This window comes from Grampus griseus (genome assembly GCF_964374135.1).
Source record: "Grampus griseus genome assembly, chromosome: 1".
Lineage (NCBI taxonomy): Eukaryota > Metazoa > Chordata > Mammalia > Artiodactyla > Delphinidae > Grampus > Grampus griseus.
The window spans coordinates 133,592,228-133,664,316 of record NC_139017.1 but is presented as its reverse complement, the minus strand read 5'-3'; the positions used below and the strand labels follow the sequence as shown (position 1 = coordinate 133,664,316).

General features: G+C 43.3%; 1 long non-coding RNA gene across 1 annotated transcript; it reads right to left on the bottom strand.

Annotated features, from left to right (window-relative positions):
- Nucleotides 1–45,941: 45,941 nt before the first annotated feature.
- On the bottom strand, nucleotides 45,942–51,418 carry LOC309834121. The gene is made up of 3 exons (XR_014297836.1): nucleotides 51,213–51,418; nucleotides 47,020–47,106; nucleotides 45,942–46,268 (listed from the first exon to the last, which is right to left on the bottom strand). It is a non-coding gene; the product is annotated as an uncharacterized lncRNA (long non-coding RNA).
- Between the last annotated feature and the right edge of the window lie 20,671 nt (nucleotides 51,419–72,089).

Genomic DNA, 72,089 nt, shown 5'->3' with positions numbered 1-72,089 from the left:
TGTATTTTGCTCTTTTCTAGGATATATGGTGCCCTGATTCTTCTCCTCCTGCCTCGTTGCTACACTATAATTTGTCTGGTCCTTACGTTTTTCAATAATCTTCCTACAAGGATCTTCTGATAAATCCCCCATAACGTTCAATTATAGGAGGAAAGTGGGTTTCTTCAGACAAATAAAAAAGATATACTTCCCTTGATGAGAAAACAAGAGCTATAGCAGTCTTCAAATTTCCCATCTTTGTCATGGCTTCCAAGGAATTCAGAATTAAATTTGGTGCTCAATTTCATATTATCCTTGAGTTATACTTTGAGTACAGTTTTTTCACGCATTCTGTGGTTTCAGATCTCTCTCTTTCTCTGATTCAATTTTACAGGTGTCTTTTGGGATGTCGAGAAGACAGTCTAATAATAATAGTGCCCATGATGTCACTAGGACCATATGTTGTCCAGAGCCCCCATATGTCTAAGAGTTCTACTGGGAAGCCCTACCCAAGCCCAGACTTGGCTATAAACTTCATAGTTCATCTATACCAGTAGTTCTCTACTGAGGTGGGTGTGGAGGTGGAGTGATTTTGCCCCTCAAGGGATGTTTGGCAACGTCTGGAGGTATCTTTGGTTGTTACTGGAATCTAGTGAGCAGAGGCCAGGGATGCCGCTTAGTCTCCTGCAATGCATGGGATGGCCCCTACAATACAAAGAATCGTCTAGCACCAAATGTAAATAGTGTCAAGTGCTGAGAAACCTTGATCTATGCCTGTCAACTGTCATGAAGCATCTCATGGAAAGAATTGAACTTCACCCTTTTTTCTCTCTACTCGTCTGAGAGTGCTCAAGGAAAGCCTTTGGCCAGGCTTCCCATATATTCTCTTCGGAGCCCCCATTTCCCCCTACCCACAGCTTCTGTCTTGCTCACATACTAGAGGAACCCAGACAGATGAGGACCCCATCTTATTCATCTTCTGACCTTTGATTTTTGTACAGGTCCTAGCATGAGACTTTTCCTTTTTTTTTTTTTTTTTTTTGGAGACTTTTCTATCTAAGGTACAAGGTGATCTCACATCTTTAGCATTGAGAGAAGAGAGAGAATTTCAGAATGAAATAATTTTCTTTTTCTTATTGCCTTCAGTTACACAGTCCCAAAGAGGAAGTTAATAAAAATATAGCTCCCCAGAGATCTGTCCTGATACATTTTGAACAGAGCTTGGATATTTTTGCTGTGTTAGCATCATCGTGACAAAGGCATTCCCCACGTCCACCTCTGCCATCCTGTGTTCTCTTAGTCGACTATCAGTAACATAAGCCCTTTGGGCCAATGGACAATTGTATTGCCAGCAAGCTAGACTCTACTCCGTCCTGGCGCCCTCACAATCTCTAAGCTATGATTTTTCTTCCTCACAGTAAGCTGCCTGGTGTAAATTTCTGGACAGCTGCCTCACTTTCCCTGCTTCACTCCTCAGGTCTTCCTCGGTAAAGCTCAGATTTGAACTCAAGCCTCGTGCCAACCCTGCTGCCAAGTCTCTTTTCATTGGTGTGGGCAGAGGGCAGAAAGGCGCTGGTCCTGCTTTTCCTACTCATCATCCTCCATCGACAGGGTCCTTCGTGCCATGAACCTCGAATGTGATGATTTCCACAGCGCCATGCAGTTACCGCCCCATCTGATTTTCAACATTACCTGTGTCCCAGTGAGGGACAGGATATTAGGAGAGGCAAGTTCAGGCTCACTTAATCAATTAGACACTGATTCATTCCATAGCATTTAACATTTTGGGCAAAAGTACTGTATGCCAAGCACTGTGCCAGCTGTTGCGTTCACAAGTTTAGTAAGATCTCATCACTAGCTAACAGAGAGACCAACTGAAGCATACAGTGCTCTGTGCATAAGTGCTGTGATTGACGTGAGTACAGGGTGTTGGTGCCTGGAGGGCACCCATCTCAGCCTGGGGAATGTGGTCAGAGAAGCCTTCCTGGAGGAAGGGATGCCTGAGCCAGGTTTTAAAGGGCTTCTATTGGCTCAACCAGCTCCTCTAGCCAGACTGGTCTCCCCAGCAACTGTGTCACACTGGTTCTCTTCATTCTTCTCAGCAGTCGCTCCCAACAACATCTGTGTTACTATATTTGTGGCAATTCTTTTTTCCTAGACCAAAAAAATAAATAAAAATGAGAGAGCGGTGGGCCCCTTGAATTGGGGGAACTTCCCGTCGGAGAAGTTATACCCCAGCCTGTGAGTAAGCTGTGGATCACGAAGGTTCAACTTGGGGTGACTTCTGGTAGGTAGCCAGTGGTTCAAGGCACTCACTGCTTCTTATTAGAAATGGCTGCGTGGGGTGAGGATGGGGTTACTACGCCTGCCAACCAGCTCCAGCCCTGCCCCTGCACCCCACGAAGAGACCAGCCCAAGAGGCCAAACCAGGAGGCAGAGTGTTTTCGGATCTTCTCCACAGCTCTGAGAGGCAGAGGTAATTATCCCCATTGCCTTGCTGAAGAAACTGAGAGTCAGATGGCTTGAGTCACTTGCTAATAAACGCCCGAGACAGGATGCAAAAGCAGGGCTTTTCAGTCCAAATCTGCTTTCTTCACACCACCCTATTTTCTTTGCACAGCTGAGGCTCCGTGACCAATGAAGGGCAAATCAGAGCCCTGCCCTAGATCCCCTCGGGCTTGCTTTCACGGAGTTGCTTTGGAGATGAAACAGAACCAGAACAGAGCTTATGTGTTTTATTATATCACACCTCTTTTTCCCAAGATTTCAAAGTCCTGGGTCCATTTATCTAGATACTCAAGTTCTCAACAGGGGTGTTAGATAGAGGCTGGAGAGGGAAATGCTGTTTTGGAAAGAATGAAACCATTCTTGCAGTGTTTATATTCAATTCCGGAGACCTGGTTAGAAAAATATTTTTAAAAAACGGAAGGAAGAGTAACTATGCACTCACCAAACGTGGGCTGCTCATCGTGGGGAACCTTTGCCCTTGGAGTCTGTTCCCAGGACTAGACATGTGCAGCCCCAAACTGCCATTAGGAGATGAAAGGGAATCTTTCAACATTTCCTCCTATTGTCTGAGCTTTCTCCCTGCTTTGTCACCATAACATTCTTTTTTGGAATTCCATTAATGTGGAGTTTTTCCCTCCCCCAGGAACAATTAAAAGAGAGGAGCTGGCAAAGCCAGCCAGGAAAGACCTGTGGCTCACTCCTAAGTGAGTAACTATCATGTGTCTTGGAAAGGTTTGCTGCTTCCAGTCGAAGAAATTTGAGCTTAAAGATCCTATCTATCTGGCAGCAAGATGTGATTTAGACTACAGTGAGGTGCTGGGAGGGCTGAATATGACCTGGGGACCAGAAGACCTAGGCTCAAATCCCGTTTTCACTCTTTACTAATTGCATGACTTTGGGCAAGGTAGTTAACTTCTCTGAACTTCAAGTGCATCGGTGAAAATAGGAATTCTGCCTATGTTGTGTGTGCTCTTGTGAAAAGGAAATGAGATAGGGGATATGAAAGTATTGATACTTGGCACATGGTAGCTTTCAAATCTGGCTTTTTGTTTCTTTCTCTGCCTTGTCACGTCCCTTCCACCTGCACAGAATCTAACATGAAGCTTCTGAGTTAGTCAAGCAAAAGAAGCAGGAACAGTCTAAACAGGAAGCTTTAAGCACTGACAACTCCATTTAACTAATACTAAGTTAACTAACAACTTCAGTTAACTCATACATTTGTATGTATGTATGCGTGGAGCAGTAATTTGTAAGAAAAGAAAGAAAGAGTACTTGACTGAGGCTGTGTGTCCCTGTGATTTTCATCATTGCTCTGAGTACTAATAAGGAATATATATATATGACTATATAAAATATATATGTAGATTTTCCGTGTAAAATAAGCCTATTGTTTATAATGCACTTGTTGTACTCTGGGTACTTTGTGAATATTATCTTGATTAAACCTTGTAATCACATTATATAGTAGGAATTTTTATCCAAAAGTCCATATAAGGAATTAAGGCTTAGAGAGATAGTCAGTAATGGAGTTAGGATATCTTTTTAAGTCTTAATGTTTTTAGAGCAGTTTTAGATTTACAACAAAATTGAGAGGAAGGTACAGAGATTTCTCATATACCCCTGCCCCCGCACATGCATAACCTTCTGCCAACATCACTCACCAGAATGGTACATTTTTTTTTTACCAAGGACGAACCTACATGGACTCATCATTATCATCCAAAGTCTGTAGTTTACCTTAGGGTTCACTCTTGGTGTTGTACCTTCCATGGGTTTGGGCGTATATAATAACATATATCCATCATTATCATATCATACAGAGTATTTTCACTGCCCTAAAAATCCTCTGTGCTCTGCCTATTCATCTCCCCTCCCTCCCCACCCTTGCCCACTCTGGCAACTAGTAATCTTTTACTAGTCTCCATAGTTTTACCTTTTCCAGTATGTCATATAGTTGGAATCATACAGTGTGTTACTTTTCAGATTGGCTTCTTTCACTTAGTAATATGAATTTAAGTTTCATTCATGTCTTTTCATGGCTTGATAGCTCATTTCTTTTTTTTTTAATTTTTTAAATTTATTTATTTATGTTTGGCAGAGTAGGATCTTCATTGCTGCATGTGGGCTTTCTCTAGTTGCGGTGAGCGGGGGCCACTCTCCATTGCGGTGCACGGGCTTCTCACTGCAGTGGCTTCTCTTGTTGTGGAGCATGGGCTCTATGCATGCGGGCTTCAGTAGTTGTGGCACATGGGCTCAGTAGTTGTGGCTCGTGGGCTCTAGAGCGCAGGCTCTGTACTTGTGGTGCACGGGCTCAGTTGCTCTGCAGCATGTGGGATCTTCCCAGACCAGGGATCGAACCCGTGTCCCCTGCATTGGCAGGTGGATTCTTAACCACGGTGCCACCAGGGAAGCCCAGATAGCTCATTTCTTTTTAGCACTGAATAATATTCCATTGTCTGGTTGTACCACAGTGTATTCACCCATTCACCAACTGAAGACATCTTGGTTGCTTCCAAGTTTTTTGCAATTATGAATAAAGCTGCTATGTGCATCCATCCATGTGCAGGTTTTTGTGTGGACGTAAGTTTTCGACTCCTTTGGGTAAATACCAAGGAGTGTGATTGAAGGATCACACAGTAAGAGTATGTTTAGTTTTGTAAGAAACTGCCCAACTCTTTTCCAAAGTGACTATACCATTTATATTCCCACCAGCAATGAATGAGAATTTCTGTTGCTCCACATCTTCGCCAGTGTTTGGTGTTGTCAGTGCCCCTGATTTTGGCCATTCTAATAGGTGTGTAGTGGTATGTCATTATTTTAATTTGCATTTCCCTGATGACATATGATGTGGAGCATCTTTTCATATACTTACTGGCCATATGTATATCTTCTTTGATGACCTGTCTGTTAAGGTCTTTGGCCCCTTTTTTTTTTTTTTTTTTTTTTTTGCGATACGTGGGCCTCTCACTGTTGTGGCCTCTCCTGTTGCGGAGCACAGGCTTCGGACGCACAGGCTCAGTGGCCATGGCTCATGGGCCCAGCCGCTCCGCAGCATGTGGGATCTTCCCGGACTGGGACACGAACCTGTGTCCCCTGCATCAGCAGGCAGACTCTCAACCACTGTGCCACCAGGGAAGCCCTGGCCCCATTTTAATTGGGCTTGTTTTCTTATTGTTAAGTATTCTTCATATATTTTGTATAATAGTCCTTTATCAGATGTGTCTTTTGCAAATATTTTCTCCCAGTCTGTGGCTTGTCTTCTCATTCTTTTAACATTGTCTTTTACAGAGCAGAAGTTTTTAATTTTAATGAAATTCAGCTTATCAATTATTTCTTTCAAGAATTGTGTCTTTGGTGCTGTATCTAAAAAGGCATGCTCATACCTAAAGTCATCTATGTTTTCTCCTATGTATTTTCTAGGAGTTTTATAGTTTTGCATTTTACATTTAGGTCTTGATCCATTTTGAGTTAATTTTTATGAAGGGTGTTTGTGTCAATATCCATTTGTTTTTGCATGTGGATGTCCAGTTGTTCCAGCACCACTGATTGAAAAGATTATCTTTGCTCCATTGTATTGCCTTTGCTCCTTTGTCAAAGATCAGTTGACAGTATTTATGGGGATATATTTCTGGAATCCCTGTTTTGTTCCACTGATCTATTTTCAATTTTTTCACCAATACCACACTGTCTTGATGACTGTAGCATTATAGTAAGTTTTGAAGTTGGGTAGCATCAGTCCTCCAACTTTGTTCTCCTTCAGTACTGTGTTGGATATTCTGGGTCTTTTGCCTTTCCATATAAACTTTAGAATCGGTTTGTTGATATCAACAAAATAACTTGCTGGGATTTTGATTGGGATTGCATTGAATCTATAGCAATCTAAGTTGAGAAGAATTGACATCTTGACAATATCGTGTCTTCCTATCCATGAACATGGAATATCTCTCCATTTATTTAGTTCTTCTTTGATTTCATTCATCAGTGTTTTGTGGTTTTCCTCACATAGATCTTGTATACATTTTGTGAGATTTATACCTAAGTATTTGATTTTCTGGGGTGCTATTGTTTTTAATGTCAAACTCCACTTGTTCATTGGTGGTCTATAGGAAAGTAACCGACTTTTATACATCAATTTTATGTATCTGGAACGTTTCTATAATTGCTTATTAGTCTTTTTCTTTTCTTTTCTTTTTTTGTCAGTTTTTCTAGATTTTCTACTTAGATGATCACATCATCTGCAAATAGAGTTTTATGTTTTCCTTTCCAAACTGTATAGTTTTTATTTCTTTTTCTTGTCTTATTGCATTAGTAAGGATGCAATACAATGTTAAAATGTATGAGCAATGAGAAGGGACATCCTTGCTTTGTACCTGATCATAGTGGGAAAGTTTCAGTTTCTTATCATTAAATATGATGTAAGCTGTAGGGTTTTTGTAGATAGACTTTATCAAGTTGAGAAAGTTCCTCTACATTCCTAGTTTACTCAGTTTTTATCATGAGTTGGATTTTTGTCAAATAGTTTTTCTACATCTATTGGTATGATTATGTGATTTTTCTTTTTTAGTCTGTTGATACAATGGATTACATTAAATATTGAACCAGTCTTGCATACCTGAAATAAATCACACTTGATTGAATTAAGATTCTGCTTTTTCTGATTCAAAAGCCACCCCTCCCTGTTGCTGAATTTCAAAAACCCCTGTGATCTCTAATGCTCATATTAGTATTTAGAATGTACAACCTTGTAGTCACTCATACATTAGTTCAAGGAACTGTCATGTGCTAGGTACTATTCTAAATAGGGAGATTTCAAGTTGTAGAAGATGATCTTTACCAGTTACCTAAAACTTGTGAACTTCAGGTATTTTTAAAACTTGTAAATGGAAATATTGTTTACCTGAAGATTTGTTTGGGAGGATTACATGAAAAAAATGTATGTAAAGCATCTCAGAGTGTGCTTGGCATATGGTAGGTGTTCATATAAGATTCTTAGCACATTCAAACTGGTCAATTTGGGAATAATTATTTAAGGAGTTACAGACAGCATTAGAGAAAGCAATGAAGGTTAGTGCTAGACCCTAGGACTAGCAACAGAAGGGAGATTTTACTATCCTCGGGCATGAAGGGGTAAGGGGAAGGACCAGTTATGGAACTAGAAGAGAGTAGCTATATAGAGAGGGCTGCCTTTCATGAGCTGTGGCCTTTGGTAGAGAAATATCATTAACCCATAGCAACCTGACATAGAAGGAGCCAGGGGCACCAATATCCCAACTTCACTCTCCTCTCATTTTCTGATCTCCTACTAGTGGTTCCCACTGAATCCCAACTGGGAGCCAGAGCTCAAGGGAGCCAACTGATGTCCTTTATAAGGTCAGCCTCCTGGGGCACAGAGTCAGTTGAAAAGTGGAGAGAGTAGATCTGGATGGGCAAATGGAGAATATCCAGCAGAATATTCCATCAATATTGAATCCAAATTCCCATGCTGAAATTGCTTACAGTCAAATAGGGAAGATGAAACTTTTACCCAGCATCCACACCACAGGGTAGAGTGGGGTGAGTCTATTACAGTAGGTTTGAGCTGGATGAGCTGCCACTTAATATTTGTCACAACCTGTAGTGGTTCTCCAGTGTCTAACAAAACCTAGACTCTAAGCAGGCATTAAAGATCTGCTATAATGGGACTTGGATCATGTCGAGTCTTTCTTTCATCTGACCTTTGACAGTCACCTAAGTTATAGGCACTGTCATGACTCCATGCTTTGGTTGAACTGCTTCCTACAGCCCAGAAGGCCCTGGCCTCCAGACTTCCCCCGCTTCTTTTCCAGCTCTCAGGGCACATCCCACTGCCCCCAGCCCACTCATAATCTTAGGATTGTTTTCCCTGTGCTTCTGCAGTGTGGTGCCTGCTTGTCATGATAGGATATGCTTCATTCAACAAACATTTCGTTCAACAGACACTGAATGCCTATTGAGCTCCTGACACAAGACAAAAAAAGGAGCTACACAGGGAATTAGGACCAGTTCTTGTCCCTAAGGAGCTCATATTCTTCCCGGGATTAGAACTCTCCTGTTACTTGGCCATCTTCCTTCTAGACTATCGGTGTCCTAAGGACAGGGAATCTGTTTAATTATCTTTGTACTTCCAGTGCTTAGCAACTGTGTGGCACAGAAGTCTTTCAGAAAATGTGAAACCATAGAAGAAACAAGGATGGAGAGAGGGAGGAAGGAGGGAAAAAAGAAATGAATCAATTTATTCCACAGTTATTTGCTAAGTGCCTAAAATGTGCCAGGCCCTGATATACAATGAATAGCACAGGCTACACACATGCAGGGGTGTGTGTGTGTGTGTGTGTGTGTGTGAGTGCACACACATACATGAAGCATGAGGAATTGGTGATGAATGCCTGCAAAGCCCTGAGGACAAATCAGAGGACACCCTCTTGACTTCAGCTTTCTAAACTGAAGCTTTCAGAATCCAAATGAGAGAAGAGAAGGGATATGTTTTGATGCCTGACAGTTATTGAGAGGTGGTGTGAGAGGACTCTTCAAACAGTTTCTGAAAGCAGGTGATTTTTTTGCAAATGAAGTCTTGTCATATGGTATTTGGATGATATAATTTCTTTAATTGAAAGTGTTATCTTAACCAGAGAGTTTTGCAAAACCCCAAAACAAAGACATCTGTTGCTGTTTTTGTTCTTTTCCCCAGCAAACAATCTGGTGGTGAAAAATAGGAATGACTAAATGGAACGCCAGGGAAAATTGTGGATTTGAAAAACAAACCCCTACGTCTTTAAAAGGGGGCAATTAATCAAAGTACAAGGCAGGCAGTTTTGAACAGAGTCTTCTGTAACATCTTGGGTCATTATAACTCTACTTCTTTAAATATCAATAATTATGAAGAAAGAACCAAGGGGACAAATTTGTGGCAAATTTAATGCATTTCTCTGTTGTCTGTGGACCTTAACTCTTAGCTCTGTGCTGCTCGTGCCTTGGCTGAATCTCCAGGCCAGACCCTTTGATCCGCTGGCCTCCTGGGTCTCCTGGACAACTCTTCCTGATGCATCTTAAACTCAGCTGATCAAAACTGACCTCATATGTCCACTGGGACCAGCTTCTCCTCTTGAATTCTCCATTTGGGGGAACACCCTACCACCCACTCAGTACTGTACCACAGGACCTTCTCCCTCCTGGAGACTAGCACAAGCTAAAATCAGGACTCACGGCTACATCCTTGGAAAGATTCTCCACTCTGCTCCCTTTTCTTCACCCCCACTACCACTACATCCCTCTCTCAGATTCCTGCCATGGCCCTGCCTCTCTCCAGGTCTGTAGCTAGCCTTGACCCCTGAATCAGTTAGGCTCATGACAGGAAGCAGAACTCATCTCACATGGTTCAAATGAAGAGTCATTAAAGAAGGGACAGAGAGGCAGGGGCAGGTTAACGTCATGAACATGGGATGTCAAGGCACCCAGAGAGTAGCAACGGCTGGGAGCTGTTACCACCTCTAGGACTGAATGGACAGGGGAAGAAATAAAGATGTTGAAGCTCAGTGAGAACTAGAACCATGGAGGAAGGGCTGCCCAGTGGGAAATACCAGAAAGGCTATGTGAAAGCAGGGGAGGAGTGGGGAAGATATCACATGGTGTATGCTTCCTCTACCCACCTCCTTTCTTCTTGCTGGAGATCCCCATTGGTTGCACCCAGATTTCTTGTTCTAGGGTGCCCAGAAGGCACAGTCAGCAGGGGTCAGCCTCCTGGGGCACAGAGCTGGCAGAGAAAGGCTGAGAATAGATCTGGGAACATGGAAGAGGAGGACCAAGGATGGATAGCCTCTCCCCTCTTATCTGTTCTACACTCTGATACCCATGTGCTAGTTCTAAAACCCTGATGATACCTCTCTTTGAATTGAACCACTTTTTATTTTTTTCTAGAGAGAGTCTCTTATTTCCAGTTAGGTCCACACAGAGAGCATTCAGCATCACACTGGTGACTGGGAGCCACCTCTCTAATTCATGTAACATGTCACACTTGGTGGTCTCTGATCTGAGACCGCTAATCTCATGCTGCACCATGAATGAAACCATCCTGTTCTTCAAACCCTCTTATTCTCCCCTCACCCACTCCCCACCCCGACCAGGAAGTGAACCACTTTCAAAACTCCCCAAAGCTCCTTAATTGTCATTGAATCTTCCTTTGACCTCTTCTCACCTCCATAGTCCTGTCTCTCACCACTCCTGGTTTTTACTCAATACCCCAGCTCTACTGCATTACTTCCAGACCCCTGAATACACCACGTTGTTCCACATCTCCATGCCTTAGTAAATGTTCCTTTCTTTCCCTGGAATACTCTCTTCTTCCCACCCAAACCTTTCCAACACTATCTGCCTGGTAAACTGCAAGTCTTCCAAACCTAGTTCAGATGTCACCTCCTCCAGGAAGATCTCACTAACTGTCCCCTACCTGAGTTAATCACACCTACCTCTGAGCAATCTTCATTATATCCATTTTTATTTTTGCACTATTGATACACTTTGTGAATTGTTCTTGAACCTGTCTGTGTCCCCCAGCCAGACTGGCAGTTCCTTGAAGGCAAAGATTGTGTGTTTCATGTGTCCCGGCATCCCAGCTGATTGTCATAGCTCTTGGAACATTACATCTGTTCAGTAAACATTTAAAGAAGAAAAGAAAGTAGAGAGAAAAAGGAGGTAGGAGGAAGGAAGGAAGGAAATCATTCCAGCTGCTCAAAGCATTTTCAAGTGTCTTGCCTCATCTGACCTTCACAAGCAGTCTAAGTGCTGGACCAGTCTTTGGTCTGATGCTAGGGTCACACACTAAAGGCTCCCCTGACAAGTGGACACAAATTTCAGACATGAATGGTAGCTCACTCCAGTGCAGCCAGCCCCTTCCATCTTTGGAAGACTGGCTGCCAGAAACTTCTTCCTTTGAGCAAAATCTATCTGTCTATAAGTTTTTCATACTGTGGTTCTAGGCTTTGGGGCCACCCAGGAGATATCTATGCTCATTCCAAGGTACAAGCTCTTCTGAAATGAAGGCAACTCTGTTGTCCTCTGAATTCTTTCTCCTCTAAGCCGAGTATTTCTCATCCTTCAGAGGTTCTTCATCATAGAGTCTTTGAGACCTTTTATTACTCTGAGGGTCTCATCAGAATGTTTCTGTCTGCCACTGGTCCTCATTCAAAACTGTGCCAAACCACTCAGTTGCTTCTCTTTAGGATATCGACACCATAGCAAGACACTGTACATCTAAAACAATAGCTCCATGTTATTGGTGCGGGGGGGCTTCTATGTCCAGATAAGATAATTGAGGTTCTGTGAAGTGCCCGCTTGCCCTGCCTCATGTAGATGGGAAATAGCAGTGCAGGGATTATACCCAGAGCCATCTGGCATCCAGAGCCCTTGTGTTTTCTACTGCCAGTGATACCTTCTCTTGCTCCAGTCAAGAGATGGAAAAAAAGAATGGAGGTGTGCACTGGTCAGTCTCCCCCACTGAACAACAGTCTCCTCAATGAGAAGATGTAATGAGGCTAGTTCCGAATCAACGACAGTGACTTCCACATAAGAAGCACTTGAAAAATGAGACCATTGTCATCATTATTAAATGCTTTCCAAAACTTGCCAATTGATTAATATTCCAAGTCATTCTGGGATTTCCATATAATGAGGGTTTTGGAATCACATAGACTAGGTTTACTCAAAGTATGGTGTGTGTACTGGTGTCAGTCTGGTGTCAGTCTGCAAACTGTTATGGGTCCTTGACGAGATCAGTACAGAAACTGAGAGTAAGCTGAGAAATATTACAGCAATTTGACATCACCATGGCATCCAATCATGTGATTTTGTTTTTAACAAAAGATTGAGAATAAAAACGTGGTCCTTCACCATAGACACTCTGAGGAGCAGCGATGCAGACAATTTGCCCAATGAACTGGTTCTATTTCCTTTGTATGAGAATTTGAAATTCACGTGGATGGTAGAATCAGTTTAGCTCAATTTGGCACAACACCAGTCACACCTATTGTGTGCTGTGTGGTCTGCTAGGGTCTGTGGGGAATGCAGGGATGAGCAAGGCATTGGGTCTTCCCATACCCAGCACTCATCTCAACTGTGGGCACAGAATAGATGCTCAGGAAATGTTGAATTTAGGTTTAACTTGAATGTACATTTGCAATTCTGCAGGCTACCAAATGCGGGGCTATCTTCAGGACTCCTTAAACCTGGTCAAGAAACCCTGAACACGTGGCCTGCAGTTGTGTGTTGTAAGCAATATAAGGTAGGCCTCCCTTTTGCAGATCTCCAAGTGTTTTGCAGAAAGGGAGAGGCTGCCCGAGACCCCCAGTATTTAACCATGTGCTTGCTTGGGCTGTACTTTTTTCTTTTTCATCACGGTAGTCTTATCTTGCCAATGGGGCTGTTTACTTTTGGAGAGTAGAGACCACATTTTCTCAAATTCAGAGACATACTTTTTTTTCAAATTTATTTTTTCTGAAATCAGTATGGATCTTACAGTTGATATATGCATATGATGTAATCTTTCTTTTTTCCTCTCTTCAACCTAAAAGTTATCAAATCAACGTTTCTTAAAATCAATTGCATCTTAGAATTTAAGAAATGCTGTAATTCCGTGGTACTCAAATCACTCTCAGAACCTTGTTGGACACATATAGAGTGTTCCCTAGATATCCCCTGGTTGGTTTATTACCTTCAGTTTTTAGAAAAATAATCTAGACTCACCCTAGGGCAGGAATATTAGGTGGAAACTAACAGGTTTTTTGGTATCTACAGTTGAAATAAACATTTGTTTACTAATTTAACCCTAACAGCAATCCTTTCTCAACAGGTAGCTTTAGCCCTACTTTATGGATGAGGAAACTGAGGTTCAGAGGGGGAAGCTGTGGTTTGAGCAGGGCCAACAGTGGGTCATTTGCTGAACTGAGAGTCCATTCCCTTTCCACTGTGCCAAGCTGGTCATCTGTGTGCCTTGCAAAGCCCAATTCAAAAGTTACTCTTTCAGGAAGACTTCTTTGATTCCCTTCCCCAGATAATGGTGACCTTTATCTCCTCTACACCTCCCTGACACTCTTCCTGTGTCAAGCTAATGGCCTTAATGCTTTATGCCTTACATTATGGTGTTTTACCATGTCTTGGTTCCCACCGTTAGATACCAGTTCCTTGGGAGGCAACTAAGAGACCAGTCTCTGCTAGGAGACGTTGGCACCTTCCTTCAGATTTTATTTTATTTTAAATGTTACATTTCCTTTGTAAACGTAATTTAAGACATGGCTCTGTCTACCTGGCTCGTCTGTGATAGTAAGATGGGATTCTAGTCCCAAATGAGATCTTATCAGTCTACACGTTCTGGAATGATTTCCTTTTTTTTTTTTTTTTAAAGCTTTAGAGTAACACAACTTATTCTCTGATAGTTGTGAAGGTCAAAAGTCCAAAATAAGTCTTAAGGGGTTAAAATCAAGGCGAAAGGAGGGCTGGTTCCTTCTGGAGGCCCCGGGGGATGATCCATTCCTTGCATCTTCCAGGTTCTAGAGGCAGCCAGCATTTCTTGGCTCCTGGCTGCATCATAGAGTGATTTACTTTTTTTTTAATTTATTTTTTATTGAAGTGTAGTTGAATTACAATGTTAAATTCACCTGCCTCAATGTGATTGTTTGTTTCCTAGAAGTAATGGGGTCATCCCACAAATTATGAGGATTGGAGGCTGTAATTATAGTGATATACATATTTTCTCTGAGTATAATGGAATAATATCACTAACAGTAATAAAAGTCAACATTTCTGTAGCATTTTATAAATTAAAAACTACTTCCCGTCTATTATATGTTGTTTCATTCTCATAATGACCTTACAGGGTAGGTAGCCTTATATCCATAAAGGAAAACTGAGGCCAAGAGTCATCCAAGGCACACACTTAGAGCCAGTGAGTGGCAGAGCCAAAGCTAGAAAGCAATCATTCATCTCCATATCCACACTGCTTTTAACAATACAATAAATGCTAGTGTGGCTATTGTTATTTTTATAACAGTGCTCTACCTGATTTAGACTCATTATAGCAATGTACTCCCTGTTGGCCAAGTATTTGAAGGAAATAAGTTGTGGAGCTAGCGTTCCTCAGATGATATCTCAGGTAGGTTGTTATGATTAACAGGCAGGCAGCAGACACTATCAGTCATATTTGCCCTGAAGGTAAATGAATTACAAAGATGAAGAGAGTGGAAAGAGCTCTGAAGTAGGAGGTCAACCACGTAGGTTCTCATACCTGCTGATGGACGGCCCAGAACAAGTCCTGGACATGCTCAGTGCAGTTGCTATCAATGAACCATGAGAAGGCTCCTGCCCCACTGACCTAGCTGGGTGACTGTGTGAGGTCCAAAGGCTATGCACTGCATTTGTCCAATGCTTAGAAAGCACTTCTCGGGTATGGACATCACTGGGCTCCACTGTGGTCCCCGCCTAACCCAGGCTCACTTGCAACGGAAATTCATTTCTACAAATGCTTCTTGTGACACAAAGTTCCCATTGGTGGGTCAGATCAACTGATGAGAAGCTTCTGAGCCAGAAAAATTCCCTTGAGAAACCAGGGGAGGTTATGCCTTTTTTTTGTGTCTGTTCAATTCAGCTGTGCAATTGGAAACACTCAATTTCACCCTTCAAAGCCTGCTAGGAGACTGCTTTCTCTGGGAAGCCTCCCTTGGTCCCTTTAGAGTTCAGCATTCTGTGCTACTTCTGCTCTTTGTACTCACTTGCATTGTTTCCATTTTATTCATCTCATGGTGTGGTGGAACTTGTTTACTTGGCAGTCTTCCCCACTAAACGAGGAGCTCTTAAGCCCAGGAACTGTGAAGTCCCCAGAGCCTACCAGGGGGCCTGGTACAGAGCATGTGTTCAGACGAGCAGAAGTTCAGATAAATAAATAACAGAATGACTTAGCATCAGAAGAGCCTAGATGAGGTCACCAGCTGTATGACTTGGGCACAGCAGAACTTACTTGGGTCTGACTGTCCTTTCAGGTAAAATGGACAAAATAATGCTTCTATATGGTCAAAAGAGGTGATGTGTGTGGAAATGCTGTGGGACAGTAAGATTATATAATGCAAAGTAATGTTTCCTATTTCAGCAGCCTATAATGAGCAAGCACTACATAACTGATATAGTTCTAGGCAGTTCAATGGAGAAAGAGATAGGTCTCAAAATGGCAGCCTGAGGGTGTGTCTACGTCCTGCCTCTTAGTTTTGATGAAAATGTGAGTGTGAGGACAATGGTTATCATTGATTAATTTAGAATGAAACACTTAGGCTTTCAGTCTTGTACTTGAAGTCACTCGACAATGTTGACACCAAGCTTTCCTCCAGTCCCTGTCTCCCCGAGATGGGAAACACACCCAGGGCCGCTGCAGCCTGTGCATTCCCATGACCTCGTCTGCTTTAAGGCAATGCTGCTGCCATCTTAAAGTCTTTGTAATTTTGAACAAGGAGTCCCACATTTTCATTTTGCACTGGTTCCCACAAATTAAGTAGCAAATCTGTACATTCTTTCTGGAGGCAGCTGCATCCCCATTTGGACTAGGCTGATAGCTGTGATGCTTTTTCTATATTGAGCAGAAATCCTCCTCCCTGCTTTCCCCTTGCTCTGATTTGATCTTTGAAGTCTAAACTAGGAGAAGGACTCCTCTCTCAGCCCATGGTCCTAAGTTATTTTAAGACAGCTGTGGTTCTCCTCCCCTCCTGTCCCATACCCTCTCTTCTCTTTTCCCTCCCCATTATTATACTCATTATATTATCCTTATTATTATATTTCTCATGTTTATTGTATTTCTCATGTTTATTGTATTCCATTTGTCTGCCTACGTTTTTTTGTACTGGTATTATACTATTTTATTAATTATAGTCTTGTGATATGGTTTAAAATTTATCAAGAGTAGTTCTTCAACTATTATTATTATAGTCCAAATCATCTTTGTATTTGTCCCCTGTTTATTCATCAAGAGGAACTTTAGAATCATTGCATTCCTGGAATAAACCCTGTTTAGTCATGGCAGATTATTCTTTATAATACACACTAAATTCAACCCACTACCATCTTATTTAGAATTTTCACAGATATATTAATATGTGAGATTGAACTATAATTACTCATTTTGATGTCTTTCACATTTTAATATAAGGATTTATGATAGCTTTATAATATAAATGAGATAACTTTTCATATTTTCCTATGTTCTGGGAACTTCCGGTAGCATGACAATCTCTTATCTAAAAGTATAAAAGAATTCACCATATAAAGCCTGGAGGTTCTGAGACAGACTGTGAGGCCAAGGGAGAGGGTGATCCGAATGATAATTTTCTTAATTTGTTCCTCAGTTATTGATATATATATATACACACACACACACACACACACACACACACACACACACACACATATATATGACATAAATTTATATGCAAATCACTATATACTTTATTTTTGCTTTCAAATTAATTAATTCTAGTCTTCATAGTTTCTTTTCTATTTCCCATCATTCTTTCTCTAGCATGGAGGATTCATTAAGTATGTTTTGGTGAAAATGTTTATTAATTCCATTTTCTTATTTAAAAATAGTAAGTTATCTAAGTAGAACTTTAGTATTCTAATATCTAAAATCTTCTAAAATCTGCCACTTCTTTTGGTTATTTTTCAAAACTGCTGTTTTTAAGTTTTAATGAGCTTATTATTGGGCTTGTCTTCACTGGGCTTGTTAATTTTATCAATAAGAAATGATTTTTGTTACCTTTTGCCATTTTAAAATTGCTTTGTCTAATTTTTAATTTTTCCTGCTTTCTCTTTGTTTATCTGACTTACACTATTGCATAATTATTATTTTAAACTTTCCATAACAGTTCATGTAGCAGACTTTTATATAAAAATATCTCTAGTTTTTGTTTTAAAATCTAACCTGAGGGCTTCCCTGGTGGCGCAGTGGTTGAGAGTCCACCTGCCGATGCAGGGGACGCGGGTTCGTGCCGCAGTCCGGGAAGATCCCACATGCCGCGGAGCGGCTGGGCCCGTGAGCCATGGCCGCTGAGCCTGTGCTCCGCAACGGGAGAGGCCACAACAGTGAGAGGCCCACGTATCGCAAAAAAAAAAAAAAAAAAAAAAAAAAATCTAACCTGAGAGTTTTTATCTTTACAAGCTTATTTCTGTTTATTCATGTATGCTTTACAGCTCCCTCACCATCTTGGTTAATAGTGGGTTTATAAGAGTTTCATGCCTTTTTAAATTTCAACTTTTGCGAAATCTCGTTTTATTACCCCCAAACGCCCCATCCACTCTTCCCTCCATTTCCAAATCTCTGCCAATTTCCCCAAGGAAACCAGCAAATTGGATATATAAGCAATTCAATGATAAGTGTAGTACTTCTCAGACTTATGTATCTAAGAAACTTTAAAAAAATAGTATACTGATGGGATACCTGAGGACCTTACAAATATCATGTGCATTCGAATGAAAATAGACAGGAATAAAAAGTTTTATGGATGAATTATTAGTTGTAAGAAATGATCATATTTTGATCCATATGCTTAATGTACAATAAACATTGAATAATATCAGAAATATATGGTGCTCTTATAAGAAATGTATGTAACAGAGACCAACAATTCAGAAGGCAACATACATGAGTTGATTCCAGCTGCCTACGCATCACGCTGTCGTGGAATGTTCCAGGTTTGTGAATCAGGAATTTCTCATGAGCCCACCAGGCATTGTAACGTAGGGTATGCCATTTCTCCATTTCTTCTGACCAAAGCATCATGCATCATATGCTGTATGAAAGAATACACAGACACACACACATGCACACCTTTCTTACGTATATGTATTAAATTACATTTTAGAAAAAAAAATCCCAAGAGTTTTTTAAACTTCTTATTTATTAATTTTTCAGGACAACAATTATCTCATGGATTACAAGATTTCACAGAATATAATTTGGGAAAATCTGTCTTAGGAACAACTGGGTTATAATCATTCTGGGAAAGATAAGACCACAATGTGCTGATAAACTTGAAGAAGCCGTTATTCATCCATCTAGTCATTCGTTCTTACAACAGATACTTCGGAAGCACCTACTCTGGGTCAGACATTGTGCTCACCTACTACAGCTATGATGTTGAATAAGGCATACTCCCGGCCCTTGTGAAGATCTCTGTCTCCAGTGGGTGGTCGTAAGAAAGTGTGATGGGTGCCATAATTGTGGGACTTACAGGGGACTAAGGAAGCATGGAAAAGGGGCGTCACCTAGCTGAGGCAAGAGGGGTCAGTCTTATAGAAAGCCTGAATGACTAGGAAAGTGTTAGGACACCAGAGCCACCACTCAAGCACGGGGAGGGAGGTCCTCTATCTGTGCATGGTTTGTGAGGACACTCCTAGCTGTACATGGACCAGAGGGCACGTGGGCTTAATGTTAGAGTTAGCATCACCGCCTCTCTGATGAACATTAGTGTCCCAGACTGATATTCACGGAGGGGTTTCACGAATTTGGGGTGTGATGGGTCCCAGGGGCCTCCGGCAGATGGTGACATAAGGTGTTGGTGATTTCTATTCATTAAACCTCGAATACAGTTGAAAAGGGCCATCCAGTGGGTAGTATGGTGCTATTGAATGGGGGTATATTTTCTCAGATCCTGGATGGGGCTTGACCCAAGTGAGGTGTGAAATCACAGCTGCCTGAGGTCCTTCATACCAAGGCTAGATGACTTTTCTAAGCCCTACAGATTGAATACAAGTCATTTTTTAGCTCATAAAAATGGCCTAATGATTATGTACACACAATTCCAAGCCCCTTTAAAAGAAATTCACTTTGTGACCTTAGGCAATTCATCTCTCAGGGCACCAGTTTCATCATCCACAATTTGAGATTTGCAGACAGGATCAAGGATGACAAATATGTGCCCGGTGTGTTGTTATTCTGCATCCACACATCCAGGACAGATGTCCTCAACTGATCGCTGCATGCCCTCCGGCTGAATCCAAACATGGCCTCAGACTCCTTCTCAACACTGCTCCACACATTCACTGACAGAGAAAACCGTTGCGTTTTCCTTGACTTCTGATGTTACTTTTGGTTCTAACATTTCGTTTTTAAGAAAGGTAGAAAACTGTTCAGTTCACGTAGTTTGTATGTGAACAAAGAAAAGTCAAACCATCCAGGCATGTTGAAGTCTTGAAGGTAAGAACGATTTAAGCTTCTGTACATTCAACAGGAATAAGGAACGGTAGATATTTGTCTCTCTGTTTACTTGACATTGTATTGTACAACTGTGGGATGGTTTAGACACTCTTGTCCCCCAAAGTGTGCCTGGTGTTTGCTAAGAGTATCACATTTTGAAATTTAAATGTTTCAAAGTGGTGGGGTTGCTTGCCATTTAAAGGAAGTCTGTGGTGAGTCCTTTGCAAATAGGCAACCCTTCTGTATTTCAGGTAAGCACTCCGTGATTTTTCTGTGGTGTTTTTGAGGTCTATTTTTCTTAAATGGAGCACACTGAGTATTAGCTGAATTAAGTGGGTTCCCCACTGAGAACAAGAAATCTTTGAGTTTTCACCGTTTGGTTTTATAACCTAATCTTAAAAAGGTTTATAATCCAGAAATATCGACCTTCGGTAGTAATGCTGGGGGCACAGCAAACTGGCATTTGTGTTTGAGGGTTCAAAGCCTCCCTTCTCCATAGAGATTGAGTTGCTCCCTGTCCTGCACAGTGATGCAAGCCCAGAATATTTTCCCAGCCATAGCAACTCCACTCAGCTGGGAGAAGTGACTGGGACCAGTCCCATAGCAAGAAACACCTGGCCTACCTGAGCCCACTGGAAATCACACACGAAGTTTTCCTTAACAAATTACTCCCAGGTTTCAGGAAGAATCCCCAAAGTGAGGGAAAACTGGAAAAAAAAAAATAGGAGTCCTTTTCCTTCACTCTTTGGCACCATCTGGCTCTTCTGGTATCAATATCCTTCTCCCGGAGCCTGACTTACTCCAACTCTCAATGGGTAACATGGCCCTGTCCACAGGGAACTTAAAATCCATTCAGGGAAGTTCAACCCTATTACGGGAAACTGTATCCTCGTTGTTCGTTCACTCAGTGTGTGTCTGCTGAAGACCTCCTGTGTTCCAGGCATAGAGGAAAGTATAGATGATGGAGATGCCCTCTCTGCTGTCAATAAGATCAGCCTAGGAGGGGAAGCAAGCAAACGAGCAGGTGGGTGCTGTGGTGGCAGAGGCCTGGGGTGCAACAGGAACGCAGGGGAGGGGGTGGCCTCGGGGTCAGGCAAGACTCCTGGGGAGGAGCAGACCATCTGAGTTTGATGGGCTAGCAGGAGCCAGCTGCTGTGGAGACAGAGAAATCAAAGTGCAGATACAGAGATTACAAATAGTAAGGTTTGTCTCTAGTCTTAAGAAGCTTGCCATCTTCTAGCGGCAGGACTAGACTCCGTCGTTGAGTTCAGATGGATCAACAAAATTTTATGGAGTTCCTGTTAAGCACAATCTTCGTGTGAAAAACTGGTAACTAAGAACACTAACTAGTGTCTGATTAGGTGCCCATTTGAGCGGTAACATTAAGTACTAAATGGAGGGAAACAGACCATGTGTGGTTGGACATTTTTTGCCCTGACAGATGCAGGTCACTCAACTGTTCAGAAGATCTAGCCAAGGCCATATGGTCTATTGAGGGACCATCCCATGATGGAATTCCAGGCCAACTCAGATGAGCACTTTCAGGACAGCACTCCTGCGCTGAGTTCATCTCTCCCACCTGTACATGCTTCTAAGGTTCCAGGAGTTACCCTGTATGAAAGGTATTTATTCCAGCGTCCGCTTCTCCAGCAGTGAGTGCCTTGTTCTGCCTGGCACCTAGTGAAGACCAGGGCAAGTGTATCGAATAGGGAAAAGTCAGTAAGTGCAAAGCATTTTACCAACACATGCCAACCCTGATTTTTATACATTACAAAGTGTAGACTTCCTCCTTGACACAAACAATGACAATAATCACAAAGGTCAATAGCAACGGGCTTCCCTGGTGGTGCAGTGGTTGAGAGTCCACCTGCCGATGCAGGGGACACGGGTTCGTGCCCTGGTCCGGGAGGATCCCACATGCCGCGGAGCGGCTGGGCCCGTGAGCCATGGCCGCTGAGCCTGTGCGTCCGGAGCCTGTGCTCAGCAGCGGGAGAGGCCACAACAGTGAGAGACCCATGTACCGCAAAAAATAAAAAAAAGTCAATAACAACAAGAAAAACGTCGACAATGACAAAGAGCAACAAAAGTAGCTCATTACCAATATTGAATTAGGTGAGCCTTTTGAAGCAACTAAGCATCTCCTTGGAGAATTGTATCAAATTGGTCCCTGTATTCCTGTATCAAGTACCTGGCATCTGGAGAGGACCAAACTGCTGGATGTCGACCAAACCATGAGTGTTGCAATCAGGGGCACAGTGACACAAGCTCTGGAAGTGCGTTGACAGTTTTGATAGACATTTATTGAGCATTTACCATGAGCTACATAATGCTATGTATTAGAGGGTTAAAAGCAGCATATGCTTTGGTCTGCAAAGAACTCATAGTTTGTCAAGGGTGCTAGCATTTATTGATGGTCTATGCTACGTGAATGCATTTCTATATCTGTTCGCTCTTATAAGGATCCTAACAACTTATGTAAGAGAAGATGGTGATGAAAGGTGAGCTCCCAGGGCATATGCAGGGGCAAAGACCTTTACTTTTGACCTTTCCTTTTTCCCACGGAGCTGAGGAAGCTTCTGGTTGCACCAACAGTAGGAGTTGGGAGTGACTGCAGAAGGAGCCTGAGAGAGGTGAAGAGCAACAGATCCTTGGGCTTTCAGAGACGCAGTCTCCCTTCGTGCTCACAGAATTCCCATCTCAGAGATGAAGACAATGAACCTCCCTGAGATTGGGATACTTACCCAGAGTCACTTTGCTTCAAGAGCGATGCGATGCTGATCGAAGGTTGGTCTTTCTTTTGTCCTCCATCTTCTATCCTGATGGAGATTTTTGACACCCCCCACTCCAACTCCTCTCTCTGGGGAAAGCCAGGCCCTTTGTCCTTACTGCCCCACCTGTTCAGGGTGCAGTGGTGGGCACCACAGTGGGAGCTCAGCACCGCTGAGTTTCTGCTCAACAGCTGTATGGCTTTAAGAAAGTCACTCACATTCTGGCTCAGAGTCGCTTCATTGTAAAATGGGAATGGTGATACCCAGATTCAAATCTTGATCCTGTCACCTGCCGGCTTTGTCTCCTTGAACTTCAGTTTCCTTGTCTGTGAAATAGGGTGAAATCATATTGGGTGGGTGACATTCACAAAGATGTATGAAAGTGTCCTGCCAAAATCCCGGCACCTAGTTGACACTCGTTAACTGTGCATTGTTCCCCTGTTTTAGGCAACCTGGCTTTCAGAGAACTCACCAGAACTTACAGGAAATGTTTGGGCTAAGGGTGTCTCTGTTTTCACCTCCCTCTCATTCTGTCCCTCCCCTAACCTCTCCACTCTGACTGTCTTTGTTTCTTATCTCCATTGTAGTCCTAAACTTGTTGATCAGGCAGGGGAGAGAGAGCAAAGCCATAAAGAGAAGTCTTAAGGTAGTTGGGCCCCTGTGAGGGAGGGGGGCAGGTCTCATTCTGTTTGTACAGGTGCATTGTAATGCTGCCTGTGGTGTGAACATTTTCCACTTCATTACTCCTGGCCTGGGCCCAGGCCCTGGCTGCTCCCCTGGCCCCTGCCTTGGTTTAATTTCAGCAGTTCCTGGCCTTTGGGAGGCAGCAGTCACAGAAAAGAAAACAAATAAGGTCGCCATAAACAATTCTGCACATTGCCCAGCCTGGGTGGATGGGTGCATTCATAGAGCAGGAGCAGGGCCAGCTTGGCTGGGGCCACAGGTACCCCCATCAAAGCACCTCAGTCCCCAAGGGCTTCTGTCTGCTGAGCCCAATCTTTCTAACTGAAGTTGGCATAGGTTTAAGGTATAAACATGGGCCATGACAAATACCCAAAGGCCCAGGACTCTGTCAGCGAAGTCTGTAAGCAATGGTTGAAATGAATAAATAATAGCTAACATTTATTGAGCGCTTACTGTGTGCTGGATGCGGTTCTAAGCACATTAGATGAATTTTAGAGTGAGGTACATCCTGTTATTATTCTAATTTCGCAGGTGAAGAAACTGAGGCACGGAGTATGATTCATAACTAGCAGAGCCAGATTTTGTCCCTGGCAGTCTGACTTCAGAATCTGCATATTTAAGTACTGTGCTAGGGTACCTCCTGATACGACACATTCTATGCGCTTATATTTTGATGAGGAGAAACCTTGAGGTATGTTATCAGTTATACAGTTATAGAATGATATAACTTGGAGCCATCGACTCCCAGGATTGGATTAGACCGTAGGTGATAAAACCTGATAATGTTGGGGTTCTCCATAGACGTTGTCCACACTCCGCCTACATACCTCCACCGATGGGAAGCTCACAACTGTATGAAGTATCCCATTCCATTACGTGACTGTTTAACTCAATGGCAGTGTTGATGACTCTATGTACAACATGCAACTTTTTCCTGATCACGTTGGTCATCTATAAAAGAGCTAGTTCATGCAACTGTGCCTAGCAGAGTGCCTAGAACACTGTGGGCACTCAATAAATCTTTATTCCTTTCCTCCTTGCTCCTTTATCTTTCACAAATTAAAAACAAAAGGAAAACATTCTTTACTCACTATACTATCAGGAAGGTATATTTACAAAATAATATGAAGCTCCTGCCTCATATGAAAAGTAAGAGGTCTAGTAGGGCAGGAAGGTCCAATTCTCACCTTCTTTCTTTTTTTTTAAATTTTTTAAATTAATTAATTAATTAATTTATTTTGCGGTACGCGGGCCTCTCACTGTTGTGGCCTCTCCCGTTGCGGAGCTCCGGACGCGCAGGCTCAGCGGCCATGGCTCACGGGCCCAGCCGCTCCGCGGCATGTGGGATCTTCCCGGACCGGGGCACGAACCCGTGTCCCCTGCATCGGCAGGCGGACTCTCAACCACTGCGCCACCAGGGAAGCCCCGCCCACTTCTTCTCTGACTTCTACTCCTGTCCGTCTCCTCCCCCCTTCTCTTTGTTCTAGCCACACTGGTCGTCTGCCTATTCCACAAACATGCCAGCGTGTTCCCACCTCAGGACCTCAAGCCTGCTTCTCCCTTCTAGCTGGATACTCTTCCACTATGGTACCCTCGTGGCTGGCTCCTCGCTTTTCTCAGGTCTCCTCGGAAAGGACTCCCCAGATGACTCTATAGAAACTGGTACTCAGCATCACTCTTTTCTTCCCTCTGCTTGTTTTTTCTCAGTAGTGCTTCTCACTCTCTGACAGAGTAAGCATTTATGTAATTGTTAACAGTCTGCTTTTTCCTCTGGAACTTAAGCTCTTTAACAGAAGTTTGCTTTGTTCACTGCTTTAACCCCAGTATCTAGAATAATATTGGCATGTAGTAGCTGCTCAATAAATATTTTTGGAAAGAAGAAGTTGGGAAATGAATGTTTGAATCCCAATTCTGCCTCTAATTCCCTCTGTGACCTGGGCAAATCACTTCTCTTCGTGCCTCAGCACCTTCCGTCTAGAGTGGAAAAAATGTCATGGCCTTCCAAGTTCAGCTGACAGTGAAGAAAATCCAGAGAGGCATGGATTGTGAAAGCATGTTGTAATGTATAAAATCAATGAAAGATCAGTTCCTCCCCATTTTGTCCAAATTGGTAAATATATCTCAGATACGAGAATAATGTTATGAAAGTACATGGGATCTTGTTCATCTCGGGGGGCTTGGTTTGGAGTAGCCCAGGATGAAGAATGGAGGGAAAGAAACTTTTATAGGGTGACTGGTCTCCACTGGGAACCAGGCAGGGGGCACGGGGTGTGATCCAACCTACTATTTAATACAGCTCTGCCTGGTAATTTACATGAGCTCCCTGAGGGCAATGTGTGTGTGTGTGTGTGTGTGTGTGTGTGTGTAATTGAAGTATGATTGATTTATGGTGTTTCAGGTGTATAGCAAAGTGATTCAGTTATACATATAAATATATCTATTCTTTTTCAGATTCTTTTCCACTACAGATTATTACAAGATATTGAATATAGTTCCCTGTGCTATATAGTAGGTTCTTGTTGTTTACCTATTTTCTGTATACTAGTATGTATCTGTTAATCCCAAATTATCCCTTCCCCTCAATAGCTGTGTGTTTTTTGTTTGTTTTCAGTCCTTCATGCTTTGTTCTTTATTTATTTGTTTATTTCATGACAGAATATAGTGACTTTTTTTCTCATGTTGGAAACTTTTAAGTCCTACTCTCTTAGCAACTTTCAAATATACAATAAATATTGTATATTAATACAATATTATTAACAGTAATTGCCGTGTGGTACCTACCCAGGATTTATTTATCTTAAAACTGGAAGTTTGTATCTCTTGACCCCCTTCACCCATTTCACCCACATCCCAGCTGCTGTCTCTGGCAACCACCAGTCTGCTCTCTGTGTCTCTAAGTTTGTTTGTTTTAGATTTCATGTATGATACAGTATTTGTCTTTGCATAATGCCCTCAAGGTCCATCTATGTTGCAAATGGCAGGATTTCCTCCTTTTTTTAATGGCTGAATAATATTTCATTGTAAGTGTATACCACATTTTCTTTATCCATTCATCATTGACTCATGCAGTGATAGACACTTAGGTTGTTGCCATGTCTTGAATAGACATGTGTTTTTAATTTTGCAATTCCAGCATCTAGTTCAGAGTAGGCATCAATAAGAGTTTACTGGATTGGGAATTGGGTTTAATTTAAATTAAATTTTTTTTGCTGAGGAAGGGGCTCAGTGACTGGAAGTGACTTGCCCAAGGTTGCTCAGGTAAGTGGTATTACTGTCCAGCACCAGAACCAGAGTCAGTACAACATGCTGCTAAGCTCTGCAGACAACAACAGGCTGCTCGATTTGGTGTCTCTTAAAAGCTGTCCTGGGCAATTGGTACAGTCTTTGCACACACAGCTTTCATTAGAGCAGGCAGTATAGGCGATGTGCAGCCAACATAATAGCTTCTCTTTAATGCCTTTTGAAAGGAGCCCGGAAAACTCTCCCGTTAGAGAGCAAGGGAAAGGTGCAGGAGAAAACCTTCTCCCAGTCAGGCCTGTCTTTGCAGCACCTCCCAAGTTTTGATGTGCAGTTTCAAGGTTTCACTATGGCCAACGCAGTTGCCGTGGAGACACAACAACAAATATTGGGAGGCCGGTGACACCTCCCCACCCCCACTCCCCCACCAAGCCTAGTAAAGAATGTTTGGGACAAGGCCTCTGCCCATCAGGCTGCTGTGTGCAGCTGAATGCAGCCTTTGTGACCAGCCTCCTGGCCTGCCACCAGGCTCCAAAGAGATGACTCGGCCCAGATCTTTCTAAATAGTGTTTGTGTTTCAGTTGTCCACAAGGAGGGGGAAAAAAGCTCTACATAACTCTAAGGAAATCATCCAGCCTGTGGCTGATTGGCAAGACAAAAATGATGCTCTCACTTTGCAAAGGCCCTTCAGGAGAGCCTTGCAGGAACAAGGCAAGTTCGCCCTCACTGGGCATGTGCAGGAAGCTCTGGTCTCACAGGGTCTTTGCAACTGCAGGGACAGAGCAGGCTGTGTAGTCACTCCCAGCTTACCGATGAGGAAGTTCATGATCAAGGAAGGGCCACAAGTTGCTTCGGGGCATCGTGCTAGCTAGTGGTGCTGCTGAGGCTGACATGTCCCATCATTATGAATTTTATTGGTATTTTTGTCAGGTTCCCTAGATTTCTGTTGCACAAAGGCTAGCAACTTTTCAGACCCTCTCACCCTGCACTGTGTTAAGTCAATCTTGAAAGAAAAAGAATACTGTGAACCAGAGAGATTAAGCCTTAGCTGGGAGTTCATTTTATTTGTTCATGGGAACCTGATCTGCCTCCTTATCATTGCAGGCCAGGCGTTGTGTGATCTTACTGGAATGTGCGGGCCCACGGCCTACCAGCTGGCTCCAGTTCTGTTTAGGGGGAAGGAGGTGGTGAAGGAAACATGACTTAACAGCAGGTGTTACTTTGAGGGCTAGAAAGGTACCATTGTCTCCTCTGCAATAAACTGCCTGATTTTCACCTGCTGACAAGTCACAAATCCACTTACCATTCCGGGTCATTACTTCATTAATTTAATACATCTTTATTAAATGTCTACTGAGGGTCAAGCACTGGGCTTGGCTATTGGGCATAGAGAAATGAATAGTATTTGTTTAACAAGTACTGATTGAGTGTCTGCTCTGTGCTAGGTACTATGTTAGGCCCTGGGGAGACCACACTCTCCCTGTCCTCAAGGGAGTTGCTTGCGGATAAGACAAGTAAACAGATACTTGCCATGGGAAGAATTACTTCTTCCCTTGTAAGGATAGGGTGCTAGGGGAGCACCCAGAAAGGGCACGTAAATTAACCTCGACGTGTACTATCTACCTCAGTAGCCAGCAGCCACTTTAAATGTGCCTGGTCTGAATTGAGATGTTCTGTAAATGTAAAACACACACTGGATTTCAAAGTCTAAGTATGAGTAAGTGAAGTAAGTCAGATGGAGAAAGCCGAATACCATATGATATCACTTATATATGGAATCTAAAAGAATGATACAAAGGAACTCATTTACAAAGCAGAAATAGAATCTCATAGACATAGAAAACCAGCTTATGGTTACCAAAGGGGAAAGGAGCAGGGGAGGGATAAATTGGGAATTTGGGATTAACAGATACACACTACAGTATATAAAATAGGTAACCAACAAGGTCCTACCATATAGCACAGGGAAATATATTCAATATCTTGTAATAACTTATAAGGGAAAAGAATCTGAAAAAGAATATATGTATATTCATATGTATATGTATAACTGAATCACTTTGCTATACACCTGAAACAGTGTAAGTCAACTATACTTCAGTAAAAATAAAGAAGAAAAAAGACAAAGTCTAAGTATGAAAAGTAGAGCACAAAATATCCTGTTAGCAATTTAAATTATTACATGTTAAAATGTTAATAGCTTGGATATATTGGGTCAAATAAAATCTACTATGAAAATGAATTTCTCATGTTTCTCATGATGTTGCTGCGCAGCAACCCTATGAGGCAGATATTATTTTATTCTTATCTGCATTTAACTGATAGAGAGTGGGCTTACAGTGGTCAAATGACTTGCCCAAGGTCATATGACTTAGGGAAGGTAATTGATTTGCCCAAGAACACACAACCAGACCTTGCCTCAGAGAAAGACCATTGATTACTTGGTTTAGAAATTGGGTATTTGATGAGCATTTGGTTGTCTTCCCTCAGTGTGTATTAATCTCCTCTACAGAGGGCTCAAGAGTATGTCAGAAGGATGAGACATTTCCAATCATGAATCAATTTTAGAGAGCAGGGAAGACACATTCTGAAAGCAAAACACTCATACCTGTGTCCTCCTTAACAACAGAACCCCCGGTTTTCAGCTGGGGGTGTGGCTGCTGGAAATGAAGTCGGTATTGTCTGACCTTCGTTATGGCCAGTTGTTGCCGGGTAACTAAGTTCTGGTCCATGGGGTGTAAGCAGAAGTGGCATATGAGACTTCTGGGAAGTGTTCTTAATTGCAGGAGACATGCCCTCCATCCTGCTCTTTCTCCGTCTTGCTGGAAAGAGTAGCCACGCTGGGCCAGAAGGTGGAAACCCTGTGTGGAGGATGGCAGAGCAACAAGATAGAAGGAGTCTGGGCTTCTGCCACCATGGAGTGCATCACCTCCCTCTGGGCTTCTTTTCTGTGTGAAAGAATTAAACCTCACGATGACCAGGAATTTTTTGTCATGTGCAGCTGACCATAATCCTAACACCACATAACAAAATTTTCTCCAGATATGTCAGAAATGAGATGGTTACAGTGGAATGATCCCTGGAGTCATAAACACCCAAGTCTGAATTCTTCTCTGGATGTGTGATCTTCAAACATTTGTATAGGTCCATATTTCAAATCAACTACTTTATTTTTGAAAAAGAAACACATGAAAATGATTAAAAAATAATTCAAGGGCTTCCCTAGTGACGCAGTGGTTGAGAGTCCGTCTGCCGATGCAGGGGACACGGGTTCGTACCCCGGTCCGGGAAGATCCCACATACCACAGAGCGGCTAGGCCTGTGAGCCATGGCCGCTGAGCCTGCATGTCCGGAACGGGAGAAGCCACAGCAGTGAGAGGCCGCGTACCGCAAAAAAAAAAAAAAAAAAAAATTCAAACACAAATTTTAGATGATGAAAAGTTATTTAACCTCTCTGCACCTCTGTTTCTTCCACTGTGTAATGGGACTAACAATACTTAAATGAATGTGTGTGTGTACGTGTGTGTATGTGTAGGTATAGCAAATAGCACAGGGCTGCGCACAGTAAGCGCTCAGTAACTCTTTGTTTCTGTCTCACGGACCAATATGTGTCAGACGCTTCACAGAGACCTGAAGGTGCACAAGGAATAGTCCCGCATCTTCAGGAAAGTCACAGTAGAATTGAGTAGATAAACTCTGTAGGAAAACACAACCACCAGCAAGAGGAGTGTCCCAAAGAGGTACGAAGAACTTGCTGAATAAGAACCAAAATCACAGAGTGACCTTGGAGGCAGGTAGACTGATTTTGAAATCTCACGAGGTGTGTGTGGATGGGCAGACTAGCTCTCCTTTCTGAATCTCAGTTTCCACAGCTATAAAAGGGGAATAATGATATTCATGACTGTGTAAGATTGTGGGAAGTATCAAATTAAAGGAAGCATGTTAAAGAACGAATCACTATGACTTGGCCAAAATAAGTGATCAATAAACATAACTAGTATTATCATTTGGGGCCAAGGAGATTAGGGAACACTTCCTAAAGGCTGTGGCTTTTAACCTCAGATGTGAAGGATGAGTAAAACAAGGGAAGGGCCTTCCAAGGGAAAGAAAGTGTATTAGCCAGGGTGAGGAGAACAAAGTGTCAAAGGCAACTCTGAGGAATAGCAACACGTATACTGGGCTAAAGTGAGGGCTTCAGGGGAGTATAGACAGGAAGGAGCCTGGAAAGGTAGGCTGAAATGCCATCAAGAGAGCCTTGAATGCCAAGCCAGGGATTTTGACTTCATTCTCTACATACTAGGGAGATTTTAAAGATTTTTTGAACATCAACACGACATAGTCATGATGTGTGACTATGGCAGGTTATTTAATTTCTTAGAGGAGGTCAGTAAATTGGAGGTTGGGAGCGCACTCAAGACAAGAGAGATGATGAGAGGATAAGTCAAGGCGTTTGCCCTGGGAATGAAGAAGAAGGGAGGCCTCTGAGTTACAGGCCACTGGGCACAGTGACTGGCTAGGTGTTGCCCTTCAGACACTCTTGCGAGAGAGGGGAGTGGACCCAGTGTGATATCTCTGTACCCACCCCATCATCACCCCCCATGAGGGATTTCCTGGGTGATGCGCTTGGCTGGCCTGAGGGATCCCTGGGCACACCGGTCCAGCAGGGCAGCTCTGCTTTCTCCTCAAGTCCCAGGTTCACCTCCACCCATGACTCAGTGTGAGAGGCTGATGGATTGGCTCAGTGACCCACAGAGAAAGCAGAGTGGTGTCATCCTACCTGAACCAGTGTCCTGTGTTGTGGAATCTAGTAGAAAGGTCATCAGAAGAGGTCTGACGATGCCTGGTTCAGACACTGATTGCCGGGCAACTTGTTGAACCCTTGTACACTGTTTTCTCTCCATCTATAAAATGGGTGTACCTCTCTGAGGGTGGGGTAATCAAATTAGATCATAAATTCTTCCATCAGTTCATTCAACCAATGTGGACTGGCGCCTGCTCTGTGTCAATGTGCTGGGGACAGGGGAATGAGGAAGACATAGGCTCTCCCTCAAGAGGATTGACTTCTAATGGGAAAATAGATAAGTAAATAGAACCACTAGCACAGAACTAAACTTTCCAACATATAGTTTCACATTTACTAACTCACTTAAGTCATCTCATGGGAGGTAAGAACAAATTACACCCATTTGCCAGACGAAAAACCTGAAGGCCAACCAGGCAAAGTGATTTGCCCTTCCTGGCATTCCTATGTTCCATTGGACATAATTCCATCACAGTCCTTAGCCCTCTCTGTTAGGGTTGGAGGTTCAAACATTTATTTCCCCCACCTCCCCAAACTTTAAACTCTCTATGGGCAGGGCTAGCTTCTCATGAGTCTGTCGACCATTAGCATCTAGCCCAAGCTTGGCACATAGTAATAGAGGGCTGGCAGGAAGAGGGAGTGGCAGGGGGAAGGCAGCTAAAAGTTATGGGGCATCAGCCAAGTGTGGGCTTAGCTTCTCACCTTACCTTTGTTATTGGTTAATCTACTATGAAACCTTGGCACTGTGGGTATTAACATATCTGTTTTATAGGAAATGTGCCAGGGGCTGAGATGAGTTGTGGGATTTGCCCAAGGTGACATTGAGAGTTATCTCAGAGATGTCAAACTGAGAGATGACACGGGAGATGGTGTGTCTGTTGGGGAGGTGTGATGCGGCTCGGGTGTCCAGCAGTCCAAACCCAGAACCAGAGCAAAGTTTCTGTAAGGCATTTGGCTGGTCCCCGGAAGTGTCTTTATCTGCCAGAGCCCGGTCCTGCCCTCAGGCTTTTACTAGCCTCTGTGTGCCTTTTGCTGCACTCCCCCCAGAGACCCTCGGGGAATACTTGCTGAATAAATGCATGAATGGGAGAGCAAAGGCGTGGTAGAAATCACCGCAAATGCTGAACTCTCCTTTTGTGAAGACACTGGGGTAAAATGCTTATTTATGCTTTCTTTTTTCATCCTCTCCACATCACAGTGAAGTAAGCGCCATTATGGCTCCAGGTTTACAGCGAGAAATTGAGGCTTTAAAATGTTGGGACTTGGCCTAAAGTCAGAAAGGTGCTAAGTGGCTTTGAATCCAGGCCTGTCAGGTTCCAAAGCCTGAACTGCCGAGCACTACTTTAACGTGAATACATGCATCAATGAACTGTGGCTCCCAAACACTTCTAGAAGGGAGCCGCACACAAGGCCACAGCAGCAATCACTCCCTGACCAGGGATGTTTTCCCATCACTCACTGATCTGACTCTATGAAATAGCCCTCTGTCTGCTGCTTCCCCATCAGGGTCAGACAACTATGTCCAGTCACCCACCGGATCCAGCGATCTTTGGGACTTCGAAGGCCAACGTTTGAGCGTGTGGATTAGCCCCTAACCTGAGACCACCCCCCACCACCCACAGAAGGAATCCCTCAGGAATCCCAGCATAATGCCAATGAGAGAGGACTTAAGGAATCAGGCCAAGTAGAGGAGAAGGCAATAGACAGGAAGTCAGGACGTGAGAGAGTCGTGAGTCAGCAGTGTGCGTTAGCTGCCAAAAGAAAACGTAAACTTCGGTTGTATCACTAGGAGCATAGTGTCAAATAACAAGGTGACATTGCACTTCCTCCTTGGTCAGGCTGGAGCTGGAAGGCAGGGTTAAGGTCTGATTCCACATTTTCAGGTTATCAGAGTCAAACCGGAAGTTGTCCAAAAGCGCAGAACCAGAACATGCAAGGGAATGATGCTGTCATCCTTGTAAAGGCTGAGGGGCCTGCATTTCTTTTCCTGAGGAAGAGAAGAGGTGAGGAAGTTGGGAGAGTGGGCCCACCAGCCCCCAGTTACTAAGTGCCAAGCTTGGGCTACATGCTTTTTCCCAGAGGTTTCCCTACGACTGAGGCTATAGATTTCTTCTGCCTAATTCAAAGTTGAGGATAGGACTCAAGTGAGGATATAACAGGAAGCTAGATTTGGACTCATGCTGAATGAGTGCCTTTCTACCAGTTGAAAAGAGAGCCAAAGAAGGAAACAGTTTTGAAGAAAGAAAAACCTCAGCGAACCTCCTTTCTTTAGTGTGACCTGCACAAGTTACCCAACTTTCCTGAGCTTCAGTTTCCTGTCTGGAAGATGCAGGTGGTGTACATGAGAATCCAACAGCACGCGGTCTATGGGAGCAGTGCAGTGCAATGGTTGCACACATGGCTCTGGGACTTGGAATGCTGGGATTTAAACCTCAGCTTAGTGTTACCTTGTTGACTGATTTTAACTTCTCAGTGCCTCAGTTTCCTTATCTGCAAAATGGGATTAATATGTGTAAGGCTCTCAGAACTGTACCTGTCAATAAAGTTAGCCATCATCATCCTTACCCTGACTCTTTATATATGAAAGTGACTGTCACACTATCTAGGACATAATAGCTGCTTCTTTTTTCTCCTCCCCCTCCCCTCAAGGCAACTCTTTCAGGGTGTCTCTGGGATACCAGATACTTCTAATCTCTAGACTTCTGGAGAATGTTTCCAAATAGTACAACATCTATTTACATAGATTCAAAGGCAGCTACCTACCTCCATCTGAATACCATTTTAGTGAAGAGGCAGAGCAAAAAGAAAGCCACCCCCTACTTTTAGAAGTTTCCCATTCTTATGAGTGTACTTTACAGATTACAATGTCTTCTATCTCCTTGACTTCATTCCCTTACCAGTATGTGACTTGGCAGGCAGGAAGAACACTGATGAGGAAACTGAGGCTCAGAGAGATTCTCTGACTTACCCAGGGCCGTTAAAACCTGAGTAGGTGAGCCAGGACTTGAATGCTAGGCTTTCTGACTCTAAATGGCAGCATTTACATAGAGCATTAACCAGCCTCTGGCTCCTAGCCCCACACGTATTCTCAGCCTGGAGTTCTGCTCCAGGAAGCATGAGAACGTCACTCAGCCAGGCTCCAAACCTTGAAACCAAATCCCTGTAGTATTATTATTATTTTTTAATTTATTTATTTTTGGCTGCGTCGGGTCTTCATTGCCGTGCGTGGGCTTTCTCTAGTCATGGCGAGTGGAGGCTACTCCTCGTTCCGGTGCGCGGGCTTCTCGTTGCAGTGGCTTCCCTCGTTGCGGAGCACGGGCTTTAGGCACGCGGACTTCTGTAGTTGTAGCACGCGGGCTCGGTAGTTGTGGCTTGCGGGCTCTAGAGAACAGGCTCAGTATTTGTGGCGCACGGGCTTAGTTGCTCCGCGGCATGTAAGATCTTCCCAGACCAGGGCTCGAACCCGTGTCCCCTGCATTAGCAGGCAGACTCTTAATCAGTGCGCCACCAGGGAAGCCCCCCTGTATTATTAGAGAGGACCAAGAAGGTGAGATGAGCCTGGAGCCCCAGATGTCTTTGCCTGGAGCCTGAGCCCTTAGAGCTGGAGACCTCACCTGGGCCGCCCTCTGTTTTCAGGTGGCCAAGGTGGGCAAGAACTAAGCCACCAATGTCAAGAGCCCAGTACCCTCACCAGCAATGTCCAATCCTATACCTGTGCTATCCAATACAAGAGCTACTAGCAAGCTGGGCTCTTGAGTACTTGTGGGTGAGCCATCATCACCCTCGTTTTATAAAAAGCTCGGTCAGGGAGCTTGTTGGCAAGCAGCATTGCCAGGACCTGGACCGTCTTGTCTTCCCCAAAGCCAAGCCCTTCTTTCACCACTACACCAGCTTCTTGTCCCACTCCCCAGGGAGGGTCTGTGTACCCTTCTGAACCCAGACAGGTGATTGGGTCATGTCTGCCTGTGCAGAGGGCCCTCCCTTCCTGCCCGGCTCCACCTGGACCCAACTCCAGAAGCCACCTGTGTTGTTCTACTGATAACAGTGTTTGCCCTTCCAAAGCCAGGGCCATAAAAAGCAATTTCAAAGTCGCTGCCGCAGAAATGTCAACATGAGGGGAGGCCAGTCATGGTTTCTGAAGTGGAATATCACCTCTGGGCTGCCTCAAAGTCTGCCAGAAAGATCTTCGAAGTTTAGGAGCCAGGAATCTAGACCTGCTTCTATCCCAAACATGCTGTCCTGCCTTGGGCGTGTTGCCTACTTTCTCTGGGCCTTGTTTTTGTCATCAGTGTAAGGAGACGGTTGGACTTGAAGACCTTCACAGGCACTTCTGTCCCTAAAATGTTTAATGTCCTCTGCTCTGGATCCTACGGGTGGGCAACACCCAGACTCCCCGGGTAATGTCTGTGAGATGCTTTATGTAGCAATCTTCCGAACAAACCCCCCCCCAAACCTGGACCTGGATTTTTTTCAAAACCTTCAACAATGTCGCCATTGAAGTGGTAAAGCTACTCATTAATATCTTGTAAAAAGCAATTTTGTGATTTTCTTAATGTATGAAAACAGCATCCCCCAATCCTGACCCTGGGCCCAGAGCCCCAGAATATAAACCATAGACCGCTAGGATTCTACAGAGCTCAGGTGTTTGGACAAATTGCCCGCGCTTGAGAACACAAGGCAATTTTCTCAACTTTTAAAATGTTTTCTCCCACCCCCGCCACCTTTTTCTGGGATTTTCACCCTTGCTCGTAACTTAAACCACAAATAAAGCTTTAAGCCTCTGTGTGAGGACTGGAGCAGTGGCCGCCAAGCACAGCATGGCTCACGTGGGCCCTTTCTCTGCGGCTCCGGAAAACAGCTCTGCAGAAGACAGCAGAACGTTCATTTTTCTTTTTCTTTTTTCCCTCTAATTGCATAGAATATTGCCTTCTGTGCGCGGTGGGGAAAGGGCAGATTGGAGTTGATTCGTGGTGGGCAGAGAGAGATCGGCTGTTTTAGGTGAATCAGAACCAAGCCATGGTAGCCCCAGAGATTCACCTGTTCCTCCCAGGTGAACCCCCTAAGATTGGCTTCCACTGAAGTCCTGTACTCTAGAACCTGGGACGTATAGGTATTTGCTCCATGTTTGCAGTTGAGTGAATGCACTTGGACATTTTTTTTTACTCTCAACACTGGGATAAGCGTTCACATCCTCATTTTGTAGCTGAGGAAACCAAGACCCTCAGAGGCAAGCCAACTCATTTGGGGTCATTCCCAAGGTTACCTGGTAGGGCCAGTGTGCGAACCCAGGCTGGCACCAGACTGGACTCCTAAACCCATGCTTTTTCTGTGTCCGCCTCTCAGACACACGGGCCAAAGAAACACTGTATTCTCATCTCACAGCTGAAGCCCAGGCATGATGGGCAAGGCTTGCGGCACTAGACTTCTCTTCTCCAAGCACTCTCTCCCATGGCTGCCACACTTATCCCCGTGGGGATGACGCTTATAACAGAAATGCCAACTCAACCCTCTTTCCTGCCGCCTGCTAGACGTCACTACTTGGGTTTATGCTCAGTTCTCTGGACAGAGCATGGCCCATAGTTGGTGATTATTGTTAGTTAAATAAATAAGTCAATGATGGTCTACAGATACTATCCAAACCTCAACTCACCTTATCCACTATTAAGTCCCCATTGCCCAGAAAGGGCTTGGCAAATAATTGTTCAATGAATGAATGGATGGAGGGATGGATGAATGAATGAAGGAATGCATTTTCCCTTCCTCCTGCCATCCGCCGCCCCCCCCTTCCCCCCGCCATAGTTTATCTTCCGGACTGCCTACTTCTGCTGAAGACACAACCATCCCCCTCCAACCACTCAAGCTAAAAACCTGGGACTTCCCCTTGGATACCCCTTCTTTTACATGACTCATCAAAATTGGTTACCACATTCTTTTAATTCTGCCTCTGACTTGTCTTTCACGCCTATCCCCTCCTCTCCAAATCTGAACTTACGAACTTCTTGCCTTTATTGATCAAAACTCTATTGGAAAAAAAAAAAAACTCTATTGGTTACAAGGAACAAAATCCCAACTTAAACTTGCTTAAGGAAAAAGGGGAGATTTAAAACAGAAGAATATAGCTGCCATAAAGGTGATGAAATGATGATGATGGTGATGACGATGATGATGATGTTTGATGTTGATGCTGGTGAAGATGATCTGTCCTTTGGACTTAGTACCCTCTTGAATGGTTTTCCAGGCCTGTGTGGAGAAGGCACAGGCTTTTGACTTAGGAGTTCTGGGCTCAAGTCTTTGCTCTGCCAGCTGGGTGACCTTGACCAAGCTGATTCCCCTTCTCCGAGATTTGTTTCTTTATTTATAAAGTAGTTCTCACACCACTGAGTTGTATGGAAGTCATGAAACAGGGGATGCTGAAGGAGGTATAAGTTCTGGAACACCATTCTCCTGGCCAAGGCCTCTATTGTCCCTGAAGTCTTCTTTGACCCCCACCGCTGAAGTGGGTTAGACACCCACAACCCTCTGTGTTTCCTTGAGGCACTGACTCATTCACAGACACTTCCTAAGTGAGCGCCTGCTCTGTGCTGGGAGCAGAGCTTGGAACAAGACAAAACCCTTGCCTTCTTGGAGCTTACATTCTTGTAGGAAGACAGAGTCCAAGACATGAAATGACAATATAACTTTAGGTTGGTAAGTGCCAGAGGACTTGGGGGTTGCAGCCCCTCCATCTTTGCCCGTTCATGTGTTGGTCTCCTCCTCCGTTGTGAGCTCCTAGAAATCAAGAGCCCCAATCACTCAGCTCTGTAGCTCAGGTACCCAGCACAGTACCTACTATACTGTCATAGCTCAATCAAAGTTCATTACTCTCCCCCATGATCGAATCTAATGATCACTATAGCACCCACAATTTTCTAATCACAATTTTTTCTTCAATAAATAGTCCTTAAAGTCTTACTGTGTTTCGTGCTCTGGCCTTTCACTGCCAAAGAGAGAATTCTGTGCTGTAGTCCTGTTATCAGAGACCTCACGGAAAAGGAGAACATTCCAGCCCAGCTGGGGAAGCACTGTGGCGGAGGTTTGCAGAAGAGCTGTTAGGCATCCAGGGGGACCCACTTATTCCGGTCCTGAATCCTTCAGAGATCCTTCGAGCTGTCAGCCCCCTCAGGGTGAACAGGCTTTGGCTTTTCCCAGAGGAGGATGGAAGGTCAGGATTTTTACAAATCCAGGCTGTTGATCAAACAGCAACAGCCTAAAGTTAAGACATGTCCCCGATGAACCTCCATAATGCCCCTCGGTTCTGCTTACAAGTCACACCAGTCTTCCTGGGGCTCTCTCATTTCCCCACTGAAAACATGCCCTATGCCTTAGAACAAAACTTCCTGGCCTGGGGTTCCAGGTCCTTCTTTCTGAGCCCAATCCAAGCAACCCATACTTCTTCCCACTACCCACTCACATCAATTCAGCTCTGCCATCGACCCCCTGTGTGACTCAGGGCCCCAAACTCTCCCAGGTTTGGCTTCCTCATCTGCTGAATGGGGACTGATTTAACTGACTGGCCTTCACCACTTGCTTGCTTCCGTCCACCCATCCAACAAATATTTACTGAACGCTCATTATCTGTGGGGTGCTATTTCAGGTGCCAGAGACACAGAAATGAATGAATAGGATAAAAGTTCCTGCCTTCATGGAGCTTAGATTCTAGTAAGGGGAAACAGAGAATAAGTGAATTAAAAATCAGAAAGAAGTGGTGTGTCAGATGGTGATAAGTGTGACGAGGACAAAGCAGGGAAGGACAGAGCACACCTAGGGCGGTGGTTCTAGTAACTTCAAATGTGGTGTTATGAAGGGTCTCACTGAGAAGGTGACATTAGAGCAAAGACACAAAGGTGGATGGCAGCAAGCCTTACAGCCATCTGGGAGAAAGTGCCAGATAGAGGGAGGAGCGGATGCTCTTTGAAGATTGAATTTACTCCCTCCCTCCCTTTCCTTCCTTCCTTTTTGACTTTATTTATTTCTTCATTCCAAAAAATATTTTTAGGCACATGCCAGCGGCCATGCACTGTATTAAGACTTGCAGGTAAGGAGAGGGTCTCTTGCTTTTAAGCTGACAGAGATGGACAAGATAAACCAACAGTCCCAGTGAAGGGGGTTATAGGTTTCTGCTGAAGAAAGAGTATTTCATGGCAGGAAGCCCACAGGCAGCCTGGTGAAGCCCATGGACCTCTTCTCAGAGCAACATTTTAAAATGCATAATGTAAAATGCAAATGATTGCAAAGGCAGTCAATTATTTTTTAAAAGAATTAACAAAATATTCGATTGGCCAAAAAAGTTCTTTTGGGTTTTTTCCGTAACATCTTATGGAAAAATCCAAATGAACTTTTTTGGCCAACCCAATATACAGGAAAAATCAAATTGGTATAATTTATGAGTGTCTTTATTTACACATGAAATAATCACATCTATAGGTTTATTAACTTTGAAATTTCATAATATTGATGAGCATAGACCATTTGTGAGAAAATCTTTCAGAACTCTAGAGTGATATGAAAATTTATTTGACTTCTTTGGTGATAGATCACAGGTACAGCGGATATCACTGTGATCTGAGTCTATATTTGTAACCAAAAGAAATGGTACATTTTGGTAGAGGTTAGTGAATAGAATGATGCAGTTATTTTCCCCCCATGCAAGTTCACAAAGTCTCTGATTCTGACCTTAGGTTAATCTGTGCTACTATTTACAATAGTCAGGTCATGGAAGCAACCTAAATGCCCATCGACAGACGAATGGATAAAGAAGATGTGGTACATAGATACAATGGAATATTACTCGGCCATAAAAAGGAATGAAATTGGGTCATTTGTAGAGATGTGGATGGACCTAGAGTCTGTCATACAGAGTGAAGTAAGTCAGAAGGAGAAAAACAAATATCGTATATTAACTCATATATGTGGAACCTAGAAAAATGGTACAGATGAACCGGTTTGCAAGGCAGAAATAGAGACACAAATGTAGAGAGCAAACGTATGGACCCCAAGGGGGGAAACCAGGTAGGGTGGAGTGGTGGTGGTGGGATGAATTGGGAGATTGGGATTGACATATAGACACTAATATGTATAAAATAGGTAACTAATAAGAACCTGCTGTATAAAAAAAATAAAATTCAAACCTAGAGTCTGTCATACAGAGTGAAGTAAGTCAGAAAGAGAAAAACAAATACTGTATGTTAACACATATATATGGAATCTAAAAAAAAAAGGTTCTGAAGAACCTAGGGGCAGGACAGGAATAAAGATGCAGACGTGGAGCATGGACTTGAGGACACGGGGAGGGGGAAGGGTAAACTGGGACGAAGTGAGAGAGTAGCATTGACACATATACACTACCAAAGGTAAAATAGATAGCTAGTGGGAAGCAGCCTCATAGCACAGGGAGATCAGCTCGGTGCTTTGTGACCACCTAGAGGGGTGGGATAGGGAGGGTGGGAGGGAGGGAGACGCAAGAGGGAGGGAATATGGGGACATATGTATACGTATAGCTGATTCACTTTGTTATACAGCAGAAACTAACACACCATTGTAAAGCAATTATAATCCAATAAAGATGTTAAATAAATAAATAAATAAATAAATAAAAATAAAAAAGAGTGAAAAAATTCAAAAAAAAAGAAACTCTGTGCTAGAGGTATACACATGGTGGCTTCCAAGAGCACAAAGGAGGGTTCAGGAGAAACTTTCTAGACAGGGTGACTTGTTAGCTGTGTTCTGAGGGAGGGTTAGGGGTAGCCAGGGAAATAGGGGTGGCGGGGCTCCAGGAAAGAACACCTGACAGCATGAAATATGCCTCATTGGGGGAACTGAAGTTTAGTGTGGCAGGAACTCAGGGTTTATGCAGGTTTGGGTGGGAAAGGAGGCAGGAGAGGTAGATGATGGGGTCAGACCATGGAGGGTCCTGGGTTCTAAGCTGCAGAATCGATCTGGAAGGTGGTGAGGAGCCCTTGATGGATTTAAGCAGAAGAGAGACATGTCACAATCAGATCTGCATACTAGAAAGATCATTTTGGCCACTGTGAGATGGATGGATTAGAAGGAGGGGGGGAGCTGGAGGGAAGAACAGTCAGGAAGCTGTTTTATTTTTTATTTTATTTTATTTTAACATCTTTATTAGAGTATAACTGCTTTACAATGGTGTGTTAGTTCCTGCTTTATAACAAAGTGAATCAGCTATACATATACATATATCCCCATATCTCTTCCCTCTTGCATCTCCCTCCCTCTCACCCTCCCTATCCCACCCCTCTAGGTGGTCACAAAGGAAGCTGTTTTAGTTAGTCCAGGCCGGAAAGGGCTATGAGTCCCAGGCACTGGCTAGAGAAGAGAAGAGGGGTACCAGAGACATCTAAGACCTGAACACTTACGGAACTTGGGAGTCAATAGGGGTGGGGGTAGTGGGGGAAAGGGAGGGGTCACAGCCAAAGGGCAGCTCATCAGCAGGTAGGCAGCTGCGTGCGGGGGAGGAGCTGCCGGGCTGCCAGCCCTTCTGCTTGCCCACGCCTCTCTGCCTTTGCGGAATCTCCGTCTCCTTCCTGGGATTCCTGCTCCTTTCATGTCGCCCCTCTTTCCTGGCTCAGATCACCTTCCCAACTTCACCTCTTCATCTTGCCGGAAGGCCTCTGTAGCAGCCACAGGTCATCTCTGAGCTGCAGCCTAAACAGAAGAAGCCCTTGTCCAGCTCTGCTGAGACACCTGAGATCCCCGTCCAGGCAGAGCCCCCTTGAGCCCCTGTGGGTCCTTGATACCAGTCTCAGAGCCCGAGCAGCCAAGGTGGGACCTCAGTCTGGCAGCAGGGCGAGCCCGGAAACCTGCCTGTCCATCTGCAAGCCAACAACAGTCACACTGGAATCAACAAGGGAAATGGGAAGGGAGAGACCCAGCCTCTGCGCCTGCCCTGGGCCCCATGCCAGTGTGAGCAGGGCTTTCCGGGCGAGGATTTCCCCTCTGGAATGGGAATAGCAGCTGAGGGCGGACGAAGAGGGACCAGGAACAGCCTGTGCTTTCCAGAGGGCTTCCTTCCACAGTGTCTTATTTACTTTAGCTTCATAACACCCCTGGGGTGTGTGTGTGTGTGTGTGTGTGTATGTCTGTGTGTGTGTGTGTGTGTGTGTGTGTGTCTGTGTACCTCCATGTACACTCACACACACACAAATGCACACCCTTTCTCTGATTTACAAGTGAAAGAATCAAGCCACAGAAGCTAAAGGACTTGTCTAAGGTCACCAGCTACTAGGAAGCAGAAGGTGGGTGAGGAAGAGTGTTGAGAATGAGTGCACCCCTGGGAAATCTTCAGGTCTGCACAGTCTGTGGGGAGCTCAGAAGGAAGGATTAGGGATTGAGCAGTTTCAAGGGGACAAGGAGAACTGTCACTGTGTCCTGTGAGGTCTTCCTGCTGGTACTCTCTCCCTCCTGCAGCCCAGCCTGACATCCCCTCAAGGCGGCCCCTGATGCAGGCTTCCAGCTGTGGCTCCTGGCATGAAGGTCCCATCCCGGGTTCCCAGCCTACTCTCCTGACCTTCACCCTTGCCAGTGCCCTCCACTCCAGCCACACCTGTCACACTTAGCCGGCTGGCACCATTACTGTTTCAGGCTTCTGTCCTGGTAAACAAGCTGTTTCTTCTGCCTGGTGGTCAGGGGAGGGGGAGATGGGCAGGGCACCTCCTGCTGTAACCACATTCTCCAAAGTGGCACCTGTCTGACAGCAAAATGACACAAGACAAAGTGTGAATGGAGGACCTCGAGACAGTAGAGAAGGTGGTCAAAGGCGGCACCTTTTTAACATGCAACTTTCCCAGCCAGCCAGGAGGGCCACCCTGGCCCAAGCCTACCAGGCTAACTAGCCCGTGCTGTTCTCACCTGGCCACCCCTTTGAGTGTTTGGCCCAGTGCCTGGAGCATCAGAGGCCATCAGGACGTCTTTGTGGAAGGTCTCGAGAACGGGGAGGCATGAGGCCACAGAGGGAAGTCAATTCCTCTCCCCTCTGCTGGGACTTCCCCCTTAGGAAGACAGTAGACTGTCTTCCTAGACCTGACCTCCCCCTTAGGAAGACCCCATCACTTGGGTCAAAAGCACAACTGTGGAGAAGAGGAGGTGGGGGGGGCAGGGGGGATGAAGGAAAAGGACTGGGGAGGGGAAGGGGGAAGCAGAAGGGGGAGGGTGGGATGGAGGAGGGAGATGGAAGAAACATGGTGGGAGTTTAGCCACTTCTAGCAACAATCCCTGAGCGTCTTTTGGCCACTGGAGGAGAAGTCCAGCCTGCCCAAAGAACAGAGGAAGTTAGCACTTCCTCTGAGGAGCCTGGAGGCCTTGTCATCTCCACAGCCACATCCCAGGGAAGCTTGGGTGAGGGCTAGGCTGCCTGGGTCCAGCTTCCCATCAGGCCTGCCAGCCTGTGGTCAGATCCTTGGAAGACTTGCTTACCTGGGTCGGGTCCAGCCACCCTGGGTCGGGATGCCCTGTCTCAAGAGCCACTGGGGATGGGGTACAAAGGTGCAGCCCGCCTGGGAAGCGTCAGCACCGTGACTCAGAGAAGGGACTTCCAGTGTCTGCTGTAAGACTCCTGAACCACTGGGGGACAGGGGTGCAGGGCTGGGTGAGAAGGAGTAAACACTCAATTTTAAAAAGGGCATAGTTGGAGGGGAGGTTTATGTAGGCTTTGAGGTGAAGCCTGAGCTATAAGAATAAAGGAAAGCATCCCTCGTGGAGACCTGACTTTGCGCCAGGTGCTGTGTAAAGTGCTGGCGATATGGAATTATTATGAATGGCCCTACGTAGTGCACACCCACTGTGTTCACTCCACTGGTGATTTAATACCACCGCCGACCCCGGAGGGGTCCTAGGAATCCTCACCTTGTCATGGAGGAGACTCAGACATTCAGCCAGTGTCTGGGGAGCCCCACTATCCAAGCCATCCTCGCTCTGTAGCTGCAGAAAGGGGGGCTGGGGCGGGGGGGGGGGACTTGTCACAGTTCAGAGCCCCTGGCACACAGGGTAGGAGCTGGAGGCATGCTCTGTGGCGTCCTCACCCACCACACCCAACCTCTTGGCAGTGAAGGCCCAGGACGGCAAGGCTCTGAAACTATTTCAGGGGAGAAATGTCCATTTGCAAGATTTCCGGTTCATCGCCAGCTGCCAGCCCCATTTCCCCAACGGATGGCAGCTTCTTGGTTTCTCCAGTGTCAGGAGGTGTTCAGTGCCATGGGCTGTGGCTCTTCTCTGTTGTCCTCCCAGGGCAGTAATGACAGTGCACCCACGTGCTGAGAGAGCCCACGCGTGACAGAGCGCACAGGAGAGGAGCAGACAGGAGGGAGGGAGGAAGCGCCGGAGCTGGGCTGCAGGTGGGCCCGGGAGCCAGGATTCCCCGCCCCCCGGCCCCCGTAGGCTTGAAGGACCAGCTTCCTTGCAAACAGTGCAGCCAACTCTAAAAATACCCCTGCCCTGAGCTCCTCGGGTCTCCTCCAGAGCCTTCAGGGGCCTCAGCCCCTTCCCTGCAATGTCAAGGGGATGGCAGGAAAGTTGACTCGTGAAGAGGAGGGTTTCCTTAGTGAGGAAGGTATAAGGGTATTTTCTTCCTCTGCAAAACAGAAGGAGGATGCTCCGTGGGTTTTAGCAAGTACAACAACAACCACGACATAAGGCGAGAAGCGGCTTTGCCCATTCCCTTGTTAGTGATCAGAGGCCTGAGCCCACTTCAGGTCCCAGGCCTAGACGTGCATTCACAGCCTGGGAACAGGGAGCCGGAGAAGGGCCTGGGTGGGAAGCTCCAGCCGTTCCCCTTATTAAGTGTGCGACCTGTGACTCCACCACTTGATGCCACAGTTGTAAAAGGGAATAATAATAGTGCTTACTTCACTCGGGTAGGGAGAGGATTAAATGAGATGCTATACATAAGGCTCTTAGCACACAGTGCCTGCCATGTGTGACAGACTCCCAGAAAATGCTTATTATTATGATATATGGGAAGCTATAACTATGCCTGAATTCTAACTAAGACGCAGTTTAAAGGGAAATTTAATCAGAAGGCCAAGAGAGTGGTATTGGATAAAAAGAAGCGGGAAGGGTCTGAATCATAGAAAACTCAAATTTATTAATATTATTTGATAGATGGGGAAACTGAGGCCCAGGGAGCAGAAAGAAGGAGTCGCCCCAGGCCTGGCATTGTATTAACAGCTGCCTGCAGGTTTAATGTAAAATAACCGTGTGATGAGACCACTGAAAACCCTGGGTGACTGGAAGTCTGCCCCAGTAGGGGTTAGGAGAATGAGGCCTTGCATTTATACGGCATTTTAGTGTTGGAAAGCCCTTTCCAAGGGGGAGACGGACCTCAGCAGATCACTGCTTGAGGGTGAGCTCCATCATGGTGGGTGCTTGATGGGCAAGGACATGGCCAAACAGAACTCATCCTCAGGGCTGGTGGCTGAATTATGCATCTGTAGACGGTAACCTTGAACCCAAGGACCGCGGGGCAGAGGCACAGGCAGGAAGAGCTTAGCTGAACCTAAAGAAGAATCTTCTAACCCTGCGCTCTCCAGTTTGGGAGACACTAACTAAATGTAGCCATTGAGCCCTTGAAATGTGGCTAGTCTGGATTTTAAAGACAATTAAAAAAGAAAAAACAAGTGTAAAATATCTCATTAATCATTTTTTATTAGTTCCATATTGAAATGATATTTTTAGATCCATTGGGTTTGATAATATATATTATTAAAATGAATTTTGCCTGTTCCGTTTTAGGTTTTTTCCTGTGGCTTCTAGAAAATTTCGAGCCACACCTGTGGCTTGCAGTACCTTTCTGTTGGGCGGTACTATTCTAACCGCTGCGTTTGTACAACAAGGGAGCAGGCTGTCTGACCAGGTGATGAGTCTCTCACCCCTGGAGATGTTTTAAAAAGCTGTTGTTCATGGAATTCTTATAGTTCGTTGGATAAACTCTGTAATCCCTTTAATTCTGCTTCAGTGTGGTTCCCAACTGTGAGTCTCTGAGGGGCAGTTGTTCCTTAGCCTATAAATAGATGTTACAGGAAAAAAGAGTGATAATCAATTTAATATGGAAAATTCTTGGTTGAAAACAAAGTTAAGTGCCTCTATTCCAGGACTTCTCAGAACCTTCTAGATTAAATGTACACCGTGGACACTTTAGGCAGCATTCCCCTTATTAAGTGAACTTTATGTTAAGTTCATTCCTTGAGCATTGCTGTCCTCCAGTTCTCCAAAGAACATGGATTCTGTTGTCAGATAGCACTGAGTACAAATTCTGGCTCAAATCCTAAGTGACCTTGGATATGTTATTTCACCTTCATCAATTGTAAAATGAGGGGAAGAATATTCACCTCTCAGTATAGCTTTGAGGATTACACTGAAAAAACATAGAAAATGCAGTGTCACGCCTGATGCGTAGTAGGTGTTCAGCAAATGGTAACTAATTAACTAAAGCCCGGAAAGGGAAGTGGCTTTGCCAAGTTCACAGAAGAAATGACACTGCCAGAACTTGAACCTCCTTCTCTGGGTCCTTCTGGTTCACCTCACCTCTCTTTACCTATCACCAGCAAATAAGAAACCCAGTTCATGAAAAGAGATAGGAAGTTTCCTCAAACCTGGTATGATTTTATAGGTCAAGTCGGTTTTAAACGGGAGACAACTATTTCTTTCTGTCCCTCCTGCCTTGTCCCCTCTGTGCCAATCCCGGCCAAAGGAAGCGGCAGCCAGGCCTGGCGGGCTCCCCATCCCTCCCCTTCTGCTCCCGGTTCCTGTACCTGTGGTTCTTGGAGCCCCCAGCAGATGGGCTGCCCTTATCACTGGCTCCAAGCCAGAGGAGGAATCCTCAGGTCACACGCGGCTCCCTGGAGGGAGGGAGACCTTGTAAGTAAACACAGCCCCAGCGGAGGAAGGGGGGAGGGTCGATGGAAAAGAATCCTTGACATTTTCGTAACTGGATCAGGATTAAAGGCCACCAGGCATAGCTCTTATTGGCCGTTTTGGGAAGAATCGCCAATCCGGGCAGCTCCCCTGGATTCAAGGCAGCCTTTAAATAGCCCTGGGAGCTGGGGCATTCCCAGTGTGCTGCTGCCTTGATCCAGGCCTAATCCCTTGCCCAGGACTGACCTTTCACAGTTTACAGAGCACTTTATCTCCTGGCTCAGGGGAGTCTCACAGAGCTCTCCGGAGAGAAGGGAGTTTATCATCAACCCCACTTTATAAATGAGGAAACTGAGGCTTGGATTGTGAATGACTCCCTCCTGGCTACACAGCTGGTGGTGGTCGAGTCTGGGCTGAGATCCACGTCCATTCTGGTGCCAAATCCAGAGGTCTGCCCATCACACCGGTGTCCTTGATTAAGGGTCTTCCTTTGTGCCCAGGATCTGTACCCCATTCCCCCCACCCCATACCAGAACCCACATTCCAGGGAGGAGTGAAGGTTTGAATGGGTGAATCTCAACATAATTCAGTGAATAAAGCCAGTTCAAAAACAGTCATACTGTATCATTCCATTTATATAGAACTCTAGAAAATGCAGGCTGATCTACAGGGATAGAAAGCAGATGAGTAGTTGTTTGGAGAAGGGAGACAGGAGGAAAGAATGCAAGGGGACACGAGGACATTTTGAAGTGATGGGTATGTACACTGCCTCGGTGGTGGTGATCGTTTCCCAGGTCTGTACACAGCGAATTGTGCTCTTAAATTCAAACAGCTTATTGCACTCAGTGATACCTCCAATAAAGCTATTAAAAAAAGAGAAAGATAAGAGGGGAAAAAGAAAGAAGGAGGTCGGCAGGCATATAATTAAAGAACTCTGTGAGAAGTCTTAAATGGGGACAGAGAGTTCCCTGGGCACATGGGGGAGAAGAGAGAGAATCTTTCCCGAGTTGGAGAGATCAGGAAAGAGTTCTTGGAACAGGTGTCTGATGCGGCTCTAGGTATGGATGGGGAGGTGTGAGGTTAAGGAAGACGAAGGTAGAAGATACAGGGAGTTTGTTTGGGGAATAGAGAGTAGAGGACTATTCCCTCCCCACTGCCCACTTTCTTCCCGATCTTTGAAGGCCTGAGGTTAAAACTAACAGCTGCAATTTTCTCTTTCCTTCAGAAATTGAGACACACGCCCTACTTGGCAGGCAGCTGGTTTTGCTAATAAGATTCCTGCCTTTCTCCCTCCTCCTCTGTGCAGCTCATCCCTTTAGGTCTGGCTGGGCCCCTGCCCTCTCCAATTTCCTCTCTCAGCTGAACTGCCAAATGCTTGCTGGGTGAACCACTGCCAACCCCAGTGCCCAGGGCCCTGGGCACCCTCATTTCAGCCCTTTCCAAATCCCACAAAAAGGAGGAGGTTTGGGGGATTCATGTGGACGTGTGATGGGATTCTAGGTCCAAAATGAAATACCTTTTCTTCTCTTCAATACCCTTTGGCTTAGTAATAGACATGCTGGAGAATTTTGAATAATGAGTGTATTAGAATATATTGTCAAAAAGCAGCAGGAAATTCAAGAATTGTTACAATGTCATGCACTGACTAGTTGGCTAATTTGCTCCAAAAATAATCACTGCTCTTACAGTTTGTAAAACATTAACTTCGTTTTGTACGATCCATTATTCATTCATAAGGGACTCTTCCAGCGACATGTGAAACCCACATACAAAATTGTGGGTCAGTGCTTGCTTTTCAATTTCCTTGGCATGTCTGCTGATTTTAAACTGCTCCTTTTCAAAAGTTTCCTTATTAATTAAACGAGTCAGCCATATCCCCTGCTTCTAATTCAGCTCTCAAATGTAAGCTTGGTTCTGGAGTCAGCTTTCTAACCTTGGCTTAAGGGACATTAGTCACCGGGAGCAAAATGTGGCATCTGAACAGCTGTTTTGAGCATTCAGAGTCCAGGGCCTACAGGTTTGGAGAAGGTCAGGTAAGGGAACAAGTATTTATTTACTGAATACCTACCCTGTGCCAGGCACCTATAAAGCATAGCTCTTTTAATTCTCTGAACGGCCCATTAGTGTATTCACACAGCTCATAAACGGTGGAGCTGGGACTAGAACGCAAACAATTTGATTCTAGAGCTTATACTATTGACCACTGTCCTATACATTCCTCGTTTAACCCTCCCAACCCCAGGACATTATTATCGACCATTATTATCAGACCTGTTTTCCAGATGAGAAACTAGAAGCTCAGAAAGGTAATTTTCCCAACATAAACTAAATGCAGATCCATTTGAATTCTGTGGTCCTGGGCAAGTAAGTCACTTCACCTGTCCATCCATCCATCACCCATCCGTTCATTAATTCAACAGAATTAATGGGAAGTGCTTATTGTGTCCCAGGGACTGCCTGGTCCCTAGAGATGAAAAGATGTATAAAATATGGCCCCTGCTCTTCAAGAACTCAAAAATCCAGTGAGGAAAGAAAACACCTAAACCACAATAAGAAAAAGGATCGTCGGATGAGAGGTGCTGTAAGAGGTATCTAAAAAGAGCTACAGGAACTTAGAGGAAAAAGCAGCGAATTGCTTGGTGAAGTAAAAGCAAGGAAGGCTCTAGAAAGGAGAGGACATTGCACCAATAACTATATGCTCCCCAGGTGGAGAAAAGGAGGGGTAGTCCAGGCAGAGAGAGCATCAAAGGCCACACATGATGCAGTGTCAGAACAGCTCAGAGGGTGAGTGCCTAACACCAGCTTTCAGTGCCATAACCCTAACCCTAACCCTAACCCACAGCAACTCTGTGAAGCAGGTTCTATTCAGACCACTTTATAGAAGAGGAAACCCAGGCACACAGTGGTCTTACCTATGTGCCTAGGATCACACAGTAACTTGCCCATGATCTCACAGCTAGTAAGGAATCGAGTTGGAATTAACCCTACCCAAGGCAGCATAGCTTCAGAGCCCACACTCTCAGCCACTCTGCTCTCAGTGTTTCAGGGGTGCATGGCAGTCAAGCAGACTGGCCACACAAGCAGGAATTAGACCCAAATGGTCTCCCTTTCTTCACAAGGCCTTAGATGTTGTTGGGCCTCATGTAATCCATAAAAGTAATAATGCCATGGTGTCTTGTGTGTGTGTGTGTGTGTGTGTGTGTGTGTGTGTGTGTGTGTGTTGGGGAGGGGCATCCACCTTTCTATATAATGAGGCTGTAGAGAGATATCGTACATCAACTTTATTTGCTTTTGACTGGAACTCTATCTGCTTGCTGTAGGAATACTGGGCATCTTACACCCAGCCACATTCCCTTGGCTTCAGGGTCAGTATTCAAATCCTTGTTTCTTTTCTGCATCCCTCACCAGATTAGAGAGCCCCTGAGGACCGAGCTCCTGTACCATCCCCCAGTACCCTGCACAGTGTCTGACACACAGTAGTTACTCAATAAATATTTGAATGAACAACTATTTGTTGAATGAACTCTGGGTATTTGTCTAATAATTTATGTAGAGAGTAAAATTACTTATGAGTTAACAAATCTAGTTTGGTCAATAAAATCTTGCACCCTGTACAATCAATGGGGTAGGAGGGAATAACCTAAGGGTCTTTTGAAGAGGAACAATGTAGGGATTATTGGCCTGTATCAGTGGCTTGCAAAAGGAAGTAGCAAAGCTATACTCAGAAAAAGCTTGCCATCCGGGGTTTTGGTTCAGGGGATCTGAGATGGTGTGCACTTCCCAGGTGATCCTGAGATGAGCAGGTCAGCATCTGGGTATGGCAAGTATGGCCCCCTTCCTGTTCTAATTTTTTTCTCTTTTTCCATCTCATTTAGCTTGTGCTTGACACTTTGAGTGATGGGAGCTTACCACCTCACAAGGCAGGCTGCCCAACCCATCGCGAGAACGGCAATACTAACGACAAAGATGCCACTACAGTCACCATATATGGAGCTTTTCTTTTGGATCAGAGGCACTGGATAGATGTTACTGATTCCAGAGGCTAAGCATTATTTATCCCCCTTTTACAGCGAAAGAAACCGAAACTCACAGGTTTAGTGGCGTACTCAGCGTCTCAGAGGTGGTGAGAGAGGGGCCGGGATTCCAGCCACCCCGAGGGAGGGGCCGGTGGACCCACGTGCTTCCCGGGCCGCAGCAGGTCCCCGGAGCAGGGGCGGGGGTGAGTCTTGGGAGGAGGGAGGGAGCCGGGCCGCCACGTCGCCGGCCCTGCGCAGGCTGCACACTCCGCTCCGCCCACAGCCCTCCCGGGCCTCCCCATAGAAGGTAATCCCGGGCAGGATCCCACGAGCGCTGGCGGGGCCTGGCGTCCTGCTGGTTTCAGTTTCTGAAGGGCCCGGCCCTGAGCAAACTGGGAGGCTGGGAGGAGGGTTCTGGAAGCCTTCCCAACAGATAGCAGATTAACTCCCTGCTGCCTGGGAGCCACCCGCGTGGGAACGAGCTGGGTTACCAGCGCGCGGCCTCCCTGGTGGGTGACAGTCCCTGCGGGCGGGCTGGGCACCCCCGGCTGCGCAGAGCCACCTGAAGGTGGCTCAAGGTTCCAGGTCCAGTCAGGCTCTGGCCAGGACAGCCAGGCTGGGAGACTAGGCGGCTGCCCCAGGCCCACCCTCCAAATATGGAACCATCTTCCTGCTTCAGCCTGGCTTGTCCCTCCCTCCCTAGGGCGTTGGTGTTACACAGTGTTAGCAAAATGCTTAGAATGTTTGTTTTCTTTCTGAGAAAGAGGCTGAGGGACATTGCCAAGACCAACATGAACTCAAACCCAGGGCATTCTCTGTCAGACATTCTTCTGGACAGACAGACCTGGGTCTGAGTACCACTTCTGCCACTTCCTAGCCAGTGACCTTTGTGTAAATTTCTTCATCTCTCTGAGCGTTGCTGTCCTCATCTATAAAATGGGGATAGTTATAGCTATCTCTAAGATATGTTCTGAGGAGTAGATCAGATAGAGATGACACATATTAAGTATTGAGTGCCCTCAATCAACATCAATTAACATTATTATTATATTGTTATTACCAATGACTAATAATGACATTCAGGATTATTACTAATGCTACTGTGAGCATAGGTGTAAAAGAATAGGCTCAATTAAAAGTTTTTTACTGAGGGAAATAGTTTTATGAGATGTAAATAAAGAAAGAGGAATAACTCTGGACTGGAAAGTATATACACATGACCTCACGTAATATTCAAACAGCTTCACAAAGCAAGTGTTATACAGGTGGGAGAGTTGAGGCTCCTGGAGGTTAAGTAACTTGCCCACGTCACACACTGAATTAGTACCTGGTGTCCTGGCCTCCCTCCTTCTGGGTGCCCTTAAACCCCAGCTAGTCCACACCTGCCAGCCTCAGCAGAGGTACCTCCATCTACAGGGAATGCCTTCTCTTCCCCCAGGCTCACCAATTTGGAGGAAAAGGAGTGAGCTCTGGAAAGTGGATAAAAGTCACTTCCTCCAGGCAGCTTTCCTAATTCTCTCCCTCTTCCCCTTGTAGAACAAACCCTCCCTCTTTTGTTCTCCTGGTGCCTGTAGCAGTGACTGCACACGCTTGTGGACTGTGTCTCTTCTCCAGGGAGTGTGCTTCTCTGAGGCAGACACAGTACACTTTTTTCACGTTGGGAGGGTCAGTATGGTGTTGTAATTAAGTACAGGCTTAGAAGCCCAACTGCCCAGGCTCAAACCCTGGCTCAAATCTTGGCTTTACCACTTGCTGGCTGTAGGGCTTGAATAAGTAACTTCAGTTCTCTCTGCCTCACTTCCCTTATAAAATGGAAATTAACAATAAGATCAGCCTCATGGCCTTGCTGTAGGATTGAATGAACATCTAGATCTGTGTAGATCTAAATATACCACTGTGAATCTCTTGAGTGACAGATGTCTATTGAATGAAGACGGGATTGCTGAGGTCCTGAATTTTGCTTGTTAACAGAAAGTGAACCATAAAATGAATGTCACTGAGCATGGGGTAAGTGTCGAGGGACCTAAGACCTGGTCCTGAATCTGTCTGTAACTTAATGTGTGGACTTGGGCCTGCCTGGGTCTTCCTCACTCTCTCCAACTGAAAGAGAAGTTTGGCTCCCACAGCTGGATGGTCTTTGCAAAGTAATATTCAGTGGTATTAATTCTTTGCCTGTAGGGCTTTTACTGGGGTAATGTTCCACGTTAGAGGTCATACCCAGAAATAAATGACTGGCTCACCATTGGAAGCACAAACCTCAATCACTGGTAGGTGATTGTGTTAACCATGGTTATGGCCAGCTTTTACTGAGCACATTTTAGCGCTGGGCCTTGGGCCTTGTGCCATCATTATCCTGTTTATTTTTCTCAATAACCCTATAAAGAGGTATTACTGTGATCCTGTGTTACAGCTGAGAAAACAGAGGCTCAGAGGTTGGAAGTAGTTGGACAGGGAGTAGAGTCCTGTTTGTCAGATTCCAATTCCCTACTGCCTGCAAGAATCTTCCCTAGAGCCTGTTCAAATACCTGTGAGGACAAGGAAACTATTATCTTTCAAGCCAGTCCATTATTAGGCATCCTGAATAGCTGAGAAGGGTAAAGCTGCCATTTTTACATTTGCTTCATGACTTTGGACTTAGACTCAAGGCAGTCATGGCTTAGGTACAGGGCTAAGGGAAGGGAGATTATAAATCCCCCCCCCGGAAGTCTTCAGGAGCAGTTTACTACAGAGTGGTCAGAAGACAGAAGCCCCTGTTCTCACTTTTCTGGGCCTGGCCCAGGCCTCTCATCCATAGAGTCTGACCTGGGGATAGAGCTGAGGGATGTATTTCAGTACAGCCTAGACTGGGATTGGCTGAATGCAAAGAATCAGAAATTTGTGTCTGTAATCACCAGTCAGTTGATATACATTCCCTTGGGGGTGGTATTTCAGGGAACATGTAAACGGAAAGTTTGGAGCAAGTGAGGACTGCAAAACTGAAAGGAGAATTTTTTTTTTTATGGTTCCCTGGGGAGGCAGGGCTATTTTATTTTATTTTACTTTATTATTTTTAATTTTTTTGGCTGCGTTGGGTCTTCGTTGCTGCGCTGCATGCGAACTTTCTCTAGTTGCGGTGAGCGGTTGCTACCCTTCATCGTGGTGCACGGGCTTCTCATTTCGGTGGCTTCTCTTGTTGCGGAGCACGGGCTCTAGGCGCGTGGGCTCAGTAGTTGTGGCTCGCAGCTCTAGAGCTCAGGCTCAGTAGTTGTGGCGCACAGGCTTTGTTGCTCTGCGGCATGTGGGATCTTCCCAGACCAGGGATCTAACCCGTGTCCCCTGCCTTGGCAGGCAGATTTTTATCCACTGCGCCACCAGGGAAGCCCTTAAAGGAGAAATTGGCTCCAGGATTACTGACTTTGCCTGGCTTTGTTCGGTTTGTCCTTTTACCAAAAATAAATATCCTGCTTGAATAGCTATAGAGACACATCATTGCCAACAAGATGAAGTCCAAAGTCCATGGGGTGGCACTCAAGGCCATTCACTATCTAGTCCCAACTCACCCTTTTCACCTCTTCCCCCATCGTATACCCAATCCTATTTCCAGCCAGAGAATCCCATACGGTTCCCTAAATACTCCATGTTTGTTCCCTCCTCCATGCCTTTGTATATGCTATTCTTTTTGCCCATGCCATGCCAACAGATGTCACATCTAGATGACACCAATCCCATTTTAAAACATGTTGTATTTCCTCTTCAATTCCCAAGACTTTTCCAAATAGTCCCTGCAAAGAGAGAATCTTGGCTGCCTTTTTAGAATTGCAACTAAACACATAAATAAACAAATCAAGGAACATCAAATGGAAACATTTAGAGTTAGGGCATTGAGTGCCCTAACCAAAAGCATTACCAAAAGCATTGTGGTAAAAACCAAACTCATAAGGCTGCATATCAATGTGGTTTGGAAAATCTTGCGTTACAGTACTACGAAGCTAATTTAAGGATGTTTCAAGAATGTGCTCCTAAATTGGAACAATTCACTGTGTTATGCTCAAGTCCAACAACAGGACTGAAAAGCATTGTTAGGGGAACCTCTGTAACTTGTTCAGGAAGTTAGCCAGGGTGGGGAAGGCTTCCCTGGAGCATTTTGAACGTATCATTTTCATCACAGGTTCCAATGTGTAAAGAAGGAGATTCAGAGTCCTGTTCTTCACAATAACAAAATGTTAGCATGAAGTCAGGTGGTCATCTGATCCTGTTTGCCCAGGAAGTTCTGGTTTTCACCCAAGGTCCTGAAATAATTATCAGTAGTTCTTCTTTTATTATCAAGTACCCTAGTGTGGAAGATAAATTGTATGTCCCGCTAGCACTAGATAACCAAACAAGAGCTTGTCTAGGTGGTTGCTTTTCTAAGGCTCTGCCATCTGTTGGATGTCAGTCCACTCTTCCAGACGCAGCCTTTGTCCCTTCCTCTGTGACAGATTACTAGCTCTGCCTACACACTCTCAGGGCACTTACCTTCACTCACTCTTTCTCCCACTAGGCTTTGGGCCTCCTCACCAAGCACCAGGCTGTATTCTGTGTGTCTCCTTGTGTAAGTCCCAGACACGGTGGGCTCTTAGCAAGAGGTTGTGGAGTGAATTATTTTGGAAAAAAAAAATATTCCCCAAGAAGTTTTTGTTTGGGTTTACTTTATTTGCAGTCATCAAAGGAATAAAAAAGGCTTCACAAGAACTTGCCTTTATACCTAAACACTGAAAGGTAGGTATGAAATGCAGAAGTCTTCAAAAGGAAAGTCAAGAAATATTTAGGAAAATGACAAGAAGTGCGCACATGAGTTTTCATTGTTGTTGTTAAGTGTTAAAACGTATCAAGCCTCTTTGTGAGTCCTTTAAATTCATAATTTCAATAGTGACCGCATTTGCACTAAAAAGAATCAGACTTCTTTCTACTTTTCTATATCCTTCTTAAACAAGTATCACTTTTTCTTGTACTTTTCCTTGAGCAGGTATGTTTTTTCTTTAGTAAGTATGTATTACATTTTAGCTAGAAAAGTTTTTATTAGCAAAGATACAAATGTTGAAATAAAACAAAATCAGTTTTCTAAAAGCTTTGAAAGATCATTTAGATAAACCCTTTTATTCCATATTCCAAAGAGTCTGTGTGTTGGGGGGAGGGGAGAAGGCGCATGAAAACTAAGACACTAACAGAGGCCCAGAGTATTTAACCGATGCAACAGAAGCTCACGGCCAGTAAGTGGCAAAGTCAGTATCTGGACCTAGTTCTCTGAATCCATGTCTCTTGATCCCTGCACAACACCCCTCTAATTCTTTTGGACTGACAAAGAGCCTTTGAGCAGGGACACTCTTATCTTGTCATACCTGGAGTTAGATGTGAGCTCCCTGCCTCAACGAGGTTTATTACATGGATACAGTTAAACCATGCACAGCCCCTAATTCAGAGTCGAGGAGAAAAACGGTGCATGGTTTAGGGTTTGCATCATGAGCTTTGGAATCAGGCAAGCTGGGGTTCAGATCCTGATTCCCCACTTACTCGCTGAGTGACTTTGGTCAAGTTACTTAACCTCTCTGAGCCTTCGGTTACTTAATCTCTCTGAGGCTTAGTTTCCCCCTCTCAAATGGGGAGAACAGTAAGTGTCTTGTAGGATTTGGTGAGGTTTAAATGAAATAGCGTATGGAAAGCACTCACCAGTTTCTGAAAGTAGTAAACATTCAAAAATTATAGGCATTAATATAATTATATAATATTAATATATTAATATTATAAGTTAACTATTATATAATTTTATATCAGAGTTATTGTAATTATTACTACCCTACTCACCAAACTTGCCCTGAAGGAGAGCTTATCAATTGCAAATAGGGACACAGCCTACAATTCTTTCCTAACACCTATATGCCAGTCCCAAAAGCAGCTTAACCTGAGAAACCTGTTTCTGAGGAGGTGGTGACTGACATAGGAATTGTACGTAGAGAAGCCTGTGTGACTGGTTCCTTTGCCATCAGGCGTTTTCCTATGTTCCTAGAGTCCTTGATAGCACTTTTTGTTTGTTTGTCTGTTTTTTTGATTTTTGGCTTGGGCTTTGCAAAACTTCCTGCTGGGTAGTTTTAGTCATCCTTCCTAGCAGTTTGCAAGAGTAGGTTAAGAAGCTGGAGATCATAAAAAATGTCCTGATATGTCAGAAAAAGGGAAAAAGAAGGAAGACGGCGCCTCATGTTTATTCACTTGAAATATTGCTGACTAGTTCTTTCTTCTTTAATCTTTCATGGTGACTTTCTTTTCTTTCTCTTTTTTCTTTTCTTTTCTTTCCTTTCTTTCTTTCCTTCCTCCCTCCCTCCTTTCTTCCTCCCTCCCTCCCTCTCTCTCTCTCTCTCTCCCTCTTTCTTTTTTTCTTTCTTTCCCCCTACCTCTACAGACATATGTTTACCATGAAAATAAAAGTAACCCTGATACCCTGGCATCTACCAAACAAATCCATTCATTCAAGCACTAACCAGCTCATCTGCTATGTATTGCTAAATACCCGCTGCATTAGGTCCTATGCCAGGTGTAGACATGCAGGTTACATAAACTGTCTATGGAATATGAACAGACCTGGGTTCCAACCTCAGCTTTACTAGTTACTATAGATTTGATCTTGGACAGATTAGCCACTGACCCTCTGAACCAACTCCTTCTCTCAAACTCCCTGTCTCAGTCATGGCACCATCATCCTCCACTGGTCCCTGTTTAGAACCTGGGAATGATTTTATTCTCCTTGCTAACCCTCTTCCTCATGTCTAATCAGTCCCTCAGGGAAGCGGGATTTAACTCCTAACTAGCTCTTGAATGTGCCTTCACCATCATCTCCATTCCATTCAACAGATATTCCCTGACAGCCTGCTCTGTCCCAGGCTCTCTGCTGGGCATGAGGACACCTTTCCCCAAGGAGCTTCCAGACTGGTCAGATACACCCATAGACACACAATTCCCCTACAGTGAATGTGTGTGATGGTAATAAAAGCCCACTTTTATTGCACCCTTAGCACTGCAAGACGCTGTCCTAAGTGCTTTAAATGTATTTAATCATTTAATCATCACAATAACCCAAAGAAATAGGTACTATTATTATCTTTATTTTATAGATAAGGAAACCTAGATAACAGAGTAAATAAGCAACTTGCCCGAGGTCACACAGCTAGGCAGCCACTGAGGCAGGATGCAATGGTTTAAAAAGCTTCAAAGCCAGCTAAAAAGCCATTGCTGTTAACCACCACCGAACTCTGCCTCTGCTTATGGACCTGGGAGAAGGGTTTCAGGGCACCAGAGGAGGAGCTTCCAATGAGACTGAAGGTCCATTGAGCTGCTGTCTGTGCTGAGCCTTAAGATCTGAGTAGGGGTTACTTAGCCAGAGAAATCCTCCCCATTCGCACTGCCACCGCCTAGCGTGGGCCCTATCCTTGACCAACCTCTTCATTGTTCCCACTCCATCAGTCTGTTCTTCTGACCTGCGCCAGTGAGTTTTCTAATCAAATCCAATCAGACTCAGAGATATAGAGAATAAACTAGTGTTTATCAGTGGGGAGAGGGGAGGGGCAAGTTAGGAGTAGGGGATTAAGAGGTACCAACCGCTATGTACAAAATAAATAAAATACAAGGATATATTGTACAGCAGAGGGAATATAACCAATATTTGATAATAACTATAAATGGAGTATAATCTTTAGAAATTGTGAATCACTATGTTGTACACCTGAAACAGATGTATTGTAAATCAACTATACCTCAATTTAAAAAAAATCTGACCATCTCACCGCTTTTCTGCTTTCATTTTAGAATGTCTTTCCCTCATCTATAGGGGAGAGTCGAGACTACTCCACACGACCTCTGCCTCGCTCTCAGCTTTGCTCCCACCTCCCCCCGCCTGAGCCACGCCAAAGCACTTGTGGTCCTCTGAGTGCACAGGCTCACTTCTGCCTCTGTGGGTGTCAGGTGTCAGATCCCTATGGACCCTTCAGGGCTCAGCTCCTTTCAAGGACGCCTTCCTGGATCCCACAGGCAAAGTAGAGTACTGTCAACAGCATGCTCATCACACCCCAGATGTTCTTATTTTAGCTTCTCCCCATGAATCGGAGCCGTCGGCTTCTGAATCTGTCTCCTCCATTACACAATGAGCCCTTTGAGGAGTATTGGGCTCTCCTCACAGGGCCTGACATCTAATGAATTCTTAGAATGAATGAATGAGTGAATAAACGAATGAATGAGTATTGAGAACAAGGACAACTTTTATGTCTTTTTATCTCTTGCAGCTCATAGTATAGTGCTGAGGACATGGACATGTCCAGTTAAATATTGACTTACACATCTGTGGGGTATGAGAGGGTAAATGCCTTCCACGAAGCCAGAAATATATCATGAGAAAAGCACTGGACAGGTGGTTAGGACATCTGGGCCCCATCGCCAGTTAGCTCTGTGGCCTTGGGCAAGACATTAACATTTCTGAGCCTCCATTTCCCCAGCTATGATACTGCAGTGAAAAGTGCAAGAGGGCGTGGATGCTGAAGAACTCTGTGAAGTGCTGGATCAGCCAGTGGGAGTCAAAGGCATGATTCCTCCAGCTAATCTCCAAGTATCAGTCTAAGTTGGGTTTACTCAGTGCTACTGCAGGCCATGGGGCAAGCCTTTCCCACCCTTTCTCCTCTTCTTGGTCTGACTCCAGGAAGATTTCCATCTGTACCTTGTTCGCAAGCCAGACTCAGAACCTAGTGTTTGGAAAAACAGGCAAATTATATTCTCCCAGGTGTATCCTGTCTACATACTGAGCTGTAAGGCCAAGTTTGTTCTCAGAATAAAGTGAGTACACACACGTGTGTGTGTGTGTGTGTGTGTGTGTGTGTGTGTGTGCGTGCGCTTTCATTAGCAGGGTGGAGTTCAGGATAATAAAGGCAACTGTGGGGTAGTGGTGAGAGCTCTGAACTTGGCATCAGAATATTTGGGTTTTAATTCCCACCATTGTCACTTCTGTACTGGATGACTTTGGTTATATTCTTAACCTCCTGTAGCCTCCCTCCCTCATCTCTAATATGAAGGCGATAAATTTGCCACAGATTCATTGTAAAGATTAAGTGAAATAAGGAATGTAAGGCAGCGATCCCAGAACCTGGTGTGCGGTATGTACTATATTGATGTTTGCTTGTTGATTTTTACTTGTATTAATAATAACAGTGTCTAAAGTTTTCTAGGTGCTTTCTAAGCATTTCACATGTATTATATTTTTTTTAAGTCTCATCACAGTTTTAAAAGAGAGATCTTATTATCCCATCCTAAAGACTAGGAAATTGAGGCTTTAATAGGTTAAGCATCTACTCCAAGGTCACAATAGAGCTGGTAATTAAGAGAGCCAGTGCTCAGATGCATGTCTCTCTATCCTAAACTGAGGCATTTGGGACTTCCAAGGTAAATATGTCTTAAGTCAACATTTTCCCCACTATCCTACTAAGAAATTATACTAAAGACACAATAAGAACAGGGGAAAAAAGCTGAAGATTCAAGTAATTGAAATATAAGCTTAATTACATAAGTATCTATGCAAACATGCACACTAGAAAGATAATGTTGTTGACTGAAATTGGTTTGTTAAGAAGAAGAAGAGGAAGACAAGCACACTAATTGTGTCATTGCTTAGAGTAACGAACTAATAGATACTGTCCAAAAAATAGAGAGAACTAAAGGTGTTACATAAAGATATAATTAACATGGTAACCACTAGAACAGAAATACAAACCATCCTAAATAGCAGAAAAACTATACGTAAAAATAACAAATCAGAACCATTTATATAGTGAATGTCATAAATACATAAATAATTGTAAATAAAGGCTAACTACCTTCTGATTCCAGCCAAGATGGATAAGACGGACTGAATTTACTCTCCCACCCAGAAACAACCAAAAAGACCAGACAAAATATATTAAACAATGTTTTTCAAGACTCTTGACAGCTGGAAATGAACAGTTATCTCTGAAAGACAGGAAACAAATAAGGTGAGCCCTACAACTGTCCCAGTTTACTATCTTGAGAGAGTTTTCAGTTTTTGGCATAAGGAAGGAATCCAGGCAGAGCCTAGAAGACTCCCTGAGTTGAGGAGATGAAGCTAAGAGTTCAGAGAGACAAAGGCAGGTAGAATTCACAGGACAGAGTACTGAGAGGAAAGACTCACAGACAGAGGACTTTGAAGAGCTGCACAGGGTTTTGGTCAGCACACACATGAGGAAGTTATCCAAGACCAGGGAAAGAACCCTCCAAAAGGATTAGCACTCTTGCATTTGTCAGTAACTTGTGGGTCAAAGACGAAATCAAAGGAAATTATAAAGTATTTGGAACTTAATGAAAATAAAAATACTTCATATTAAAACTTGTAGAATGCTGCTAAAGCAGTACCTACAGGAAAATTTATAGCACTAAATGCTTATATTAGTAAAAAAGAAAGATCTCAAATCAATGACTTCAGCTTCTACCTTAAGAAGCTAGAAACAAAAGAGCAAATCAAACCCAAAATGAGCAGCAGAAAGGAAATGGTAAAGGTCAGAGCAGAAAATATGGACTAGAAAACAGAAAAGCAATGGAGAAAATCAATGACAATGGAAGCTTGTTCTTTAAGGAAGTCAATAAATCAATAAAACTTTAGTTGGGCTAATCAGGAAAAAAAATAAGAGACATTTTCAATATCAAGAATAAGAAAGGCAACATCACTTCAGATATTAATAGGATTACTAGGGAATATTATGAACATTGCTATGCCAATAAATTTGAAAACTTAGATGAAATGGACAAATTCCTTGAAGAATACAAACTACTAAAGCTCATTTAAGAAATAGAAAACCTGAATTGCCCTCTGTCAGAGAAAGTGAATTTGTAGTTGGAAACTAATTCTAGGCCCAACTGGCTTCATTGGATGAATCTTACCAAACATTTAAGGAAGATTTTACACAATCTACACAGACTCTCCCAGAAAATTAAAAAGAACTAATTCTGTGGTATCAGAATTACAATGATACCAAAACTGGACAAAGAAAAAAAAAAAAAACAAAAACAAAAAACCAGCCAATATTCCTCATGAACATAGAGGCAAAAATTTAAACAAAATTTTAGCAAATTGAATTGAACATATATAAAAATAGTAATACTTATGACCAAATGGAGTTTATCCAAGGAATGAAAAGTTGGTTTAATGTTAAAAAATCAGCCAGTGACATTTATCATATTAGCAAAGTAAAAAAAAAAACAACACACATATGTTTATCTCAATAGATGAAATATCCATTTCTGATAAAAACTCTTAGCAAGCTAGGAATAGAAGGGAACTTTTTCAACCTGTTAAATGGTATCTATGAAAAACCTACAGCTAACATCCTACTTAATAGCAAAAGAATGAATGCTTCCCCCTAACGCGGGAACAAAACAATGATATCAACTCTCATCACATTTTATCAACATTGCAATGGAGTTTCTCTCCAGTGTAATAAGGCAAGAAGAAATAAAGGGAATCCAGATTAGAAAAGAAGAAATAAAATTCTCTTTATTCTTAGACAACATTATAGTCTACAGAAAATCTGATGGAATCCAGAACAAAGCTACTAGAACTAATGAGTTCAGCAAGGTCACAAGATACAAGATTAATATTAAAAATCAATTGTATTTCTATTTAGTAGTAATGAAAAATTGGAAATTTAAGTTGTGGAAAATAATATTTACAATAGCATTAAAAAATGTGAAATACTCAGGGATAAATCTGACAAAAGATGTGCAAGACCTGTATATTAAAAACTATAAAACATTGCTGAGAGAAGTAACAGAAGACTTAAGTAAATGGAGAGATGCATCTTCTTCATGAGACCAGAGACCTAATATTGTTAAGATGTTAGTTCTACCCAAGTTAATCTATAGATTCAACACAATCTCAATCACAGCCTCAGTGGACATTTTTGTATCAATTGACAAGCTATTTCTAAAATCAATATGGAAATATAAAGAAACTTGAATAACCAAAACAACTTTGAAAAATAATAAAATTAGAGACTTAACGTTACCTGATTTCAAAATGTATTATAAAGCTGCAGGTATCAGAACAGTGTGGTATTGGTGAAAAGGCAAACAAATAATTCAATGGAACAGAATAGAGAATCAATAAGTAGAGCCATACATATATGAACAATTGATTTTTGACAAAGGTGTAAAGGTGATTTAGTGGGAAAGGATAGTCTTTTCAACAAATGGTACTAGGACAACTGGATAATCTATATCCAATTGCAAAAATATTGAACTTTGATTTATACCTTGCATCATGCAAACATTAACTCAGAATGGATCATAGACATAAATGTGAAACCCCAAACTATAAAACTTCTTAAAAAAAAGCATAGAAGAAAATTTTTGACCTTGAGTTAGAAAGTCTTCTTAGATACAACATCAAAACCATGATCCATAAAGGAGCAAATTGATAAATTGGACTTCATCAAAAACTAAGAACGTAATTTTTCTTGAAAGATACTATTAAGAGAATGAAAAGACAAGCCATCGACTGGGAGATAATGTGTGTAAAGCTTATATCTGTAAAGTGCTTGTACACAGACTATAGTTGACCCTTGAACAACCTTGTGGATTTTCAACCCTCCATATGGTTGAAAATCCATGTATAACTTTCAGCGGCCCTCCATATCCAGTTCCACATTCGTGGATTCAACCAACCACAGATAATTTAGTACATGTTTATTGGGAAAAAAATCCACATATAAGTGGACCCACACAGTTCAAACTGATGTTGATCAAAGGTTAAATGTATATAAATAACTCTCAAAACTCAGTAATGAGAAAGCAACCCCAAAGACTTAAACAGACATTTCACCAAAGGAAATATGGATGACAAATAAGCATGCAAAAAAGCTCAATATCATTAGGGAAGTGCAAATTCAGACCATAATTAAATACCACTACATGTGTATTAGAATAAGTACAGTTAGAAAGACTGACCATTTCTAGTGTAGGCTAGGGTGTGAAACAACCAGAATGCTCATGCACTGATAGTAGGACTATAAAATGGTACAACTACTTTGAAAAATAGTTTGGAAGTTTCTTATGATGTTAAACATGCACCTATCTTTTCATTCCACTTCTAGGTATTATCTAAGAGAATAACTTTTAATTTAGACAGAGAATTTTTAAAACAATATTAATATGAGTATGTATATGAATGTTTATCACAGGTTTATACGTAATAGCTAAGAACTGGGAGTAACACAAATGTTCATCAACAGGAGAATGGGTCAACAAATTGTGGTATATTTATGCAATACACTACTACTCAGCAATAAAAAGGAATGAAGTATTATACATCCAGCAATAAGGATGAATCTTAAAATTATGCTGTGTGAATACAAGTCAGACAAAAAAAGAATATATATTGTATGATTCCATTGATAGAAGAATCTTAAAAAATGCAAACAAATCCATAGTGGTTGAATGCAGATCTGTGTTTGCTGGGGGTGTGAGTGGGAAGTGGACTAGGATGGGAGGGAGAGACTGCAAAAAGCTTGAGAAAAATTTGGGACATGATGAACATGTACACTATCTAGATTGTGGTGATGGTTGTATACATATATACATAGTCATATATACCCATACATATGTCAGAAGTTATCAAAGTGTACATTTTGAAGATATTCACTTTATCATATGAAAATTATACTTCAATAAAGTTGGTACAAAAAACCCATTACTTACTTTAAAAATAAAATGTATGTAAAGTTGAGAATATAGCATACAACTAGATGACAGAAATAAGAGCCAAACATATCTCTTATATCAATAAGTATAAATGGGTATTAACTCACGAAAACACTATCAGACTGAATCACAAAGCAAAACTCAAATTAACCCAGAAAGGTTAAAAAGGTGAAAATGTGTAACAGGCAAATGCAAATTGAAAGAAAGCTGAGGTTGCCCATTCATATGAGAAAACATTGAATTCAGGTTTAAAAAAACGCTAAGCCAAACAAGGAAGATATTGTATAATGGTAAAGGGTGCAATTCACAATGAGGCTATAAGAATTTTGAAAATCAGTGAACCAAATTACACAGCAGCAATATTCATACAACAGAAATTATAAGAGATGCAAGAAGACATTAACAACAATAAAATCATGGTATTAAAAGGTAATTTACATAATTACCTGGCAGGGGAGATATCACGATCACGAAGGTGGTTTTCCCAGGGCATGGCTTATCCATTGCACAACGGTGTGCTGACCCCCGTGATTTCCCCAAATGTGGGAAACTTGACCACATAATCTGTGGTAGTAGGGGAAAAAAATTTAAAAAAAAAAAGAGGTAATTTATCCTCTTATACTCTGATAGATCAAGCAGATGGATAAATAAATAAATAAATAAATATAATAAATATCTAAACAACAAATATAAAGCAAATCTAATTGATATATAGTTGTCACTTAGTATCTACAGGGAATTGATTCCAGGACCCCCGCGGACACCAAAATCTGCAGATGCTCAAGTTCCTTATATAAAATGGTGTAGTGCGTGCACATAATATATGCACATTTTCCCTTACACTTTAAATTATCTCTAGGTTACTTACAATACCTAATACAAGGTAAATGCTGTGTTAAATAGTTGTTGGAGTGCAGCAAATTCAAATTTTGCTTTTAGGAACTTTCTTGTTTCTTTTTTTTTCCCCTGCGTATTTTTGATCTGCCGTTGGTTGTATCTGTGGATGTGGCACCTGTGGATATGGAGGGCCAATGTATTTCAAACTGTGTAATCTGAAAATGGAGACTACATCTTATGGTTTTACAAATCCCATTTATACTCACAAAATTTGTCATATAATAGGTGCCCAAACTAAAAAATTGTAAAATGCAGAAACGCTTATGGCAATATTCTCTTCTTACAAAGCAAGAAAAATCGAAATTAAAATAAAATTTAAAAATAAATTTAGAGATTTATGTATTTCAGTTAAAAAACCATGGGATACTGCAAAGGCAGTTTCAGAGGTAAATTTATACCTCAATATTTGTATCAATTCAAAAGTACAGGAGGTGGGCTTCCCTGGTGGTGCAGTGGTTAAGAATCTGCCTGCCAACAGAAATAGAGACACAGATGTAGAGAACAAACGTATGGACACCAAGGGGGGAAAGTGGAGGGGGTGGTGGTGGTGGTGTGATGAATTGGGAGATTGGGATTGACATGTATACACTGATGTGTATAAAATGGATGACTAATAAGAACCTGCTATATAAAAAAATAAATAAAATTCAAAAAAAAAAAATCTGCCTGCCAATGCAGGGGACACGGGTTCAAGCCCTGGTCCGGGAAGATCCCACATGCCGTGGAGCAACTAAGCCCATGCGCCACAACTACTGAGCCTGTGCTCTAGAGCCTGTGAGCCACAGCTATGGAGCCCGCGTGCCACAACTACTGAAGCCTGTGCGCCTAGAGTCCGTGCTCTGCAACAAGAGAAGCCACCACAGTGAGAAGCCCGTGCACTGCAACCAAGAGTAGCCCCTGCTCGCCACAACTAGAGAAAGCTGGCATGCAGCAGCGAAGACCCAACACAGCCAAAAATAATAATAAAAGAAAAAGAAAGTACAGGAGGGACTTTCCTGGTGGTCCAGTGGTAAAGAATCCACCTTACAATGCAGGGGAAGTGGGTTCGATCCCTGGTCAGGGAACTAAGATCCTATATGCTGCGGGGCAACTAAGCCAGTGTGCCACAACTACTGAGCCTGCATGCCTCAAAGAGAGAGCCCATGTGCCACAAACTACAGAGCCCATGTGCTCTGGAGCCTGCACGCCACAACTAGAGAAGAGAAAACCCGCACGCCACAACTAGAGAGAAGCCCGTGCGCCTCAAAGAAAGATCTTGCTTGCCTCAACAAAAATCCTGCGTGCCTCAACTAAGACACGACGCAGCCAAAAATAAATAAAAGAAATAAATAATAAATAAATCTTTTTTTTTTAAAAAAAAGTACAGGAACCGATGGACCAAACGTATGTCAAAAAGTTAGAAAAAAAAAAGCCAAATTGTTGGAAAGCAGAAGGAATAAATTAATAAATAAAAAAATTTAATGTTAGAAAACAGATCAGAATGAGTGAATGAATGAATGAATGAATGAATGAATAAATAAATAAATAAATAGACTGATTCCTTTTAAAAAGCTAATACAACACAATAGATGAAATACTAGGTCACCTAATCACTGAAAAAGCTGTGGGGAAGAGGGGTGTGGAGAAAGGGCAATTACTAAAAATTATAGAAACATGAGAGTACAATCAAGAAACAATAAATTAAATATACGATTCTCCTTTGCAAACATTTTTTTCTAAAAATCTGGATGAAACAATTTTTGAGGAAAATGCAATATAACAAAACTGAGCCTAAAAGATATAGAAAATCTAAACAGATTGATCTGTATAGAAGAAATAGAGAAACTAGTCAATGATGTATTCCCTTTCCCAAATTCCACACCTAAAGAATTTCAACAGAAAATCCTACAAAACCCTTAAAGCAAATAATGACAGTTGTATTTAAACTATGTCAGGTCATAAAATAAAAACTTTCAAGTTTTCTTTCTTTTTTTTTTTAAGAAGTGAGAATTCACTACTATCAAAATCTAACAAAGATTACACAAGAGATGGCTAGCATCGATTCAAAAATCCTAAATGAAATATTAACAAACAGGATGAAGCAATCAGTTAAAAGAATAATACATCATAACGAAGTTGGGCTTAATCCAATGCAAGGACGGTTTAATATGATTCATGATATTAGTAGATATAAGAAGAAAAACAACATAATCATCTCCATAGATACTGAAGAAGCATTTCACAACATTCAACAGCTGTTTTTTAATTTTTAAAAAACCAATGAAATAAGGACTTTTGAATATTCCACATGTGTGTCTCAATCCAAAAGCTAGCATTATACTAAATGAAGAAATTCTCATCCTGTGTTGTCCAATATGGTAATTACTACCCACAAGTAGCTATTTAAATTTAAATTAATTAAGACTAATAAAATTCCTCAGTCTCAATAACCACATGTCAAGAGTCCTAGAGCCCCACATGGCTAGACGTACTCTCTAGAAGTGGTCTCCTAAGAATGCCCACTATTACCACTACATTATACTAGAGGCAGAAATACTAATACATAACTGGAGGCATAAATATTAGAAGAGAAGATTAAACTGTCTCAGTTTGCATACAATATAGTCGTATACCTGGTAATACAGAGAATCAACTAAAAGCCACCATAAATAAATAGATCATTCAGTAAGGAAGTGGCATACAAAATTAATGTACAGAAATCAATAGTCTTCACATATGCAAATCACAATTAGAATAGTAAGCATAACAGAAAAAAATCCATTTATATCATTAACCAAAATATAAAAGTGTAGACTTTATAAGAAATATGCAACTAAATATGAAGACAACTTTAAAACATTCCTGAACATCACAAAACAAAACTTAAATGAGAAAGTACATTGTACTTTTATACAAGAAGCTGCACGATCATAAATATATCAATTTTCCTTATGTTATTTTGTAAGTTCATCACAAGCTCAATAAAAATGCAGCATGTCCTTTTTCTTTAATAAACTAGACAAGCCGATTCTAAAACTCCTGTGAACAAATAAATGATAATATCCAGGGCTTCCCTGGTGGCGCAGTGGTCCCCGATGCAGGGGACACGGGTTCGTGCCCCAGTCTGGGAAGATCCCACATGCTGCGAAGCGACTAGGCCCGTGAGCCATGGCCGCTGAGCTTGCGCGTCCGGAGCCTGTGCTCCGCAGCAGGAGAGGCCACAGCAGTGAGAGGCCCGCGTACCACAAAAAAAAAAAAAAAAAAAAAAAAAAGATAATATCCAGGCAAACTAGGAAACAGAATATTAGTATTGGAGGGTGGCTACCTTTACTATATAGTAACACATATAATAAAACATCAATGACTTAAACAACTTGGTATCCTTTTTTTAATTGATATGGTCCAATAGAACAAAATAAGACTAACAGTAGGCCTGTACTCTATGAGGATTTAATTCACGATGAAAGTGATGTCTCGTATCTGTAGGGAAAAGATAAACTATTCAATAAATGATGTTGGAAAAAAATGACTAGAGTTATTATGACTGCATAACAAACTGCCCCAAAACTTAATGTCCTAAAACTATGACGTTTATAGTGTCCACAGATTCTGAGGGTCAGGATGTCTGAAAAGGCTCAGCTGGGGAGGTCTGACGTGGGATGTCTTATGAAATTGTAATCAGATATTAGCTGGCGCTGTCGTTATCTGAAGGCTTGACCAGGGCTGGAGAATCCGCTTCTGAGGTGGCTGGCTCACATGACTGGCAAATTGGTGTTGGATATTTTCTGATACCTTTAGTTCCTCTTCACGTAAGGGTCCTTACGTGAAGGACCCTTATAGCACGGTGGCTTATTTCCCTCAGAGTGAGGAATTAGAGGATTCCAGGGTGCAAGATGCAATGCTAACTTTTATGACCTAGTCTCAGAAGGCACAGGCTGTCGTGAGCATCATATTCTCTTGGTCAGTTACAAAAATCCACCCAGTTCCACTTTGCTATGAAGGACTGTCAACGTCACATTGTAAGAAGAGAATGTGGGGTGGGATCTATATCCATATGGCATTCTTTGGAAAATATAAAGTGTCACAGGTAGACATTTGGATAGGCAACTTCTGTGTATCTGTAGCTCATATTAAGATAAATACCAAATGTATTCTAATATAAGTGAATCCATAAATATAGGAAGAAAATATGGGAAAGAGAATTTCTTTGCAACCTGAGAATTAATCTAACATTACTTTAAATTCATTAAAACTAATAAAATTAAAAGTTGAATTCCTCAGTTTCAATAACCACATTTCAAGGGTCCAATAGCCACGTGCAGCTGAGATTTGGAAGATGAGGAAGGAGTGAAAGGGGGATGAACGGGCCGAGCACCGCAAAGTGGGGTGAGAAGCATGTGACGCCACTGGGGCTGTAAGGAATTTACAGTGGCAGGATCAGATTTACATATTGTCAGGATCGATTTGGCTGTAGGATAGGGAAATGGATGGGAGGGAGGCAAAGAAGCAGGAGACCAGGCAAAACGTAAAGAGTAGGAAGATGGCATCTGGCCTGGAGCCAGCTGCGGCTCCCCAGTGTCCACAGGTGAAAGCACCTTTCTAGAATTGGGTTCAGTTCTAGGGGACCCACTTCCAGAAACCTGCAGCAAACTTGAGACTTTAGAAATGAACCAGAGCATAACAAGATAGTGAAGGAGTTCAAGAACAAGTGAAGGGGATGACTCAAAGCACCCGGGCAATTTAACTTGGAGTCTCAGAAACCAGACATCATCACAGCGGCCCTCACTCTGAGTGAAGCAGCTGCTGGGTCACAGAGGTCAGACTGTCCCTGGAGAAGCCAGCAGGTTCCCAGGCCAAGGAGAGGAGGTTGAGGTTTCCGGGCTTTCCCGAGGAGCGAACAAGATCTCTTTCTTTTGAAGGAGCTCAGATTCTTTTTTCCCTCCCTTCTTTTTGTAAAGGCATCCATCATTTGAGTCACTTGAGAATAAAACTGTTTTCCTCAAGAAGATTTCTGTGGGCGCCCGCGTAGGCGTTGGGACGGCTGCTGTCAGGGAACGGGAGAACATATGGTGGTCTGTTGTGAATGCGATCTGTTTTTTGTGTTGTTGTTAAACTTCCTCTCGTTAGCACTGGGCCTGTTATGTAAGAGCTTGAGGGTCCATATGGTTTGTTGCATAAGATGCCAAAGAGGAACACAGTTTTCTGTTGCACTGCAGCTAGTCCAATTGTGAGTTTGGGAAACATGTGGCCACAGCATCATATTTGAGTAATGAAGTCAAGTAGCCCTGGATTTGAACCTCAGTTCTACCACTCGTTAGCTGTGTGATCTTGGGTAAGTAACCTAATCTCTCTGAGATTTGAACTCTCCGAGATTTTATTTCCTGTGTAAAATGGTGAAAACAGTACCAACTTCACAGAGTTGTTAAGAGGATTCAGAATTAATAATACTAACTACAATTCACTGAGTAAATAAAATTTTTAGTGTTGCATGCTTTATAAATATTCTTTCTTTTAAACTTCGTAGAACCCCTTGGAAATGGCTTTTATTATCTTCATGTTTCAGATGCAGAAACTGAGAAGAAAAGTGATGGAATGGCTTCCCTCACCTAATAAGAAGCCACGGAGCTAAGATTCAAACATATGTTCCTGTACAGATGAGCCATCAAACCTGGGCTTCTTTGCCTCCAGTGCTGGTGAAATACAAGGCATATAACGGGTGCAGTAAATGTGACCCTGGACTATGAGCTCCCTGAGGGCAAGGCATTTGGACAATTTTATTCACTACTGAGTTCTCACACTGAAAGTGGTGCCTTGTGCAGAGGAGGCAATCAGTAATCATTCTCAGACTAAATAAATGGATTTTGCATTCATGGCAGGGTTGCCAGCTCTGTCATTTACTAGCTGTGACCGCAGGCGAGTTACTGAGCTGGATCGTGTTTCCACAGTTTTCTCCTCTGTATATTGCGGGCAATGGTGATTCCCTCCCAATAACTGCTCCATTATCTACCTTCCTCCAGCTTTATGAACCCTCTGTCCCAGGCTTACTTGTTTGTACTCTACACTACACAAAGCAGAACAAAATCCAAAACATACAACTACAACAACAAACGGACCTGTGCTTTCTAGAGCCCCATAGGACATTGTCCTTAGTGATGCAAATATATGCCAAGATTACTGTGTTATCTTCATCAGAGGGTTTTGCACTTCAGCAGGTGCCCTCTGGAAACATGGTAACTTAATCCACGCATAATTGCCTACTAGTAGAATTATAGCCAAACTATAGGCAGTTCATACCACTTGAGAATAAAACTGTATTA